This window comes from Pimephales promelas, chromosome 22 (assembly GCF_988280905.1).
Source record: "Pimephales promelas chromosome 22, fPimPro1.hap1.1, whole genome shotgun sequence".
Classification (NCBI taxonomy): Eukaryota; Metazoa; Chordata; class Actinopteri; order Cypriniformes; family Leuciscidae; genus Pimephales; species Pimephales promelas.
In genome coordinates, this window is record NC_142790.1 from 22071713 (window position 1) to 22143801 (window position 72089).

The window sequence follows — 72089 nt, forward strand, 5'->3', positions numbered from 1 at the left end:
TGTACTATTTATAACTTGCTCAATTCTCTACCGATTTTCAAACGGTTTGGTTTGTTATAAACGTCAGAGATGTAGTTATGACACATCAAACTTATGAATAATAAGTGTATAAATAAATAATCATCCAGATAATCATAGCCACGTTAATAACGTTTGTAAAACCAAACCGTTTGTAAATCCGTCAAGATTTCAACGAGATAAGAGTATTTGTTCGTGCTGACCACTTATCTTACATCGGCTTGCCTGTGACAAGAAGGCCGCCGGTGATGACGATAGAAACTCTGCCTAGATATCTATGACGTTAGCTACCCATAGACTGTAAAAATAGATATGTAAAGGCTAGACGTGTTACGGCGGAATTTCTATCGTCATCACCGGCGGCCATCTTGTCACAGACAAGCTGATGTAAGATGAGTGGTCAGCATGAACACAAATACTCTTATCTCGTTGAAATCTTGACGGATTTACAAACGATTTGGTTTCTCACAAACGTTATTAATGTGGGTATAATTATCTGGATGATTATTTATTTATACACTTATTATTCATAAGTATGCAGTGTCATAGCTACATCTCTGACGTTTATAACAAACCAAACCGTTTGAAAATCGGTAGAAAATTGAGCAAGTTATGGTCATTTAATTAGTATATGTACCATTAACACAATGTTACGAGTGAGCGAGCTGCCTGTGACAAGATGGCCGCCAGGTGCAGACGACGACCTCCATTGGCCAGCAGCGCTGACGACACATCTAGCCTTTATATACATATCTATGCTTGTAGCTACCTCAGCAAAGATTAGAAATGTCGAAGAAATTTTTTTTCCGGGGACGGGTCATGTGATGGATGGCTGACAAATCAGGGAAGGACACGTCACGACTGATGACACCCAATCACAGAGCCGAGCGTGAGTCTCTGCGTCATCGTTTCTAAAGTCCTCCGGTTTGTCCAAGGGTTTGTCCCGTTTTCACTAACGCCCTCCGGAGATTCAAAATGCAAAACGGAGCTGCAGCGTTTCGAAAACGTTTTTTTTTACCTTTTAGTCTGGACGGGAGCAAATGTAGCAAAAGGTCTCCGTTTTTAAACGAAAACGCAGTAGTGTGGATGGGGCCTCAGTGTGAGAAGTCCTGCACTGTCCTGTTCTCATGCTCAGCAGATCCCAAAACCTGTGGGTCTCCACCTCTATATGTCATCCCTCCCCCTTGAAATGTATATAATGTAAAGTTCCCTTAGGCCCCGTCCACACTACTGCGTTTTCGTTTAAAAACGGAGACCTTTTGCTACGTTTGCACCTCCCGTCCACACTAAAACGGGAAAAACGAAGACCTAAAACGAAGAAGTTTAGAAACGCTGCAGCTGCGTTTTGAATCTCCAGAGGGCGTTTTAGTGTGGGCGAGACAAAACGGAGGAGTTTACAAACGATGACGCAGAAGCTCACGCTCGGCTCTATGATTGGGTGTTATCAGTCATGACGTCTCCTTCCCTGATTCGCCAACCACTGTTTACACCGGCGCGCGTGTGACGGGATAAATAATATCGTTGTGAGTTCGTTAAATAAATCCTGCAACAATGGGATTGCACTTCCTATAGGATACGCGGGTGGCGCTATAGGCTACCTCGCGCACGTACGATCTGCAGCAGAGTAAGAGAGAACTGCTGTGGGTGAGTCGGTTTTCTGTAAGCTCCGCACTAAAAGTGGAAAAATGTATAATTTCACCTAAATAATGTATGATTATTTGATGGATTGTTCATAAGAGAGACATATTGTCTTGTAAGAGTCTGTATTTATGAGTATTTTGAGTGCTTTATGTCCGCGATTTCCAACTGTGTCATATTTGCCATGTGCTTTCTAATGAGGTGAATATATCTTGGATAGGTGGAGCTGTGAAGCTAATGATTCGCCATTTTCTCTCTCTTAATGCTCTGTGTGCAGGTAAATGTTTTATTTTATAGTGTTTTATAATTTTACTGTTCTTAAAGTTGTATCTATCAGATGTTATTTTCTGAAACGAAATAGTTATATAAAAAGGATGATTTAAGTGTACTGTGAACAAGAAATGTTCATAAAAAATATTGAGTAAAGCAGAGTAAGAGAGAACTGCTGTGGGTGGAGCTGTGAAGCTAATGATTCGCCATTTTCTCTCTCTTAATGCTCTGTGTGCAGGAAATAAAGCTTTTCATCCGCATTTTGAGTTCCTGTGTTGTTTAAGAGTGGGGCAGATCACTTACAAGAAACCAAAAGTCACACGCGCATGCCCAGTGTTGGTGAATGTTCACGTGATCTGCGTTTTCAGTCGTTTTAATGTGGACGGAGATCAATTCTAATACGCACATTACGCAGACAAAACGCTGGTGTGGACGGAGATCGTATTCGTTTTAATTCTCCGTTTTTAAACGAAAACGCAGTAGTGTGGACGGGGCCTAAGATTTTTAGGACAAAGTAGACTACAGCGATGCAACACCAATAAAAAATCCTGCTTAAAAAGATAAAACCGAGTCTCCTGCTCTGGGCTTCTGAGTTCCTACACTTTAGAAAAAAAAGGTTTTCTACAGTTGCTTAATGTAGTCTAATATAGCACATCCTTGTTGAGTTGTTACAGTGAGCTGCATGCCAGCAAAACATTCCTGATCAGCTGTTTTCATGAAGACATGCTCTTTATTGTGCACTTAAGGATCTAAAAGTGCATCTAATATGCTCTGACTTCCTTCTCCTCCACCAGTTTTAGTTTTCATAATATGCTCTGACTTCCTTCTCCTCCACCAGTTTTAGTTTTCAAAGATTTCCAGTTTCAGATTTTCACAAAAGAAGAACTGCACTCAACTGATATTTTTGTATTTTTCTTTTCGTCTGGTTTTTCTTCTGACTGTGTTTAGTGTGTTAAATTGTTATTTTTAATACATAATGATACAGATTCTGAGTAATAATAAATCAATAATTTAAATAATAATAATATCCTTTTCGTGCCCTTAATTGTTGTGTAAGTTACGCACAGCAGAACCTAGTTCAAACAGATATGTGTGATAAGCTTACCTTGTTTTTTTTGTATTGAAGGTGCGATTTGACTTTTGGCTGACGTTTAAAGAAAACCGGTGTAGAAGAAGGAAGTGATGAATAAAAATACCCTTGTTTTCTTTTTCTTTTACCGTACTCATTTTAGTAGTCACAAACACCCACAACCATTTCCAGTTGTTCTGCATGGTCAAGTGTGTGTATTATCAAAATATATTCTTTACGCAGTATAACTTTCGATTTCTTCAGAATTATCTTACAAACTAAAAAAATCCCATTGCTGAGAATTGATGACTTCCATTAGATTAGATTCACTTGTGTTGAATCCTAAATAAAGAGCAAAGATGTTTTGTCTTAAAGCGGTAGTTGAACCAAAAATCTAAATTTTGTAATTTAGTCACTCTCACGTTCCAAACCTATTTAGTTTATATAGTTTAATATTGCGTTTTGAGAGCGTTAGGGCTGATATGAGAGGAGCAAGAAAGTGAAACTTTGCACATCCAAATACTTATTATTCAAAATAATAGAATTGTGACCGAATTCTAACCCCATAGTAAAACGCTAGAATTAGGAAGGTGATAGTGGAAGAACTTTGTTCCTCATCTTGGTAAAAAGAGCAGAGTGGGAAAATATTTAGGTTGTATTTACTTAAATATAGGGTAATAATGAGGAACACATTTAAAAATTGCCTTCTTTTATTTTATTATTAAACAGCATTTGCACTCTCCATGTATATAGAAAGTGTAGGCTACATCTTCATCTTGTGGTCGTGGTAGGAGGAAGGAAGTGACGTGATATCTGCGCGTCTGTGCGCGTACGTGCCAGTTCTTATACCGTCTATGGTTTCGCTCATGGTTTCATCCTCACTGCTGGCGGCCGAGCACTTAAGAACATTCAGGACATTACTTTAGCAAGTAAGTACTGACATTTAAACAACACACATAAGAAGAAACGTTCATTTACAGCACCGGTTTTCTCACGTAAAGGATTTTGCTCTAAAATAAGCCACTACGCGCCATCTTTTAATGAATTAGCAGAATGGCTGACAGCTCGCTGTCATTGAACTTCATGGCATGCTTTGGGCGGAAATACAGACCTACAATTGAAATGTTAGCGTATAATATACAACAATAAAAAGGTCCCACTTGGCATAACATCTGAATTGAATATTAATTTGTGCTTAAGTTTGTTTTCTAATTATTATTTCTCTAGAACATATATGTAACGTTATTACATTTCCGCGCCACGAGCACGTGGGGATTGGGCAGGAAGTGCAAGTAACATCTTTGACCTTCAAGTGTTCTGTAAAGAGCGTTTTAGCCTTTTCTTATATGAAATTAATGACTACTTTACAGACAGTGAAAATAATTAACTTCTATTGCTATTCGTCTTTGCTGCATGTGCTGTAATAAGGAACTTCCTTGTACTTCCAACCTCCATATCAATCTCTGATGCAGGTTGTGACTCTCACATGTCTTGAAGGATAATATCTTCATGCTTCCATGTCTAATTGAGCTTAAATTGCATTTATGCTGGAAGGGATAAAAAACAATAAGGTGTCTTTTCCCCCCTACTCATTGGACTGACCTGTTGATTACCTTTGCTGGATGAATACATAAATTGGATTTAGAATAGAGAGGAGATTGTAATTTCAGTTTTTTATTTTATATTAAACCCGCTTTATACTCTTTATAAGGTTGTTGAAATGTGATGAATGCCGTTTTGCTCTCAAGAACCTTGAAATATCATTGCCGATAGTATAGGCATCACCATGGACACTAAGACAATGGTTGGATTGGGTTTGGCTTAACATTTAGGCCTATTTAGGAGATGGTCCTCACTGCAGAACACAAAATCTTTACATATACCTAATCAGTCCCATCTCCGTCCATCCAACTCCACCCTCTGTATCTCAGGTACTGCGCAATGAGGTGTTACTGCTATTTAGGAGTGTCCTAACTGATTCGTTGGCTCTTTAGCTTTTTTGCTTTCAGTCTGAACTCCTTCCTTTGAAACTGCATGCAGTTATTGCTAAACACTGGTGACAGTTGGTGGTTGAATTAGCAGGAAGATATTCTAACCACTTGCAACCAACTTAGTTCCTGGTTCCTTCCAAAAAAATGTGTAGATTCAATGCAGAACATTGATATAATAAACCTCATAACCACAAACATTATTGGGAAGTATGTCCTGAAACAAAGGTTTTTACCCACAAAAGCCATAGTTTTTAGACATTTTAAATTTCAGACATTTACATTTTGGCTCTAATTTTTCTGTCATTGTTTGTTTATCTGGATAGTTGCTGTTTAATATACAAATTTAAATCTTAAACCAATACACACGCACACTAGTCTATTTTTCTTTTACATTTCTCCTCTGCCCTAATCTAGCTGCAGAAACCTGGCATTGTATACTATGCATTTTTTCAGATTTTATGCGAATATCTTATTTGTCTGTTGCAAGATGCTTTTGGTAAAGCAAATCACTAAATGCGTTAAAGTAATTTTGTATTTTTCCATCTGTATTTGTCACTTTTCCTTTAGTTTGTTTAAATGGGTTATATTGGGCAACTAGATTTAAACTAAACATAGTATTTCACAATTAGTTAATGTTTGTGGTGCACGTCACATTATCAACATTATATCATCGCCATATTGATTCCTATCACTGCTTTAACTAGCTCTGGAGCCGGAGTAGAGGGCGGCTCTGGGTTTTGGATGCTGTTCAACGAATCAAAAGACTTGTCCTTTTTTCAGTGGATAAAAAAATGTTTGGACTTTGAACAAGCAGGGCTGTTATTATGAATTCGGAGACTTTAAAAAGGGCTCTTTGTCTGATCTTGTGAGAAACTTCGTTGCCAGAGATATATCTCTTCCTTTTCAGATTCCATGGCAGGACCAATTGACCAAGCCAAAATGAAGTTTTCGAGAATAGTAAGTTCTGTATTGTACAAACTTGTTGACTTTTGTGTATTTCTCTGGAATTTGAAGCTTAATTATTTTCCCCCTTTTAACAGGTAAACAGTCGCTCATACACCCGGTTCAGTCAGTCTCAGAATCCTGATGGAGACAGCAGTCGTGTGGTGGTGAAACTCTCTGTGGAAGGTGAGGAGGAGGAGGAAATGGATGGTACAGAACAAGGACACGTGCAACGTGACGAGTACATGAGATCCAGTGTTTCTCCGCCATTGAACAAATGGAGGATTCTGGTTTGCGTCGGTCTAATACTGACTGTCCTCTGTGTGGGTGAGTGTTTTTGTAGTTTATTCAGTTCTTTACCATATCCTAATATGTCATTAAATATCATTCAGTCATTAATAAAGAAAAATACACTAGCACCCTTTGGTCAGTTTAACACCTTTATAATGATCATTTTAGTTCTACATCAGTATATCTGGTAAATGTAAATGACTGTTTATGTAAATATAAATCAATATGAACATATTGATTTAATATATGAAGAGTTCAGATGCAAAAGCCTCTAAATGCCATTTGAAATTTTCTTCTAAAATGACCATTTTTATCAAGCTTGTGTATTTAAGTTCAGTAATTTCACTTAAATGGCAATTAATAGGTAATCTTCATTGCCATTTAAGTGAAATTACTGAGCTTAAATATACAAGCTTGATAAAAATGATCATTTTAGAAGAAAATTTCAAATGGCACTTAGAGGATTTTGCATCTGAACTCTTCATATCATTTGTGAATAGCGATATAAATTTGTTGCCAGGGACGATGGTCAGTTCAGTACAAAAATGCTTGACCCATAATGCTGTGTGAGTGACCAATCAAAATTAATGTTTTCAGAGAGCCATGTATTAAGTAATTATTCTTCTCAGTTTTTGTGAGTCTCACTTGTTTCTTTTTCTCTCTTTTTTTTTTTTTCTCCTGCCAGGTATACTGATTGGATACTCTGTCAACCGTAAGTCTGAGTCGCCTTCCTGCCTTTTGGAAAACTCTAAAGTTCAAGAAAATCAAGATGTTAATTATGATCCCCCTGCACCCTCTATGGATTGGAGTGACATTGTTCAACTTCTGAATGATAAACTGTCATCTGAAAACATCAATAAAATATTAAGGTATCTTTAAATCATGAAAATAGTAACACTTAAGTTTAGGATACAATTGTCACTTTTAACTTGCTTATTAGCAAACATTTGACTAGGATATTGGTTGTTTATTACTACTTCTAAAGCACCTATTAATGCATTCTACATCACTAATCCTACCCAATTTGACAATAAAACAACTGATAAATAGAACTGGATATTGATTCAGATGTTCAAATTCAATTAATTGAAAAATATATATATTTTCCCCAGCCCTAATAATAATCAGTACTTAGAGTTTGAGGCAAAAGTTGGAGTTAAAAGTGAGAAGAATTGGACCCTAATCTAAAATGTTACCTTGAATATTATTGATCATTGTATGCATTATCAGTTTTAACATTAACACAATTGAGAATGAGTAAATGTACACATCTGCTATTGTTCTTTTTTGACTTTGCATTGTTTCCCCATCAAGCGAGAATTACCAGAATGGCACTCAGGCAGGATCACCTTTAGATAGCATGTTAGGTGACAAAATCCATAATCTTTTCACGCAACTGAAAATGGACACCTGGGTTGATGAGCACTTTGTGAAGCTACAGTATTCTAACAGGTCAGTAGGCTCTCCAGAAACAAAAAAAGAAACCACTCTGCAGCCAGCAAGTATACTCTGGCAACATCATAGCAGTTAGTAGCTGCAGTCATAGTTATTCCATCTTCCTTTGGTTGCGCTGTTTGTAATCTGGACTGTTTTTTACCCTAAAAGCACCAATCCAAACAAAGTGTGGTTTGGATCAGAGGAGATCGGAAGTCCAAAGGGGTTCCTGGCTTACAGTGAAACGGGACGTAAAGAGGTGAGCATTCATCTGCCTCCTCAGGAAACACTTGACATTCTTTCTTTCTTTCTTTCTTGTTTTGCTTCCTTTGTCAGTATGCTTTGTCATGTAGTTGTCCCATGACTTGCATTCTTAATTATTTCCTCAAACAATTACATTCACAGGGCAGAGTGGTGTACGCCAACTTTGGTGAGCTTTCTGACCTGCAGAATCTGCAGAACGAATTCAAAGTGAATCTAAGTGGCTTTGTCGTACTGATGAGAGCTGGAGGTATCAGCATGGCACAGAAGGTGACACCCAAGGAGCAGATCAATACGTTCATTTTCTTTCTGAACTATTAGTGTTTTGCTAGAGAACCATGGTCAAATTTGGAACTCCATTAACCGTAACAGTCTATTAATAGTAACATACTTTTTGCTAGTGCTGATCAAAATATGTTTGTCACCATTTTAGGTTATGAATGCCGCTAAGATGGGTGCAGTAGCAGCTCTGATCTTCACAGACCAGCTTGACGATGATACTGAGCTCTTTGGTCATGTAAGTTATGCAGAAGAATGAAATTCATATGGTTGTGTTGACTGTTTTGCTATTACAACTTCTTTAATTTAAATAAATATTTGTTTCAAATGGAAAGACTAATTAAATTAATTTATTTTATAATAAAAGTTTTAATAATATATGTTTTTTTAGATAATGGCAAAGGCAATCTAAATTGCCTGTTAAATGTTGACTTTTACAATACATTAAAAATCAGTAACAGTGATGGTTTGAAGTGAATTTCAAAAAGGAATTGAGCAAGTGAAATTATAAATGTATTTTATTTATTGTTTTTGCTGTTTATTCATTCACTCTGTTCATTAATTTCAGGTTCACCTCGGATCAGGTGATCCTTACACCCCAGGATTCCCTTCTTTTAATCACACACAGTTTCCTCCAGTCAAGTCCTCTGGTCTTCCAGGAATTCTCGCCCAGACGATTACTAATAAAATGGCCAAAAAAATCTTAGCGTGCGTTTAGTTTTGGTTTACCTTGATAATTGTTTAAAAAAAATATTTGTCCATAAACATACAAATTAATTGGTATTCTTTGATTTCTCACAGAAATATGGTAGTAAGCAGTTCTACTAAAAATTCAAATGACCCCTCCCATTACAAGTTGGGACTAGAAAAAGACAACGTAACCGTAGCTGTCTATAATAACCTTGTTGACACCAAGATCCATAACGTGTTTGGAGTCATCAAAGGATACATTGACCCTGGTGAGTTTCTACATTTTGCTTAAGTCTAGGGATCTGAACGTCTCCAGTCTCATTGTGGTTGTCTAAATCCGTCAGATCGCTATGTCGTGATTGGAGCGCAGAGGGACTCCCTGAGCTGTGGATATGCCAAGTCTACAGTTGGCACTACTCTTCTGATGGAGCTTGCAAGGGTTTTCACAGAGTTGAAGAAAGGTATGTTCTTCTCTACCTGTGTTCAAATTTAGTTTGTGGCATGCGTTCACTCCTTGTCCTCTTCACCTTAGACGGTTTCAAACCTAAAAGAAGCATTGTGTTTGCCAGCTGGACTGCAGGGGATTTTGGTAACGTCGGAGTTACTGAATGGCTTGAGGTTTGTGCCAAAGTCATCTGTGCTTGGCAATAAGTGTAAGCAGTTTGTTGTAAAGCTCAGTTATGGTTTTGTAACGTTGTTTCTTCTGTGTTAAACAGGGATACTGGGCATCACTGGACAGGAAAGCCTTTGCCTACATCAGTTTGGATGGGGTTGTTGCTGGTAAGTAGTATACTGAGTGCAAGTGATCATAGTTGATTTTTATAGCCTTGTGTTCACCCAATTACAAACGTTTTTATTTATTTATTATTATATTATATCAGGATACCTTAATAATGTGTTTCAGTTCCATGTTTGGTACAATTTCACTGGATGGCCATATATCTTTACACCGCTAGATGGGGGTAAAAATCACACAGTGTAGCTTTAAATATCTCTATTATGCCTTTTTCTGAATAGCATGCATTTCTGTAAACCGTTAATTCAACACTTCCATATTAGTGGAAGTTCCAAGATGGTTGATTTTGTGGTAAAAACACATATTGGAAGAGATATATTGCAGTTATATCACCTAATGGACATTAGTACCTATGCACCGGAGGAAGTCTGTGGTGCTCATGTGGCGGACAAGTTCAAGTTCCACTAGTGTAATTTGTAGGTTCTTTCCCTACTCTTCTTCATATCCTTTAAACATGAAATGTTTCTATTTAATCATCAGGTAAGGGCTCCTTTAGAGCTTCTGCCAGTCCTTTGTTGCACACCCTTCTGCAGAAGACCCTGCAAAAAGTCAAAAACGTTGGGTCAAGTTCAAGCCTTCTTCAGAGTTACGGTGGTAGTTTGTCACCTCTGTGAGTAAATCTGCTTTGAGTTTTGTTATAATGGATCAAAGCATCAACATAATCGTGACTGTTTCTGTGGTGAAATGCCATGCACATGCCCCTTAATCAGTTGTCATTTTATGCTCAGTCTGACGTCCATGCAGATGGATGATGCTGCATATCCTGTCCTGGCCTTTTCTGGAATCCCATCTGTGTCTTTTAGTTTCGTCTCTAATGTAAGTCTTGTTTTTAATTTTTTATTAGTCTGTCAATGTAACTATTAAAAAAATGAATGAATTGATAAATTAATCATTGCGCCTGAACTTACTTAAGTTCCTCAAAGACATTTTCTTATTATTCAAGCTCACAACCTTAAGAGACTGATGTGTTCCTCTGTTCGTAAAGGTCATCCGAATGTTTGCATACTCATTTTATGATTTCTTTCACCAGGGCGCTGCTGACTACAAGTATTTTGGAACCGATTCTGATAATAAAAACCAACTGGATCTTGTCACGAATAACACAGTGGTTAATATGTCCTTGGTTGCTGCTCAGGTCGCTGGGCAGATGGCCCTCCGTCTCGTTCATGACCACATTCTCAAACTTGACTTTACCACGTATGGCACCGTGATCACAAATCACGTGAGCGCTATCATCAATCGTGTTAACATTCTCAAAGCTGACAAGGTAATGCTTTTTGTCATATACATAATGTTTTTGCTCTGCTGCTTTACTTTAATCGGAAAATAACATGTTTCTCAAAATTTCTTATAACAGGTCAATAAAATTGAGTCTTTGTCAACCAAGTGGCTGATCGCAGCAAAGAGCTCCTATAGCCGTGCCGCAGACTCTCTAGCTATTGACATCCAGGGCAGCGACCTGAATGACATCGAGATGTGTCGCATAATCAATAACCGCATAATGAGGGTAAAGTTATTTTCTTGGCTTTTCTAGGCGCATCTTGTATAATTGATTGATGAATATTGGCCAAGTTCTCATGTTCTTGTCATTTTCTTCCTCTTTTAAGGTGGAGCATAATCTTCTGTCACCTTACATCTCTTTGAGAGAGATCCCGTTCCGCCACGTTTTCTTTGGTAATGGGTGGCAAACCGCCACAGACCTGGAAAAGTACCTGGATGATGTGCATGCAAACAAAACAAGCTTCGACATAGACCAGGTCCTAAACAAGTTTGCTCTACTCACCTGGACCATCCAGGGCTGTGCCAATGACCTAGCTGGAGATATCTGGTCCTTAGACAACGAGATATAGATGTATAACAACCAACCTGACATCAGTTTTGCTTAAATGTGCTTTTCGATGCACACAAATAATCCTGCCACCGTGGAAGTAGATTTGATTTGGAACGATGAATTTTGGCCAAAATACTTCAAAATGTATGATAGGGCAGCTTTAAGTTAAATTGTGGAAGTTCTTTAAACATTAAGAACTAATTATTATTGAGATAATAAATTATATAGATATCTTTCTTAATGTATTACGATTATAATTATGATTATTGATTATTATTGCTGGACTAAGGATAAATGATACAATATTTGTTCTTCTGCTAACGGATTTTAGGGTGCTTTGCAAGTTCTAGTTAAAGATGTTTTTCCTCATCCGTGACTCGTTATCAAGTTGCATGTGGAGTAAACCTCGTTCTCGGCTGCTACTTGGGGATTTTAGTCCTTTTTGCACTTCATGTAAAACCCCCAAACTCAGCCTTTGTGACCAACTGAGGACCATATTATATTTATTTCTTATTTATTTATCAGTGACAGTGTTCACTATAAAAGTGTCTTTTTTTTTTTTAATTATCGGAAGCAGTGTCTTCCATAATTGTGACGGTTATACTGTCAGTTCTTAAAAGCAGCATCTGCTAACAGAAATGCATGTTACCAACAGCTTGTATCAGAAATGTCTCTTGTTACAGGTGCTTGAGGAAATAAGCTCAAAAGCACCCGTTTTATTACTCACGGAGCAGTTCCTCTTCTTTAAAAAAAAAATATTTTTTTTTGAAGAAAAGCCCTAAATTGGTAAAACTGAAACCAAAAAATAATAGTTTGGCCTGTTGAGTGAAGATTTTTTTAATGGGTTTTCAGATCGTCTCATATTAAAAAGAAATGTACTTTTAGTTCTAGTTGGTCTGAATCAAATGAATTGGCAAAGCAGGTTTCCATTTTGACCAAACTCGTGGGCTCAAGCATTAAAGTGACAACAGCATTTGTTGTAACATTTATATTTCTATTCTAAAACCATTATCGGGAGCAGTGTCTTCCATAATGTAGAGTGTTTGAAGGTAGTTTTTGCCTACCGGTGTGTATATATCGAGGGCAGTGATCCTCATATTTCACTGTAGGGTGGATCAAATTATCGGGAACAGTGTTTCCCATAGTTTATGAAAATTTTTAATTTTTCATTATCGTCACGTTTTTTGTGTGGCTTTTTCTGCTTTGTTACTATTAATAACTTTAGAATACTTTTGAATTTGTGAGTTACATCTAGTCGTGGCTTTTGTTTATCAGAGTCAGATTCTTTTCAGTGTTTTATTGGGTTACTGTTTCAGATTTCACTTTTCTGGTCTGATTTCTCTCAGATTTGAGCTTTTTGGTTGGGTATTCCTGTACTTTATTTCTGTTATTTTTCTAAGACGGGTGTTAGGAAAGAGGGTGTGTTCATATTGCTCAATGAATTAAAAATGATGAATGACTGATTAGCTTACTGCTGATTTTACGCAATGGTTTCATGTTTGAAGGCACTTCTGACAACGTTTGGTGGACACTTTTTTGCAAGTTATGCATAATATTCTGAAACTGTCTTTTCTCCTCTTTGTGGCACTTACCAGAAACAGAAATTGTTTGATATTTCATAGCGTGTAAAAATGTGCATGGATCAAATCTTAATTGACCTTTTATTTAGACAAGTGGGAATGATTTACCAAATTTATGTTTATCAAAATAAATAGCAGGGAAGTTAAAATTGATTGTTTTGAATATATCCGGATGTGTTGGGGTCACAACCAAATTGTTAATTGTTAGAACTGACATCTGTCAAATGTCAACCTTAATTTTCTCTGTAATAAACTCTGGCATTGTATGTTAACTGCTGTGTAAGACTTTATTGTTTTCTTACCTCACAAGACATAAAACAGATCTGTAGGGAAAAACATTGAACATGGCTGATGGGGACAAACATTTGTGTTCGTATTTGTTCAATTGTGAGGACCAACATTATGGAAAAAAAAAGTTATCATAGGGTGTAATTATCACCGGTTTAGTTTATAAAATAAATAAAATTTAATTTAAAAAATAATTAATAAAATAAATAATTAAATGTCTGTGTGTCAATTGGTGGTCCTCGCTATCAATTGAAGCAAATATGCTAAGGGAGTGGAAAATCCCCATAATGTACCATGAAAACCAGTAAGTGCTGACTGTTCACTGATCATGAGGTCAGTAACAAAATTACACTAGGACATCATTTGACGATGTTCTAGTAAATTACCTTAGAATGTGCTGCAACTAAAACGTTGTAGTCCCCAATCACATGTTTATATTAAGTCTTAAATATATTTAGCTTAGTTTGAGAACCACATTAAGGTTCCCATAAAGATACAAACGCCCCCGCGCGCTCGTCTGCGTAAAAGGCGCTGTCGCTTTAAGAAAGAGATGCAATCCTTGTAACGAGGGGGAAGAAGGATTACGGCCGCTGAGCTGCTTATTCTCTTTCTTTAAAACGACTATTTAAGTGGTAAGTGAATCATTTGGCAGTATTGTCTGTTTTGAAATATAATTCACTCAAAACTACATAAATGTGAGCTCGGACTGCGGCACTGATCAATACAGGTACCTCTGCGCTAACCATCCTGATGACTGACTCCATCACAGAGCATGTGATCAGTATGGATAACACCGCTGATGCCTATTTGCTTTAACTTAACTGTCTATTTATAAAGAGGTTACTAACGCTTGTTTGAATCATCTTGTTATGTCCGCCTCTATCTGAAATAAAGAAGACAGTGGCTGTGTCTCAAAACCTAACGTGCTGTCTAGCTAGACCACACTGATGGGCCTGAGGTGAAGACTCGAAATGCTGTCCAGATAGGAAACTCAAATCTTTATATAGTTCCTTTTGGACCAGCTGCCCGGCTTATGATTTACATTCCTATTCGATCTAAGCTAAATTTCTTATAAAATGTAATAATTTAAAGAAATAAACCACAAGATGCAGTGCATTAATACCACGGACGGTATTGGTGTTCTTTAGCACGACTTAAAACGACAAAAAGCAACTGTTCAATATAATAGTAATAACCTATTAATAATTTTGTCACAAACAATAAACAATTATTGTAAATATTATAATGTAATTATCCCAACTATCCAGTTGCAAAGTATAGAATTCAACTTGTCACAGATTCAGATCAGGGTTATATTTTACTTGAACAAAAAAAAAAATTGTTAACTAAATTGTTACATGAAATAAAATAAATGCTAACTGAAAAGCAAAATAGTTAACTTATTTTATTTGAGCTGTAATAAAATTCCAAAGCAACATCTGTCATTTTCATTTAGTTTAACTGATGTTAAATACACATTGTAACAAGGTTATAAAAGCTCACTATTACTCATCTCTGCATATGTAAATCTGTTTTGCAGTTTGACGTTGAGTAGTCAGAAGCGGCCTTGATTTGGCTCATATGTGCCTGGCATGGCCTTGTCAAACACTGGACCGCCAGAGGACCGTCCCTGACATCCTCTAGTGGATATTTTCTGGCCTAAAGCTTGGTAAGACCACTTCTAGATATCAATTCACCATAAATGCCTTGCTGGATTAAGGCTAAACTGAACTCTAAACTTAGAATGTCCTGAATAAAAGACTGAATTGTTAAATAGGTTATGACATATTTAGAATATTGTTTCTATGTGCTGTACCTCTTTATAAGATCTATCTATCTATCTATCTATCTATCTATCTATCTATCTATCTATCTATCTATCTATCTATCTATCTATCTATCTATCTATCTATCTATCTATCTATCTATCTATCTATCTATCCATCCATCCATCCATCCATCCATCCATCCATCCATCCATCCATCCATCCATCCATCCATCCATCCATCCATCCATCCATCCATCCATCCATCCATCCATCCATCCATCCATCCATCCATCCATCCATCCATCCATCCATCCATCCATCCATCCATCCATCCATCCATCCATCCATCCATCCATCCATCCATCCATCCATCCATCCATCCATCCATCCATCCATCCATCCATCCATCCATCCATCCATCCATCCATCCATCCATCCATCCATCCATCCATCCATCCATCCATCCATCCATCCATCCATCCATCCATCCATCCATCCATCCATCCATCCATCCATCCATCCATCCATCCATCCATCCATCCATCCATCCATCCATCCATCCATCCATCCATCCATCCATCCATCCATCCATCCATCCATCCATCCATCCATCCATCCATCCATCCATCCATCCATCCATCCATCCATCCATCCATCCATCCATCCATCCATCCATCCATCCATCCATCCATCCATCCATCCATCCATCCATCCATCCATCCATCCATCCATCCATCCATCCATCCATCCATCCATCCATCCATCCATCCATCCATCCATCCATCCATCCATCCATCCATCCATCCATCCATCCATCCATCCATCCATCCATCCATCCATCCATCCATCCATCCATCCATCCATCCATCCATCCATCCATCCATCCATCCATCCATCCATCCATCCATCCATCCATCCATCCATCCATCCATCCATCCATCCATCCATCCATCCATCCATCCATCCATCCATCCATCCATCCATCCATCCATCCATCCATCCATCCATCCATCCATCCATCCATCCATCCATCCATCCATCCATCCATCCATCCATCCATCCATCCATCCATCCATCCATCCATCCATCCATCCATCCATCCATCCATCCATCCATCCATCCATCCATCCATCCATCCATCCATCCATCCATCCATCCATCCATCCATCCATCCATCCATCCATCCATCCATCCATCCATCCATCCATCCATCCATCCATCCATCCATCCATCCATCCATCCATCCATCCATCCATCCATCCATCCATCCATCCATCCATCCATCCATCCATCCATCCATCCATCCATCCATCCATCCATCCATCCATCCATCCATCCATCCATCCATCCATCCATCCATCCATCCATCCATCCATCCATCCATCCATCCATCCATCCATCCATCCATCCATCCATCCATCCATCCATCCATCCATCCATCCATCCATCCATCCATCCATCCATCCATCCATCCATCCATCCATCCATCCATCCATCCATCCATCCATCCATCCATCCATCCATCCATCCATCCATCCATCCATCCATCCATCCATCCATCCATCCATCCATCCATCCATCCATCCATCCATCCATCCATCCATCCATCCATCCATCCATCCATCCATCCATCCATCCATCCATCCATCCATCCATCCATCCATCCATCCATCCATCCATCCATCCATCCATCCATCCATCCATCCATCCATCCATCCATCCATCCATCCATCCATCCATCCATCCATCCATCCATCCATCCATCCATCCATCCATCCATCCATCCATCCATCCATCCATCCATCAACTCATTTCTATGTAGTTCTCTAAACTTAGAATGTCCTGAATAGACTGAATAGTTTAAATTGGTTATGAAATATTGTTTCTATACCTGTTGTACAACTATTTAAAGCCAATGTGATTCTGGTGCCGAAATATAATATCTCTCTCACAGTATCAGAGTTTCAGAGGGTGTACATTTCCACCCACCCTCTCTCCTACGACTGTGTCCTGTATTGTAAGTCCTAAATATTTGTGCGTATGGGAGCTCTAGAAGGGAAAGAGATGCCATATGGCATTCTGTCTGCTCCTCTTAGTCATGCTCTAGTTGCCAAGGGTTAATGCGTCATTGTCACTGTCACACTCAGTGGATGATTTATGATGGTTGACGTGTTTCGTTAAAAAGTGTGACTTAATATGTTTTATGCACGTGCGTGGGCTGTTTTAACTCAAGCTGTTTAGGCAACATTCTCATTCACATTCTCTCTACACCTTTCCCCCCTTTCTCTCTTTCGCACTGCGAGGCTGCATAAATCATCAGTTGTGAATGGGTAAATATGTCCTGATTTACTGCTCCATAAGTGGATGTACATTTTCCCAATTGAATCAATGAAGTTTTGACACCCTTTTTGTCTCTCTCTCTATATATTACACGGCTCTCTGGAATACTTGATTCTTATTGGTCAGTCGGCTAAATCTGTGTTATGTCAGGGCATATTTATGTAAGATCACTGCAGAACTACATAATAGACTATCTATCTATCTATCTATCTATCTATCTATCTATCTATCTATCTATCTATCTATCTATCTATCTATCTATCTATCTATCTATCTATCTATCTATCTATCTCTGTCTGTCTGTCTGTCTGTCTGTCTGTCTGTCTGTCTGTCTGTACGTCTGTCTGTACGTCTGTCTGTACGTCTGTATGTACATCTGCCGTTATAGTGTACCTACTCTGGCATGTAGTGTGTTGACACTTTTGTCTTTTGTGAGTTTGAATCCGGCTAGAGACGTTTCCTAATCCTATTTCAGTAATTTCCTGTCACTATAAAAATGGCCACAAATAAAACAAAGGATTTGTACAATGATGTTGACGCATCAATATAACCTTTTTTCTTTTTTTTTTCTTTTTTTGTGGGCGAGGTTAAGCTGTGCGACGTTGTGCACATTTTGTTTTGTACTGCAATACTGCTTAAGGATTGTGTCTTGCGGTCTGCCTCACTCGTACTGCATCTCGCAGTGACTCAGCAAGAGAAAGCAAAAAAAAACGAATATGGAAATGCTTTACCGTTAACAAGCTGTGACCTTTTTATTCATCTGACTGAGACATAAGGAGATGAGACAGAAGATGGATCTTGACTTGTTTGGGAAACAGGACAGGACTGCAATGAACTGGATTTAAGGCACTGTGCGCACTGATTCAGGGTGGGAATAATAAGTCTCAGGAGGCTGGGCAGAGTTTTTGCAACATAAAACACAGTTTCACATGAGACTGCAACTATTTTTTCAACGAAGAATCAGATTACGCATGCTATTCTTGACTTTAGCTTACAAAAGAGAGCTTCATGTTGCGGCTGATGGGAAGAAGAAGAAATCAAACAAATATATCTTGCAGATTAGAGGAGACGCTTGACAGTTTACTGTGAAAACAGGACACACCCCGAGGGAGTGCAGTTCACTCATACACACACTCCCTGAAAGCACTGCTTTCCATGGTCAAATGGCGGCAGTCTCAGACTACCAGCGACACTATAATGTGAAGGACGAGGTAAAAGATGCTGTGTACGGTTTCCTCTACAGAGCAATAAAATGTATTTTTGTTTTGTTTTCGAGGACATTTCCTTAAACTAACAAATTTACTTGAATTGTGGAGAATAATATTGTTTATGCTTATGTTGTGTGTGTGCAGCCGGACGGTGAAGACATGCAGTCTGACGAGGGTACGGAGTGGCTCATGGAGCTGCTCACTGATGTGCAGCTCCAGCAGTATTTTCTGCGTATCCGTGACGACCTCAATGTCACACGTCTCTCACATTTTGACTATGTCAAAAATGAGGACCTTGAAAAGATCGGCATGGGCCGCCCAGGTGAGTGGGGTTGCATGTGTTTTATCTGTGTGAGAGGAGTTTTGAATGTTGGAAGAATTCATTCAATTATCATTAAATTATAATAAATATAATATAATATAAATATATTATTATATAATAAGATGAGGTGATATTATATTATATTATATTATATTATATTATATTATTCATCCCTCTCTGGCTCCGCAGGTCAGAGACGGCTGTGGGAGGCAGTGAAAAGGAGAAGGGCCATGTGCAAACGGAAGTCATGGATGAGCAAGGTATGGTGTGGATCCTGAAATGAAAAATGGCTATATATATATATATATATACCTTATACACACACACACACACGCACACATACATAAAATATTTAAGTGTTATTTTAGTTTTACTATATGACTGGCTACTTTTATATAACTATAAATATAACAAATTATTATTATTATTATTTTAGTTTTAGTTTAATTTTTATTATCACTTTATTTATTATTAGTGAAAAATTAACATTTTTAATTTCAGTTTTAGGTTTTATTACTTTTTAGTTTTAATATTTTTACAGTTAATAACTTAAACTTAATTCAGTTTATTTATTACCAAGGCAACATTTATATATATATTAGGGCTGTCAAACGATTAATCGCATCCAAAATAAAAGTTTGTATTTACATAATATATGTGGGTGTATATATTCAAATACACACACATACATGTCTATTTAAGAAAAAAATATTATTTATATATAAAATATTTATATCTATATATAATATAGATTATATATAAATCTATATACAGTATATACCTGAAAATATTTCTTAAATATATACAAGCATGTGTGTGTATTTATATATAGAAATTAATTATACACAGTGCACCACCCACATATATTATGTAAACACAGACTTTTATTTTTAATCATTAAGATTCACATAGATTATCACTGATGTCTGCCAGGTTTATAAATGACACCTCTCACTGTGTGAAAATCTACTGCATCTTGGAGTGAGAGGCAGGTGGAATCACCCTCAGCCGTAGTCTCTGTGTTTGGGCCAGCAGGTGTTCACCGGGAAGCGTCCTGACTCCGATTCCCAGACTCCAGCGGTGTTCCGCAGCTCATCCCCATCATCAGCTCAACCAGACGGTCAGCCAGCCGATCTCACCTGCCTCATCAGTGACAGAGACCTCACCCTCTACGAGAAACTGGGAGACGGATCCTTCGGGGTGGTGAAGCGTGGAGAATGGCAAGCCCCCTCTGGAAGAGTGGTAAGAGGGAAAGAAGATAAACATCTCCAGTAATGATTAGGTATCCATATGCAAAATGAATATAATGCATAGAGTTTCTTCCTGTGCTGTAGCTGAGTGTGGCTGTAAAGTGCCTGAAGACAGACCTGTTGGACCAGCAGGGTGAAGGTCTAGATGACTTCATAAGGGAAGTTAATGCCATGCACTCCCTGGACCACCACAATCTCATTCGTCTATATGGTGTTGTCCTCACACACCCCATGAAGATGGTGAGGATTGAAAATTGAAGTTTCATTGTGTCTTTAAAAAAAACAACTATATTCCTAAATGGGCCATTCTACAGAATTGGTTCAAAGTCAGAGTTGGAAACGTCTTGAAAAAAATCTTTGTTCCATGGTTCAAATCTTTTTCCACAAAATTTGTATGTATGCAAATTGTATAATATTCAAGGTACACATTTCTAATAATTGTGCAGTTAATTATCATATTGTATTTTCAGAAAGTTTTGGAATATTTTTCCTCTCCCCAAACTTGTCACTACCGCAACACAATAATAATAAGTACTTGATAAGAAGTCTTATATTTACCTATTCATATTTTGTTTACATTTACCTTGTAAATACATTTTTTTCTATTTAAAAAAAAAGTTTTCACAGGTAAATCAATAACTATTACAATTTTAACAATATTTAAAATATAATTGATACAATTTGTTATCTATTTGTGTTTTTAACACATTTCCCTCAAAATGATGGTACCTACAGTATTTGCAATGAAAGAGAGGCTATGATGAGAGAGAGGGACACAGAAATATTTCCTGAGGGGTGTCGTTTAAAATCAGTCTCAGCCAAATTGACTAAACACACACTGTTACGGTAGTGACATGAAAACATGACAGGACACATTTTTTTACATAAAGTTTCATAATTTAAAAATAAAATATAGAATAAATGTTTGTTTCTTTTTTAACTTCACTTTTTAAAAGAAAATGGACTTTTTAAAGGAAAAAAACATTTCAATAACATTTTCACAAGTTGAAGTGGTTAGGGTTCGGGACAGTCACCTCCCAACTGAAAGTACCCAATAAATGATGATTTTTAATATATATTAAGCTAATTGATATTTTAAATATTATTGTGGGATTCAGTAGATAATCTACGTAATACTAAGAATCTAAAATTTTAATACTTAAATGCTATTTAAATGTGTTTTTTGGTTGTGGGACAGCAATTTGCACCACTTCTGTAGAATATATAATCTAAAGGTGGACCATATAGTCTACCTTTATGGAATAGCAAACAAACCTAAACCAAATCAAACTGAACTACACTAATACTTTTACTTAGCAAGGACACATTAAATTGGTCAAGTGACATTAAAGACTTACACAAAAATATTTCAAATAGATTTTGGTTTTCTCCAGGAATAAATGACATTTTTAAATATATTAAAATAGAAAACAGTTATATTAAGTTGTAATAATATTTAAAAACATTGTTGCCTTGTTGAGCATTTGAGACTTTTTTTAAAAACCTAAAAAAAAAAAACTTTACTGACCTCAACTTTTGGTAGTGCAAATGGTTTTTAATTTTTGTGTGAACTACCTGTCTTATTTGTATTTCAGGTGACAGAACTTGCCCCATTGGGTGCTTTGTTGGACCGCCTGAGGAAGCGTCAGGGTCATATATTGATAGCGGTTCTGTGCCACTACGCCGTTCAGATCTCCTGTGGCATGGCGTACCTTGAGTCCCGACGATTCATTCACAGAGACCTGGCTGCACGCAACATCCTGTTAGCCTCCAACGACCTCATCAAGATAGGTGACTTTGGCCTAATGAGGGCCTTGCCTAAAAATGATGATCATTACGTGATGCAGGAGCATCACAAAGTCCCTTTTGCCTGGTGAGAAGAGTTATAGACCACCATCTTTTTTTGTATTCATTCCCCCAGCCCATGTTGACATCCTCTTGCTTTGCAGGTGTGCTCCAGAGAGCCTGAAGACCCGTACCTTCTCCCATGCCAGTGATACCTGGATGTTTGGAGTAACATTGTGGGAAATGTTCACTCACGGGCAGGAACCATGGGTTGGACTCAATGGTAGTCAGGTATACACACATACCTGACCCTAAACACTTTTTTCTGTAAGTAAAGTCATCTGTGTTGACATCTACAGTACTGTATGTGTCCTGTTGCATAGATTCTCCATAAGATCGATAGGGAGGGAGAGAGGCTTATCAAACCGGAGGACTGTCCGCAGGACATTTATAACGTCATGCTGCAGTCCTGGTCGCCCAAACCCGAGGACAGGCCGACATTTGTGTCCCTCAGGGACTTCCTTGTGGAGGTAAGGTCTCGAATAGCAACAGCAGATGGTGATTATACTGGTTAGAATGTCCTTGTATCAAAGTCTTTTTATTGAATCGCACATACACCAGAATGTCAGTATTATTATTGTTTTTTTAATTGACTAAGTCTTTCTAATTAACTTGTAGACAATGCCCACTGACATGAGGGCACTGCAGGACTTTGATGAACCAGACAAACTTAAAATTCATGCCAATGACATCATCACTATCATTGAGGGCAGGTGAGGACATATTTTGCATCAGCCAGGTGTGAGGAACCACTGTATATGTGTCCGCTGTTAACCTACGGCCTAGGAAAAATAGAAAAAAATGTTAAGGTATGCCAAAGTCAGAATTTGATCAATAGATTTAATAAGAAGACAAATTAATTACAATAATTTTATTCTTGACAGTCATTTATGCAAATGACATGAATGTTGAACAGACCAGCCTTGCTGTCTTTAAAAAAAAAATTGTATTGTACTCGGTGTATTTACTCTAGTTATTTTAGTCTGTTTTTACAGCCTCATTTCTGTGCTACAGAGCAGAGAACTATTGGTGGAGAGGTCAGAACAGACAGACTCTAAAGGTGGGACAGTTCCCGAGGAATGTGGTGACCTCTGTGGCGGGTCTGTCTGCTCACGACATCAGCCGACCTCTCAAGCACAGTTTCATCCACACGGGCCATGGAGACACAGATCCACTCCGAAGTTGGGGCACCCCTGACAAGATCGATGAGTAATATTCCATGACCATTTCACTACTGACTTCTTGTTAGGAGACTATGGATTATTTTATCTCTCAGGGAACAGACCGCTTTCCTTGTGTTCACCACTAGAGAGCAGCAATATATTATTTTAAAGCAGTAATTCTCAACCTTTTTGAATCAAAAGCCCTCCATTGTCCCGAAAAAATACACTATTTCCGGGAATTCTTCAGTAATTATAATAAAGTTTCTTGCTTTTAAACTTTTTTTTAAATGGAAACTTTGAATATTGGTATTTTAATTTATTTTACCTCGATTCATTTTGTGATTTGAAATATTTCAAGAACTGTACCACTGTTTGGCTGAAAGCTAAATGCGCGGCAACTGAAAATGCTAATAGAAAAAAAAAAGCAAATAAGGAAAACATTTTCATCAGTTTAACAACACGTGCTCCAAACACTCACAACACAACCAAATACAGAAACGCACTGCAAATACTCACAAAACACAGATGATCAGGATGTTAAAATTAACAAAAAACTCACCCTTCAGGTCATCATTGAACATTAAGCATGTCTCAAAAATAAATTATTTAATTTTTTATCATAATTTAGGAAATTGCAGTTTATATCTTGATTTTATGTCTTTTTAGCATTTTAATTGTAATTATTTTTATATATTCATGTTAATTTGTTGATTTAAATACTGTTTAGTCATCTCTGCTGCCCACTTGTTGAGAACCACTGAATGACAGAAAATCCGCAGAGGTGGATTTAGTTATTAACCCAATGTGCTTTGTGTTCAGTTTGTACCTTGGTAATCCCATGGATCCTCCAGATGTTCTTGGGATGGATTCAAATACGGCCAAGCCCACTAAACTTCCAAACCGGGCGAAAAGTAAGCAATTGCTTGATCTTGTGTTGAGCTGGGCTGTTCTGCTCTTCTTCAAGTTCACCTCTTATCTCTTTTTCTCTGTCTTCTTTTATTTCTGACCTTTTCTTACTGTTGTGTCAGAACAACCTCCCCCCAGACCTCCTAAACCAGCAGTTCTACTTAAGAGTAAGAACCATTTCTTTTCCTCTAAGAATCACATGACAAAAACAATTTTCCCCAAAGTTTTTCCTTATGACTTGTTCCCAGAACCATTTTACGACTCTGTGCTGGACAATGATGATGATCTGATAGTGACGGGTGTGAAGAAACTCTCGCTTAAGACTCCCACGTACCTGGGTTTACGCCCCTGGCCTTGGGAAAGCGTTAGTCCGAGTGACCGCCTCAGCGAAGTCTCGCTCATTGACTTTGGAGACGATAGTTTCAGCTCTACGTCACCCTCACCCATTACCGAGACGCCCAACCCCAGCACAGCGAAACCACCTGCATCCTACGCCGCATCGATCTTAGATATGGCGCCACCGCAAAGCCCCAATCGAGCCCTGCCCAACCCCATGCACCCTACTCCTGTGGTGGATTGGGATACGCGGCCTCTACCTTCTCTTTCGGCATATGACGAAGTTGCCTTGGATAGTGCTGAGCAGGAAGACATGGAAGTGAGCTCCATAAATGCATCTGCGGCGGTGCAGGAAGACACTGTATCTGAACAGACACAATTAGGCGATGACATTAAAGTCGATGGGAAATGCAATGTGGAGGACAACCTCTTTCTACCATTCAAGCATGGGGAGGAATCCCACTCGTTTTCGCAATCAGCAGACATCTTCAAGGAGCTACAACGGGAGGTGATGGTGAAGCTTCGGGTCCCTCCGACCGGACGTTCCCTCCCTTCTTCACCCCTCCCGACTCCTTCAGCTCTCGCCCCGCACCGACAGATCATCCTGCCCTCCTCCTATGAGGACAGGCCTCAAATCCCTCCGAGAATCCCAATCCCACCCATGCGGCCCTCTAAGCGGGCAGGAATATATGGCAGCAGACTGTCGGTTTCTCTTGGAGACCAAGAAGACGTGAGCCGCTGTCCGCCTCAGATACCCCCAAGGGATCACGCTCTATCTCAGCCCAACTCTCGGGCACCGAGCCCTATGGTGCAGCAAGGCGGCTCCCCTCAACAGAGATCCAGCCTCTGTTGCGTCGGATCATTGGGCTCCTGCTTATCCCCGTCGTCCTATTCCTCTGCGCCATCCAGCTCCTCCACCACATCATCTACGTCAACCGCCACCACTGCAAGTTCTCAGTACGGATCTACTGAAGTGGGCCAGGCTCCGGCTAAGAGTCCCTGCATCCTCCCTATCGTGTATGGTGGCGTGAAGGCCAGCAGCACTCATTACTACTTGCTACCTGAGAAACCGGCATACCTGGATAAGTACGAGAGGTTCTTGAAGGACTCAGAGGGAAACAATGAGAAAAAAACTACAAATATGGCCACTGTGAGGCCTATGGTTCAACAGCAAGCCAACAAGCTCAGTTCTTCCACCGGACACACTAGTAACAGCGGGACTTCCAACAGTCTGGCCTGGCCGAGCAGCACCCAAGCAGGTGCCTTTAACCGTGTCACGATACAACAAGTAAGCAATTTTTCACCAGAGACTCGCACTCAATGATATCATGGTATTTTGAGATGACGGATTGGTTGTTTCTCTAGGTGCAGGAGGCGGTACATGGAGTGACTGTAGAGGAGTGTCAAACTGCCCTTCAGACGCACAGCTGGAACTTTCAGGAGGCCGTCAAATATTTGAAGGTATCTGTGTGCTTCGTTTCAGACACAAAAGAGAGAGAGGTGCTCATGGATGATGAAAGATCGTTGAAGCATTTACACAGATGACTGTTTTCTGACGTAGGTGGAGCAGTTGTTCCGACTGGGTTTGAAGGCTCGGCCCGAATGCATAGAAGCTCTGGAGAGATGTGGCTGGAATCTGGAGCAGGCCAGCACTCAAATGCTGGACTCCTACGGTCCATCTAGACATAGGTAGTATAACTATATGATTGTTAAAGGGATAGCTCACCCCAAAATTAGATTTCTTTCTTCAGTGAAACATGAGAGAAAATCTGAACAATTTTTTATTGTGTCCATACAATGAAAATCATGGGGGTCCAGTGTTGTGATATTATTTAAATGTCTAAAAAAAAACCAATTCTTTAATTGTCGTTTTACACAGAAAAATAAAGTAAAGCGGAATTCTTCATATATTCAACATATCTCTGATTTGTGTCAGGTTCTAATGGCAGAAAAAAAAGGAAGAACAGAGCAGATCTCCGTTCCAGCGAAGCAATGAGAATCGATCCAATGAGAATTCAGCTCTTTGACTCTTGACCAGTTATACAATGGATGTTTGCTAATAGATTATGCAGGTAATTTGAATATTCATTGCCTATCTGTTTATAATCAATACAAGAAAAATGCAAAATTCACTTACTTGAAGTACAAGTGCAATGTGAACAGTTTGTATAAGTTTGCTTTTCGCTGCATCAAATGTGACTTTTCACTACTGCATTCAGCCTGTGAAATGTTTGTAGTTTATTTATTCTGAATATTTTATTTTATATTAGGAACCATCTGAAAAGTGGGGACATAATTTAAATCTTATCAGCACTGCTCAATATTTATTGAGTGATGTGAGTTGTAATGGTTGCTTCATTCCTTATTTTATGTAAAGACGTTACAGGGTATACTGGTCAGATATTATAAGCTTTTGAATGGATGTATAGACCATTAAGGTGCAGTCGCATTTACTGTTGTTCTGTGAATTTTTGTGGACGAAGTCGGTCGTTTCAATAGGGATTGAAATCCATGTGATCTGCAATTTCGTGTGAGGCTAAAAGATTTCCCCACACAGATTCCTCAAAGGGTTCAAGGTCACATGGCGAATGACCAATTTGGTTTGAAAGTGACTTCTGTGTAAGCTGTGCTTCATACATCGCCACATTATTGACAATGGACGATGGACTTTTTCCTGTGAAATTTCATGATAATATTACCACACATTTCTGCATCTATTATGCTCATACTTTGGTTAACTCTCATTCATGATGTGGCATGCAGTATATAGGCCTTGTTGCTAATATCAGCTTATACTAGTTTATCATTAGTTTTATTCTATGCTGTGGTGGTAAAATTAGTCACCGCCCTGAGACTGCACAGCCACAGCTCACCCATAGTCTGTCTTTTTTCCCCCTCATGCCTCTATTATTTTGGTTTAATCTATTTTAGATAACCCACAATTAAAACGAACAAACTGTGATCGAACTGAGAATGTCAATGTTCATTCCTCATTCCTCAAGGCTATTGTGCCATCATGATGGCTGCAGAAAATACTGTAAATGCACTTATTTTATTCTTAATTCATCAGTTTCTTGTTAGTTTTGTTGGTCTTCATTGTCCTTATCACTGGACCAATTGTTCTCAGTTGCTGATTTAGCTATTATGAGAAAAATATTATCTTTTTCATTTACTTTTAGGTAAGTGGAACTCTGCTTTTATCTTTGCATTTTCCGATTTTGCTCAGGTTCATATATCACAGAAACAGCACTTAGTCTCTGTAATGAAGTCTCATTTAATGAAATGATCTTAACTGGAACTGAGTAACAGCTTTTAATGCACATTTTTCTTCTGTCAGAACATGTTGACCGTGTCCATATGTCACCCACTTTGCATCAATCACTTACAAACATCTTACTTAGCAAATTGAGGCTTTTGCTCTGTGCTTTTGTGCTCTGTAATTTTCATCTGCCTCCTGGACAGATGCTCAGTATTCTAGTTATGTTTTACCTGCACTGGTTTTGTGTTCATGTCTTTGGAATTGTGCTCGCCTTATGTAGGTTGCCTCCCACTTTTTCTGAATTGGATGACAGAATGCTGGGCTTACTGTAAAAGCTTTATAAATGTGTATTCTATAATTGTCTATATGTATTTTTGTACTGAAGTATATATTTAAAACTGGTGTGAACGAGGTTTCATTATTTTATCAGTCTTTTAAAGTTTAAAGTATTATGGCAACTATTCACAGATATATTCACAGATTATACAGAACGCAAGATTCTTAAATCTTATGGACTCATTTAGCCAAGAGGCAGAGCTGGACTATGGGGCCCACTGACCCAGGAAGTGGAGCTGCACCATGGGGCCCACTGACCCAGGAAGTGGAGCTGCACCATGGGGCCCACTGACCCAGGAAGTGGAGCTGCACCATGGGTCCACTGACCCTGGAAGTGGAGCTGCACCATGGGGCCCACTAACCCGGGATGTGGAGCTGCACCATGGGGCCCACTGACCCGGGATGTGGAGCTGCATCATGGGGCCCACTGACCCTGTAAGTGGAGCTGCACCATGAGGCCCACTGACCCGGGATGTGGAGCTGCACCATGGGGCCCACTGACCCTGGAAGTGGAGCTGCACCATGGGGCCCACTGACCCCGGGAAGTGGAGCTGCACCATGGGGCCCACTGACCCTGGAAGTGGAGCTGCAGCATGGATATCCACATGAGCTATGTGAAGCCTTACAGAATATCTACTGAATGTCAAAATGTACAGGACAAGGTGCTGTCTAATAAATATATAAATATATTTAATAAATGAAATACATAAAATATTACAAATTAATGAACTTTTTTTTGCTGTTATGTTGTTAGTTTGTCAGGCATCAAAAAATATTTGAAATATGGATGCTGATATACTTTGACGATTTCTCTAAATCTTTATTTATCTAATCCACCATTAGATATCAGTGCTGTGCTAAAGAATGAAAGATTTTATTGCTTTCAAAGTTACTTGTATCATATTTCATATCCCCCAGACATGAATTTGTTCTCCATTACATTAATAGCACTTGAACTTCTAGAGCAAACTTGACAAATAACCCCAGGTTTTAAGGGGTCTATTTTAGCTGTCTAGTAGTCTCAGCCTCAGACGTCACGCTCATGGACCGTTGGCTGAATGTCTAATGCATAATATGTATATGCATAATATGTATATACATAATATGTATATACACTGAACAAAATTATAAACGCAACACTTTTTTTTGCCTGAATTTTTCATGAGCTGAACTAGCTGAAACCAGTCAGTATCCGTTGTGACCACCATTTGCACGCAGTGCAACACATCTCCTTCGCATAATGTTGCCTTTATAATATTGTTCACTGTGTGTATGTATGTATGTGTATATATATATATGTGAGGTTTGTTTTTGGTTAGCCAGGAAAGTCATCTAAACAGCAGAAGACTTTCAAAATCCTCTTCTTCCATATCATGTTCAGTTTCTTCCATCATTGTCATGCTTCATATCTCCACAGCGCTTGTTAGCTTAGCTTCCAAACAAGATGGCTGATATTGATTTCAGTATCTGCAAGTGAAATCCCACCCACTGATCTGTAATAGGCCTGTAGGGTGAGTGGGTCCCACCCCCTTGAATAATAATGAGCAAATGTTTGTAGTCTCTACAGATTTCATTGAAATGTGACTTCCTGCTTATTATGACGCAAAATGACGATTTTTACGGAATATAAGGGAATAAACCATGACCATTCAAAAATATGACTGGGTTTCTAAAGATACAAAGCCTAATGCAAATGGGTGAAGTGTCCCTTTAAGATTAAGATTTACATGTGCATCACAAACCATTTAGATTTCTTTTTTGGGTCTCCACTTGATGTCCAGTGTAAAGCTCTAAAGCAAAACCAATTGAGAAGCACTGATCAAGAATACTAGAAAGCATCAGAGTGAACCGTGCAATCAAAATTTCCATTCAGTAATTCCTTTGTTTATTAAAACCTTGTGGCGCGTAAAGCACAGACTATTGAAAAAATTGAAATGGCCCTGATACATTCAAATTGGAATTGAAAGTTTTAGGAGACCAAATAACTATCTTTAACTCTTATTGAAAAGCCCCACTGCGTTCAAGTAATATCCGACGACTCTTGTTCCTGATAAGATTGGAGATTAGACGTAATGCTAGATCAGATTTGTGTCTGCTGTAGTCCGGCTTCTGGAAGCCACTATCACAGAAACATCTAAGACAGCTGAGATTCAGATCGATAACACTCCTGTTGTAAGCAAAGCTGCTGTTCTTCCCATGAGTTCCCCAGTATACCAAGGCAGCTGGTGATACTTCAAACTTTATAAACAGGTTTTTTCATCATTTTCAAAATCTCATGAGGAAGATGACACAGTTGGATAAACTAAAAGGTGTGCATCTGCAAAGGGTGTGTGTTCGTTATTACCAAGAGACCTGAAAGTGCTGTCTGCAGTGGTTGTTTGTCCATACAGAAAAAGGGGACATATTCCCAGTTTCATTGTCTTGTTGTGTTTGCTTGAGCATTAAAAGCTGTGTTGGAGACCTAAATGTTCTGTGACTCATTGCCGAACCTGAGTATATTGATCCCATCACACTCAGATGATGTCTGGCTCTTCCCCGGGACCCAAAAAGGTTCATTCAAAGGTGTTAAACCCAAGGGCTAGAAGATAGATAATGTGCTATTCAAAGGAATATTCCAAGGTAATTGCGTTAGCTGAGCGGCGCACTGAAATGAAAGTTCTTGGCTGAAACCAACTAGGCCAAGATCTAAAACTATTTAGCATAATATCATAATCAGGCGCTATTTACATGTAAATGGGATATCACATGCTTATTACTGACATGAAAATTCACCCTATCTACTTAAAGAATGTTATTGAACCTATTGTGAACTTTTCATCCATTTTTTTTTTTTAATTAGTTTTTACCTTGTCATTTTTTATGGAAATGTCAACTCAATCTTCTGCTTTGAGAAATGTCATAACTGACTGGTGACTGCAATCTTGCATTCAGATCTGCCTCCATCCAATCAACAACCCTATATTTCTTCTTTTTTAGTATTTTGTTTCACTTGTCACAGTAATGAAGACAAGATCTGTTGCTATTTTTCTAGTAAGCTGACTTGGACTTTAAAGTAAGCTGTTTCTGTTGAAATATTCAGTCAAGAATGTCAGCCTGAAATTTGTGTTGTATAGTTGATTAAATGATCAGAATTTTCAAACAGAGCAACGTTTTGCCACAGAGTGTGCTCTTTTTTTGGTGGAGTCAGCCTACAAATGGTTTAAAACTTGAATATGGAGAAAGAATGTAAAAAACACATTTTCTTTTTTTTTTACTCTGAAAAATGTTGATTATGCAGCGTATCAATAAACAGCATGAGTCATACAGTCTAACCATTTTATGCATTTAGTGTTTTATATATATATATGTGTGTGTGTGAATATATGAATGTTCATAAATATATATTACAAATAATTCTGAAATATTTTTCTCTGTCTGTATTGTGGCCTTGAGTGACATTTTCTTATAACTTTAATGTCTGATGGTCCGACTTTAGACATTAACGTGACGGAGGAGGAACAAATGTGAGGGTGCAGGTGGCTCGTCTTAAGATAAGACCATGGCTGTAGTTCAAACAGCTTTACACCCATCAATTTCCAAACTGTCATTTTAGTGACAGATAACTGCAGGTCACCAAATAAGCTCCCCACCATCATAACGCTTCCGTACCAACACCCTCGCCCCCACACACACACCTTGATGAAAAGCCAACAGCAAATTAATTTAAGCTTTGATGACTAATGGGTACAAACCCTCCCATCAAAGTTCTTGATTATCTCTGTAATGTGTGACGTAATGCATGTTTATCATTCAGTCTTCCTCTCTCACTTGAGTCTTTTTCTTTTCCTGTTTCACTTCTCATTAAGCAGAAGCCTTTGGCCCGAGCTGCAGCGACTTTGGGTTGAAGGTGTTTGTTTTCGTAATCCTCTTGTTCCGTGGTGTGAAATTTCCTTTCCTTTTCACCTCTGCTCGTCCACTGGGCTTTTTCAAAATACATATCATAATAATTATTCTCTGTTCCTCTGAGTGTGATTCTGTGAATCACAAGTGTGAAAAGAGTCTCATGATGCCCTAATGCACGAGTCGGAGACAGCTCTGTATGTTCAGTGTTCTTTTCATTAAGGACAAGAAAACATCACCATTTACTGTGAGCTACATCTTTCTCTATATGCACTCAGCATGTGTGTATACGTGTTTTTGTGTGTATGTGTGTCCATCCATCCAAATGTTCTTTTTTTCTTTCTTTCTAACATCCTGCAAATTTATCTGGCATTCTTCCTTCCTTCCATCTGCCCATCCATCCAGCCATCATTTGTTCCATCTATCCATCTATCCATCTATCCATCTATCCATCTATCTATCTATCTATCTATCTATCTATCTATCTATCTATCTATCTATCTATCTATCTATCTATCTATCTATCTATCTATCCATCCATCCATCCATCCATCCACCCACCCACCCACCCATTTCCATCCATCCATCCACCCACCCACCCACCCACCCACCCATTTCTGGTACAAATTTCAAGCTTATTTATAGATAAGGTTAATAAGGTTGCCAGCTGCATCCATATTTTGTTCCATCCATCTATCCGTTCCATCTGTGCATTGTTCTTTCCATCAATCTATTGTTCTTTCTATCTGTCCATTTTTTGTTCCATCCATCCATTGTTCGTTCCATCAATTCATCCGTCCGTTCCATCTTTCCATCCACCTATTCATCCATCTGGCAATCTGTCCATCTGTCGTTCTCTATTTTTTTTTTTTTTTTTTTTTGACGAACTTTGCTTTTGATTTTAAAAAAAGTAATACGAATTTCTTTCAAATTTTCAGTTCATTTTCATTATAATTCTAAAAATTCTGTGTCATGTTTGCTACCTCGGTTTAACTGATTTCAAATTAAAGAAATTAGTGCATTTTCAGTTCATTTCTAAATGGTTTCTGGTCATGTGCTGGTATCGATTGAAGACGGTTTAAGCACAAGAAATTACGTATAGCTTAATGAAAATGGTAAAAATGTAGAAAGGTTTCTGCAAGGGTTAATGGACAGAAAATATAATTAGCTCACTATAAAACAATAGAAGTCAATGGAAAGTCTCCTCTATGGTAGAAAAAAACATTGTGTGTGTTGTTCTTTCTCTGTGGGGATTCTCTCTCATCCTGGTCTTTAATGGAGACAGATGCCTGTAATGGGGTGTGGAAATGGACACAGATGCATCACCAAACAAAGTTACACATCAGCAACTTAGATGGTCGTGAAAAAAGCGCAGAGGGACTTTTTTAAACATGAATAATGACTACCGAGCACCCCGATCCCTTTTTCACACTGTCTCTCTTTCTGACCTCCAATTACTGTTTTACCATTGAGAACAGATTGAATACAGTAAGTTCACCTTGTTCCCCGTCTCCCTATTTAGTCATTATTAGGCATTAGAGTTTGTGTGATGGGGACTAAGTGTGGGACTGGGACTTTGTGTTAAGGATGGGATGTGCATTCGTTGCAGGAGGCCTATGATTCATGCTACAATGCAAAACGCCTAACTGTTTGTTTTACTGTATTAACACACTCCCTGCTCCAGTTTCACCGTGCTCAGCTGCACATGAGAATGACTGATCAAATGCTCCATCAAGGAAGCAACGATCATAGGTACGGATTTTCAGTGACTTAAATATGAGCTGTAAAATGAAGCTCTGTGTATTTTTCTACAGCTGATTTCTTGCTTTTTGGGGGGCTACCTTCACATGCTTCACATCAGTTGGATCAAATCTAACAGATTCTTAAAGTTATAGTACACTTTTTTGTTTGAACCTGTAATGTTTTTTGAGGAAAGCGAATTAACAACAATAGCCATTATAAAAGACAATAGGAAATAAACACAAGCAAATAATACAAGCAGCACTCCAGTACAGGATTTAAGTGAAATATAGCCTTAAATTAAAGTTATGAAACATAGTTTTCCCATTAACCAAAATCAAAATTCCTTTGGAACAAGTAATACGAAGACAAAAGATTGATGTACCAAATGAATTATATCTCATGTTTAACCACTATCTACAGAAGAGCCAGCGGCAAATTCCCCAAGAACTGGTCGAGATGGCGCTGCTCTATGTGGGAGAGCGCTGACGGAGCTCGCATCTGCTCCACAGATTGTAAAACAGGCACTTAGTCACATGTTTGAGGTTTAATTTAAATATGGTGAATTTGCTTGCGTGACAGTCGCTGCAAGCGGAGTGATACAAACGGCGAAACAGTTTGAGTGCAGTTACTTGGAATATCGAGCCCCTCAGCCAATCAGATTCGACAGCCCATTCTCACCCCCAAGGCGTCACCTAACTGACGCCTTGGGAAGCATGACGCCCTAGGATCGCATGTAGCCCTACCCCCACCCCAGACCTAAACCTAACCGCGTCATCTAACTGACGCTTTCCTTTAGCGTCAGTTAGATGACGCCGTAGGATCGCGTCATGTAACTGACGCTAAAGGGCGCCTAAAACGTCAAATATTGAAGCATGGTCAAAGGTGACGCCTTGGGGTGAGAATGCGTTGAGATTCGAAAACCAAAAAGAACTGTGTACATTATACATATTTCTTGACATTGCTTTAAAGGGTTAGTTCACCCAAAAATGAAAATTAAGTCATTAATTACTCACCCCCATGCTGTACCAACCCCGTAAGACCTTCGTTCATCTTCGGAACACAAATAAAGATATTTTTGATTGAATCTGAGGGCTGTATCACTCTTCCATAGACAGCCTGAGGGACTGCCTCTTGACGGCCCAGAAAGTCATTAAAAGAAAAGGTTTAAATATTCCATGTGCCTACAGTGGCTCAACTATAACTTTATCAAGCGACGAGACTACTTTTTGTGCGAAAAAAAAACGTAAATAACGACTTTATTCGACTTTCCATTACTTCCGTATGGGCGCATGCGCGAGAACTGAGACGAGACCGTTCTTCTTCGACTACTTTTTGTTACCGGCTGCTCACCGCTTAGGAGTTTTACCGCCCCCTACCGTATAAGATGACGTACTGCTTGTAAACAGAACGTTTTGCGCCTCCGGCTATATCAGTACGTCATCTTATACGGTAGGGGGCGGTAAAACTCCTAAGCGGTGAGCAGCCGGTAACAAAAAGTAGTCGAAGAAGAACGGTCTCGTCTCAGTTCTCGCGCATGCGCCCATAAGGAAGTAATGGAAAGTCGAATAAAGTCGTTATTTACGTTTTTTTTTCGCACAAAAAGTAGTCTCGTCGCTTGATAAAGTTATAGTTGAGCCACTGTAGGCACATGGAATATTTGAACCTTTTCTTTTAATGACTTTCTGGGCCGTCAAGAGGCAGTCCCTCAGGCTGTCTATGGAAGAGTGATACAGCCCTCAGATTCAATCAAAAATATCTTTATTTGTGTTCCGAAGATGAACGAAGGTCTTACGGGGTTGGTACAGCATGGGGGTGAGTAATTAATGACTTAATTTTCATTTTTGGGTGAACTAACCCTTTAACTCATCAAATATTTTAGTTAAAAAATAAGTAATATTCAACTTTTTATGTTATACAAGATTTTTAAGTCAGTTTAATGTAATTTAAGTTGAAATGACTTAAAGGGATACTCCACTTTTTTTGGAAATAGGCTCATTTTACCACTCCCCCAGAGTTAAACAGTTGAGTTTTACCATTTTCAAATCCATTTAGCCAATTTTCTGATATTTAGAAGAATGTCAGTAACCAGATAGTTTCTGGTCTCATTGACTAGTAGGAAAAAAAATATACTATGGAAGTCAATGAGACCAGAAACTGTCTGGTTACTGACATTCTTCTAAATATCAGAAAATTGGCTAAATGGATTTGAAAATGGTAAAACTCAACTGTTTAACTCTGGGGGAGTGGTAAAATGAGCCTATTTCCCAAAAAAGTGGAGTATCCCTTTAAACATCTAAGTTGATTGTATTTAAAAAATTAAGCCTGCAACATTTTTTACAGTATATAAAGTTTTAAAATGACATCAGCATGAGTCACAGAATGTTCTTCTTTTTATGAACTGTCCCTTAAGTTCAAGATGAAAATGATTTCTACCACATTATCATTTGGTTCAGTCTGTCACCTCACCTTGCCTGCCTCTTTCTCGAACTTACTCATAATGGTGATTTATGTATGCACTTTCTCTTTTCTCCTACAGTAATTGACAATGTGATGAATGGCTTTGGAAAGGAAGGCAAGGCCACTCCAGCAGAACGGTAGTTTGTTCTTCTTGACTAGGAAACAGACTCGGTGTCCTTTAAAAAGTGAGATTTGCATTCATTTGCAGGTGTGTGGAATGGACAATCAACAGCTGACAGTGAGGCAGATTTCTCTTTAGTCCAGTAAAATATGAAAGGCAGGCAACTTTAATCTTGTCGAAGGAATCTGTCGGAGTACACGGCATATAAACTGATGATTTCAAGCTTAGGAGACTGTTGAGATAATTTAGTGTTTATTGCTGAAAAATTGACACATGATAGACTAAAAATGTACAGTGACCCCAAAAATTTGAACACTTTTCTCAAAACTAATTTAACTTTTCTGAATTATTTTATTATGTTATGAGGTTCATGTCGTAAGTAAATTAGTTATTAGTTTAATTGTGTACCTACCTAATACTCAGAGGAAACTTTAATGCTTTTGAATAGCTTGAAGTCTGTTGAACCATGTGTGAAGGATATCTCAGTGCTATCACTTTTTTTATCATTATTGAATTTTCTGAGGCCAGCTCTGTCACATTATTGGAAAATCTCTCCAGTATATTGTGTAACTTTGTAAGGCGAGATGGAACAAAAATGTATCAGTCATTTTGGATAAGTGAGCAAAGATTTAAAGTCTGATATCTGAGACGTTCTCAGGGCACATTTCTCTTGCACATACATCCATACACACTCTGTCTCTCTTGCCAGATATGATATAATATTTTCACTGTCATATCAGAGTCATGTCTTATTCATACCACAGCATGGCAGGATGGGTTGCTGTTTGATCCACAGATGCCTCATATGAATAATGAGGCTGATTCTAGAAGATTTCTAAATCGCTTTCAAAATAACAGCAAATGAGTTTTCAACTCACAATTAGAAACATTGAAATAACTAAAATAGCCTACTGCACTAGCACATTTTTTATATATATATTTTAATATTGCGGGAGATGGCTAAAAACAATTTATGGTCATCAAACGGTTATGCTTTGGCACTAATGTTGGCAATATTCCTGGAAAAGAAATGTCAGAGACTTTTACAATTTCTAAAATTAGTTTCAGATGACAGATTGTGGCTAAAATCATAGGCTACCGTTTAAATTAAATATGCATTGTTCATTATATACTCCGAGAATTATATTATGTTATTAACCTGAGGTGATCTCTTCTAAAACCAGGTTTATGGAGAGGAAAAACAGCTTCTCTTTCCTATAGGGCTGCTGTATTGACACAAATTTCACAATTCGATTCGATTTCGATTCACAAGCTTGTAATTCGATTCGATTCCAATTATGGTTCAATTCAATATTGATTATTTTGGAAATCAAGTAGCCTACAATATTGCAATTTTTTTTCAAGGAAAACAAATCTCTAAACTAATGCTGTAATGCGAGTGAACGCCGCGGGCGTTGTCCTGACAACGAGTCTCGAGAGCAGCTGACGCTCGTTAAGGTCAGTTAGCGTCTTTCCCCGTAGTGTCTGCTCCTTAAAATACTGGTTGATTTGATTCCTCACTGAAATTATCGTTCATATACGTTCATATTTATGATCACTATTACTATCAAAATTAAAACACTTGACTGCATTAGCCTACTCGTGGTGACGGTCATTCACAAGTGGGACGGAAGAGAAGCGTTTTCTGGAAGAAAAGAAGTTCATTGCGCGAGGCCTTGTCAAGTCATTCAGCTTAGAGGTGAGTGTAACCTTTGAGTATAACATGTAATGTCCACATATCTCTCTTTTTAAATTTAGATTGGTGTAAAAAAGACTTTACGTAGCCTATATGTTGTTCGTCCTGGTGGTAAAATAAGAGGAAACGCCGCTTCCATACTGTAACGTTAACGTTAGCAGTTTTACCACTCTCCGGTTTTAACTGTTTAAATTAGTGTTAACTGCGTCACAGCAGATTGCGTAACTTATGTTTGCAGCATTATTGTCTTTATCAATTTTAACGCATTTTTGTTAAACTATCTGTATTGTATAAAGTGCTATACATAATGGTGATTTTACTTAAATTGTTTCAATTTAATATCAGGAATATTTGAAATATCAGACACTAACTTACTGGAAAATACAAGCAAATATGTTCAGTAGTTTGACATTAATGTGCAGAAAATGATTTTTTTTAAGTTCAGTGAAAAGTAATAAATGTGTAGTTTATTCAGACAGCTTTTTTTAAAGTTCTTTCAGTTGTATGTGAATGGCCTTTTACATGCACTGAAACACTTGATCTTTCTATTTCTTCAAGTGTAGTAAGTTTGTTTTTGTGTGAGGGTAAATAAATACAAAGCAGAGGCGACCTGTGAAGCTAGCGTAATGTGTTGTAGGTGGTTGTGTTCGATGGTAATGAGAGAGGGAGGAAGCTAATCAGGACTATATAAAACAAACCCCTCTCTGATCCTGAGGCCTCTTCACCTCACTCATGTGCACCCATATGATCTAATCAGACATCATTATTATGACCTTGGTCTGCACACTCCACGCTGAGGAAACTCAATATACTGCAGGCTCCCAGCTGATAGCTCACCGGGGGCATGGATTTCACATCACGTTAGACGGAACAGTCCCGGCATGATGAGAAAGTGAGAGGTTTTGGTTAAAATCAGACAGCGTGAGGTGGGAACATGTCCCTCTGTTTTTATTTGACATGAATGGTTAGTTTCGCTTCTTTTATATGTTTCTCAAGCTTGGGGCCTGTCTCAAATAGCCAAGGGGTCCGTGGAAAATATCGGAACTGAGAACAGAAAATCTCAGTGAAAAACCATGACAAGCAATATGACAACAGCGTTTGCTGACTTTTTCAGCAATGTGGCTTCCTAAAGTGCCTTTGCTATTCATTTCCAAATATTAGTCATTACTCCAGCGTTCGATGTCGCATGATCCTTCAAAACTCATTCTAATATCGGATCGAATGCAACGATTGAACATTTTTGGGTTCTGAGACTTCCACAGAAGATATGCATTATGGACATGTTTTCATATTTAGACCACTTCTATAATTGATTGCTATCAGGATGTGAAGAGAGTTTAAAAAAACGTTCTATTAAAAAATAAATTGCCTACCCTGCCTTTAAGTCAGCATGAAACACACTCATGACCCATTTTACTTCTGTCTGTTCGACCAAAAATTAAAGGGCTTGATGTGATCCAAAAATGCATGTTGTTTTAGAGGTGATGTTTTCAGAGGCGAGAAAAGTTGATATATATAAAAGATGTGCGCCAATGAATTATTCACAATATTAGCAAGAACATAAAGTGTATTTAGAATGTAAATCACATCCTTTTCATTTTTGTGTACAGATCCTTGGTCTGAAAATACAAGTTTTAGCTCGTAGAGTAAAGCTTCAACGTACTGGAAACCCTAGAGCTTTAGATCATTTATTGACTGTATCAAAGCCTTGTGCATGTGTTTGTTTGCAGAGCTTCTCTGACTTCACTGAACTTTATTGCTTTTGGCTGTTGTGCAATCCTGAATAAGTCTGGTGATATCATCGCCAACACTGATGGCTATGCTGAATTCTCTTTTTTGCTTGATATCTAGTTGAAACCATAATGTAATGAAATCCCATCTACTCCTGTTTGATTTGTTGCACGTAATCTCATTTCCATCTTACTCTTTTCTCCCTTTTCGTGGATGTGCTTCAAGGTGGCTTGCTTTCCTGAACAAAGCAGCCCCCCACCCCTGTTATTCTGAGCCTGTGCATGCAAAGGAACGTTTTAGTGTACTTTGTAACCCTGTCACGATTCACTGTGGGACTATTGAAAGAGAGTAGAGACCATCTGGAGACATAAGGCATCGTTGATGGAAATGTGTTGCGACAGTCACTATTCACACATATGATGCACTTAAAAAAGAGAGATGTGGCTTGTTGGTTTGTTGCAAAAACCCATGGGATGATTGGCATACAACACAGTTTAGAAAGATGGTGTTTAGGCTGTATCACTGACCTTTGGCAGCAAGTCTTCTCAAGGTTGTGGAAAAACTGCACTGGCCAGGATCCACTTTGATAGAACTGGGAAATATTTAAAATTATTTATATTAAAATTCAGGCTGATCCTGATAAGGTTCCATACTAGTCGCTGATTTAAAAATTCAGTGCTGTATTTCAAAGCGGCTTCGTGATCTTGAGGCAAAGAAAGTATTAATCAACCATTTAAAATGCTACAAGTGAATTCAAGCATCACAAAATTCAAATGTGCTGTATGAAAAATGGATTTGAATCATTACTTCATGAATCATTCCTTCGTTACTTCATTATGTTTTTTAAAGATGAACTTTAAGTCAATGTTAGATGATGGCAAAAATGAGCATGTACAATGAAATGTCTAATTGTCCAAATTTCTAAATCTGTAATATTGGACGACGTTAACCAATATGTGATGAGACCTTATGGTTCAGTTTCAGCCTCAATCCCCAAGTTCAGTCTCAGTCCATCCCGGTCTGTAGGTGGTTGGATGTTATTTTATTGTGTCTCACACTCATTGCAGGCTTTCGATTTCTCCAGGAAAGTCTAGGACACCTATGGTGTGATGGTAAATACAATCAAAGTGAATCTATAAAGCTAATGTGGGTGATTGTGTTTGAGTGAATGTATGTTCTGGGGTTAACATGGGAGAGACGAAGCTAAGCAAGACCATATAAAACAAATCCCATTCTATCTTGAGGCCTCTTCACCTCCCTCATGTCCACCCATATGAACTATTCAGACTTGATAATTACGACCTTGAGCGGCACACTGCACACAGAGCAAATTCAATAAACTGCAGCCTCCCAGCTGATATCACACATGGATTTATTTTGCAATGGTGTTGCCTTGCCATCCTAACATTATTAGAAAAAAAATGGTTTGGCAAGGAGATTTGTTGTTTCTTTTCAGAGATGACGGGTACGGACAAAAGAAGAAATCATACCCTATAAATCAATGAGTACCCTACTTTTCACCCCTACCATGTCATTGGTTAATTCAAAGTCACTTTGTACAGCTGAACTGATGTGCATTGGCCCTTTCGATCTTGATCAGGCTTAAATGTTTTGTGGTAATGCTGACTGATATGTGTTTTGAGAGTTATTAAAGGGACAAAGGCTGCATGCCTGCATCTGAAATCAAATTCTTCTGTATAGGCGAAAAAATATGTGACAAAAGAAGCATGTCCGAATTCACATTACTCATAAAAGAGTATGCAAAAAATTCCTGGATGACCTACTTCTTCCGGCGAGATTCGGCAGTGTGGATACGATGGACACTTTACTAGCCCATGAGGCTGATTGACTGACACTGACACTGATAGGTCACATGATAATGACAGATTACATTCATACTACACACACAAGCTGCTACGAAGTAATTACTTGATCAAAACAAGTCGCTACTCGAGAGTATACGATTTTGGACTGCCGAATTTTTGACAGCCATTACTCCAGTCTTCAGTGTCACATGATCCTTCAGAAGTCATTCTGTTGCTGATTTGGTTCTTGAGAATCATTTCCTATTATTATCAATGGTGAAATCATTTGTTGTACTTAATATTTTTGTCGAAATTGTATGTGTGTGCGGGTGTGTGTGTGTGTGTGTGGTCCTGGTATACCCTATGTTACGGGGATCAAATGTTCTTCCTACAAAGATAGTAATACCAGTCATTTTTGACTTTGTAGGTAAATTGTTTGAGGAAAACTTCTTGTATTATACTAAATGATGTATTTTGAAAATGTAAAAATGCTGAAAGTTTTCTGTGATGGGTAGGTTTAAAGGTGTAGTTCACTTTAAAAAAAACTTTTGCTGATAATTTATTCACCCCCATGTCATCCAAGATGTCCATGTCTTTCTTTCTTTGGTCGAAAATAAATTAATTTTTTTGATAAACATTCCAGGATTTTCTCCATATTATGCACTTTACTGGACACCAAACGAGGTCCAAAGGTCCAAAAGACAGTTTCAATTCGAGTTATCAAGCGAAACCATCGCTCATTTAAAAAAATTAAAGCTAAAATGCTTTGCTCCTTGCTCTGTTCTGTGTGACTCTCCTGTTCGAACTCGTTCATCAAAATGAACAAATCTTTTTCCGAGTCAATTCGTTCGTTTCGTTCGTTGAATCAACCAAATGTCTCGAAAAAAGATTTGTTCATTTTGATGAGCGAGTTCGAACAGGAGAGTCACACAGAACAGAGCAAGGTGAGCATTTGAGCTTATAAAACTTGAACTTTGTTGTTTTTTTTATGACTGATCGTTTCACTTGACAAGATCCTTATTCATCGCCTGGAATCGTTTAAAGCCCTTTGAACAGTTTGCAGTTTGGACTGAAACTGTCTTTTGGACCTTGAACCGTTTGGTGCTCAGTAAAGTCCATTATACGGAGAAAATCCTAGATTGTTTTCATCATAAACCTCAATTTCTTTTCGACTGAAGAAAGAATGACATGGATATTTTGGATGACATGGGGGTGAGTAAATTATCAGCAGAAGTTTTTTTTTTTTTTTAAAGTAAACTACTCCTTTAAGGATAGGGGATAGACTACAGATATCTAGCTCCATTGTAGGACGATAAAAGAATGTTTAATTAGTAAAAATTTAGGGCTCAGAAATGTCCCGTTCGTTGAGGGGTGCTGGCTTTTTCCTTTTTGCAGTTTTGTGAGGGAAGGATAGATTATGGTGCATGACATTTCATAGTGCTGATCAGCAAAAGTGATGCCCATGACCCTCTTATTTTTTATTTCCGAATAATGCATGATTTAACTTTTAACCTAACCTAGAATCTTATTGCACAGTTTGCTCGTAAAGTTTCCCTGGAGCCCATGGAGTTTATAGGGATCTTATTTTTAAAGACCATCTTCCGATGATTTATACACGTTGTCTTGCATGTTTTATGGGGACTTTTCATTGAATTAATGATTTTATACTGTACAAATTGCAATTTAATGATGGTTAGAAACCTGACTTTGCTCAAATAAGATTCAATTTTGAGCTTCAAATGGGTTCAAAGATGCATCAAATTGCATTTGGTAACACAGGATACATATAATATATTTTGTGTTGCACAGTTCACTCTAATTAGATGTTCTTATACTTTTCTTTGACAACATCCATGATAGATTTGGACGTCACAAGTGGTACAAAAACACAATGAAATCCCATATCAATAGAACTGATTGTGAAGAAATTCTCTGATTCCCCCTGTGGAAGAAGATGGATAAATTGGGAGAGAAAATTGCTTTCCCTGACCTCTAACCCTGTAAAAAAGAATCCATTGAGTAGGTGTGCTTAGAAAGGAAATGATTGATCAGGCAACCAAAGCAGACGAACAATGAGAATTAATTTTGTATTGAACTCTTCAATGTGTATTTCCGAACTAATGTATAAGTTAAATGATGACAGGTAGATTTCTAGAGGAAAAGCCTGGGTGTGTTTTATTTTTGGAAACACTGAAGTTTTATTGACCACAAAATCTGTCCCTTCATTGAACCTTATTTTTAATCTTATTTTTATCTCATTTTAAAAATATTTTTTCCCCCACAGGTGTCAGTGTTCAGCAAAGACAAAATTGGAATATTGGAAATTAAATTTTGTATGTTAAAAAAAATGATGCAACATAAATTGAGTAAATTATAACTTAATATATGTACATACATAACATGTAATATTACAATCTTAATACAATCATTGATATAAGTGTTTGCACATAGTATAAGATTTTATTTCATGTTATTCATCATTTCATTGAGTTTATTTTCCTTTAAGTTTCACACTTTCAGAGTTGAAAAAAATTAAAAACTCTTGTTTTTATTAGGCTATACTATAATGGATGTAATTAATATTATTGTTATTTACAAACAAATGGGTAAAAAGTACAGTAAAGGTTTTTGTATTCTCTGACCCTTAAAAGTCAATTTTTATGGTGAAATCTGATCCATGCAGATTTAATATTTTTAACTTGAATAAAAGCAGTTAATTTTTATTTTACTACATAACCACATCTATAATGTCACATCACAAATGAAATGAAAATAATAATCATAATAATGAATAAATCATAAAAGTGCAGGAACTTTCTCATGAATCTCTATGGTGTTTTCACTATGAAATTTGTGAGCTTTCACCAGACTTTACACTGGCATTATCTGTTAGTACACCTGCTCCATTTTATAATGTAAGTTTCCAGTAAAAACAATATCATGCAGGTAACCTAAAAAGGATGCGTCTGGTTTTAAGTCATAAATATGAACCTGACTTTATTAAACATTTTTTTAGGTTAAATAATATAAACCTACCTTTTATTGTGTTTATTTCACCCTTAACTATAATTAGCATTTTGGTGAATAAGGAATGGGGTGAAAAAATTAATGAGGCATGTTGGCAAATGAAGATCGGTGGCTTGAGACGTAGACGTCAGCTAGGCGGGGGGTAATAAAAACTCCCATTCATCCCAAGGAGGGGCATAATTGGCTTGACCACATCTTGAAACCTCTATCTGTGGCAATAATGTGCTACTTCTGCATTTAGCGTTTGGTGAACTCCAGTCCCACTGAAACAATGGGTTAGAAAACCCTCCATCGACTTTGCCAAGCACAGACTCTCGTTTCAAAACCAAACTGACTAAATCCTTTACATAAGCCATAATTAATGGTGCAATGATTGAGTCCAACATGAGTCGGGGTTGCGCGTGGTGCGCTGCAGGAGGTGACGGGACCAGCGCGCATTTGGATGAGAATCACTCAGAACACAGTCTGAGCCCGACGGGACACTTGGTGGTCGCGGTGTGCCTTGGATTCATCGGGACTTTCGGGTTTCTCAACAACACGCTCGTTCTCATTCTGTTCTGTCGCTACAAAGTGCTGCGCTCGCCAATGAACTATCTTCTGGTGAGCATCGCAGTGAGTGATCTGCTGGTGTGCGTCCTCGGCACTCCGTTCAGCTTCGCCGCTAGTACGCAGGGACGGTGGCTCATCGGACGCGCGGGATGCGTGTGGTATGGCTTCATAAACTCATGTCTGGGTAGGTCTATACGTTATAGCGATGTCAATAAACGATTAAAGTTGGATTCGCGTGCAGTTGCCATAGTTTGGTACTTTGGAATCTCGCAAACCACATTAAAACGCGGTTTTTTTATCGTGAAAGTGTTATGATAACGTTTGTGTATCCCATTTGATAGCCTACTTCATACGACCGATGTTTTAACATTCTAAATGCGTATTTTCATAACGTTGCAGAAACGTTTTAGCACATTACCTTTGGGACACTTCGGGAACCTCGCTACGATGTCTAATCTAGTATTCGTACATCATGTCTTTCGTAAACTTCTACCAGTAAAAGAACAGTGTGAGAAATAAAGAGGGATGTGTAGTATATGTTTATACTTCATGCTAACAGTTCTGAACTCAAGTTTGAGTAACCAGCAAGCATTCTAGTCGTATTTTCTTTGAAAAATCCTCCTAACCTTTATATCTGAAAAGCAATTTCCATGGTTTTAATATGATTATTTGCCATTATTTCTCTTGAGGTAAAGAGTCTCGCTTCAGAAGCCTCCTTAAGTATTTCCCATTCTAAAAGTTGCAATAATATGAATAATTGCAATTTTTTAAGTGAATGTTTGCTGTTGTGGTAAACTATCCATTGTTGGCACATATTTCCTATGAATGTTGGAAAGTTTATTGGGTAACACTTTTGAAAACTGTTCCTTCATTAATGAATTTACTACACAGGAACAAAGGAGTTGGCTAATTATTGACATTCTAGTAACTATTAGGCCTATTAACTAACAAAAAACTCTGATTAACACATTAGTGGGCTAATAGCGCTGTTGAACGTGGTAGTTAGTCAGTAACTAGTATTTTTCATATAGCTACCAGAGAACTAGCCTACCTATATGGGTTCATAATTAGCATGAATAATGCATTATTTATCATAAAAGGTATAATGATAACCCACTAGTAATGACTCAAATGTTACTACAGGAACTAATTATTTGTATCAGTATTCTAAAGTGAAAAACATAACTACCTAATATTGACTGAAGTCATGTGAGCTTTTGAGATTTTTGTAAGATTTTGAAGACAATGACTTTTTGTGGTTTCTTGATATTTTTTTTTCTTTATAGCACAAAATCCAAAAACGTATGGATGTATAACATAGGACTAAATATCACATCAGCTTCTTCATCCAACATACTGTATATATGTTTACACATAATAGGAAAGCAGGATAACTTCCCTCGGCCCAGATGGCAATCAGTTTAAAAAGAATGTTTTCTTGTTGATAGATTAAACTCCTTGTACTGTTTATCTGCTTTATGGAACATATGTTATGGACAAAAGTGTAAATAGTACCATGTTTCTGGAAATATACCTGACTGCAATACACTGCTATTCCAAAGTACATGATCTGATAACGTGGTGGGACATTGTAGCCTACATTTTTGTATAGGGATGTGAACAAGAAAAGTCAAAAAGTCGAGTCTACACCAAAAAGAAATGCTCGAAAATACACTAAAAAATTTCAACCCTCTAAAATTAAGTTACAACAGTTACCACAGACTGTTGGTTAAATAGTTAAATAGTTCATTGAACTTATTGCTGTGGTCCACAGTAATAAGTTCAATGAACTATTTAACTACTTTTAATTAATTTACTGATGAAGAAAATGAAGTTGGAACTATTAAATGGGTTGAAAACAAACTCATTAACTCACAATAAATGACATATTATTGGAAACAAAGATGATGAAAACATTTTAGTGTTGAAAGGGCCCATAAGTCTCCATAATTGGAATAAACACACCAGGGCAGATTCTCCTAATTGGGGTTTAGCAATTGACCTGAAGGTGTGGAGAACTGTTTTCAGGAAAAATGAGATGTGTGCTGTCCTGTACTTGACCCATAACACAGGCTCTGATGGGGCAGAGAAGAGTTTAGTATTTCCAGTCAGTAGAATAGCTGTTTTGTGGTTAATTAACAGGTGTCACTTTTCTCACGCAGCCCTTAAGATCGAATTGTTGTGTATTATATGACAACAGATTTTTACATCAGTGTTCATAAACTCCAGAAGTACAACCTTGGTAAAGAATATTGTTGATTCATTGTAATTGTCAAAACTTAAATGACCTGTCTGGCAACTTGGCTAAACAAAGCAGAATGAATCGGCATAGTTCGATAAAACTGTGCTTAAGGGAGAACTAACCACAAGCGACGTGACGACGTGATTTGTTAATTTTTGTCCTAACCAGCCGCGATGGCGACTCGCGACGATTCTATTTTAGAAACGTTTCTATTTTTCTACGACGTCGCGGCTGGAACAACAAACACAAAGTGTGGCAATGATAATCTAAGGTAGCCTACTATGTATGTGCTTTATTTAATGCTAAAAGTAATGTGACTTTGAATATCATTTAGTGCTCTCAGCTTTGTACAGTAGCTGTAAAAGCAACAATTCAGATCTTGAAATTAAACAACTGGAAACAAGAATGTTCAAACTGTGAACAAAAGTGTATTCTTTGACAGACTGTTTTAGTAACTCAGTAGCCTGTATTTTTAATAATGTTTAAATGGTGTAATATTTGTGAACTTGATTATGTAGCCTACTTCCATTTTCTTGCGAGTGATTTTGATGCATTTCGCAGTCGCGTCTACTGTGGACAGACAAATTATTTGTGCTGGGATCTTATCGCATCGCATCTGTTTAGGACATGGTGTATGTGTGCTTCTAATGGAGAAAATCTCTGTAATCAGTTCTCTCCTTGAAAGCCTGATGACAAATGCCTTTCAGGCTTGTTACTTGCTTTCTTGATAGCTTTCATCAGGAACCTCCATGCATATACGATTTAAGTTGCTTCTTTTCTCGTTCTCAATGTCTAATGCCATAATGATGCTAATTGTAAGCAGTGGACTATAGATTTCTTTCACTGATTATCAACCTTGAATAAATTACACTAATAATTCTAATACTTGTATTAAGCTAAGAAATATCAGCCTTTCCTTAGGCAGGCAGGGAAAAATTACCATTAACATTCAAAATGTTCTCGAGATATTTATAGTTGAAATATTCAAGCTAATGGTCTCTTTGAACAATTGTTGAGTGAAGGTCTTTCTAAGAAATTTTCTTTAGGATGAAAAAGGCAGGATTTTGAGAGATAATTTTCAAGAAATAATCTCCCAAAGAGTTTATGCAAGACACCAGAAACAGCACATTGCAAGTTTTGTCTTTTCTGCTTAAAGTTTGGTGAACTCTTCGAATTCACACAACAACAACAAACCTAAACGCCTGCACAAATTGACCACTTGGCTGATTAAAAAAAAAAGTATTGTAGAGTCTTTATTTCTTTGCTTTATTAAGCCTAATGTGACTACACATTTGAATAATGAATATGGTAGGGTTGCAACTTCTGACACTTTGTTATTATAATCCTGTTTTTTGCTACAAATTACAGTAGGAGTTCCTACATAATGCACTGAATTGAGTCTGTACTCTGTACTTAAAGCAGTAATGCTTTGTTATTGTTTGTCGCATCAACTTGGTATCGAAGTACCGGCACCAGGGGTGGTAAAAGTACTCGAGACTTGAGTAAAAGTATATAAACCCAAATAAAAAATTACTCCTGTAAAAGTGGAAAGTCCTCCATTCAAACATCGCTTGAGTAAAAGTACAAAAGTATCCAATTTAAAAGTACCGAAAGTAAAAATTAAATCTTCAAATTAACTGTAAATATGAATAATTAAGTTGAATGAATAATATAATCAATTGTTTTGGGAGTTATATGCAATGTTTTATTTAAACAAATGATAAGATTAGATACTGCAATTAAGAATTTGTTATCTAGCTGCTTGATATAATGAAATCGCTTGGCTAACATTAAAGCAACACTAAATAATTTTTCCTCTGCGGTCGCCCTACAGGTTGAAAGCGGCATTGTCCATTACCGCTGTCGTAAATAATTTAGCCTTCCGCAGCCTACTGTTGCACGCACACTCACTGTTTATCATAGAGCTGTTTATCCAGCACCGGCTTTAGAGTGAACGATGTCCAATTGTAACGGTTACCGTAAAGCAAGTCAAATTTGTAGTTTTCTTATGTCTCATTCAAACTACAGAAACGCGACCCCATCTGGCAAACTTGCATAGTGTGGTTATAGCAGATATAGGACCACAAAGCAAAGGCAAAAGTTCCTTTCACCCTGTTACGACTTGATGAACCACTGAAACGATTTTGGAAACATTATTTCAATGTAAAGAATCTTCTTTATTGTTGCTTTAACGGGATACTCCAATTTTTTTGGAAATAAGCTCATTTTACCCCCAGAGTTAAACAGTTGAGTTTTACCATTTTCAAATCCATTCAGACGATTTTTTTTGATATTTAGAAGAATATCAGTAACCAGACAGTATCTGGTCTCATTGACTTCCATAGTAGGAAAAAAATATATACTATGGAAGTCAATGAGACCAGAAACTGTCTGGTTACAGATATTCTTCTAAATATCAAAAAATCGACTGAATACATTTGAAAACGGTAAAATCCAACTGTTTAACTCTAGGGGAGTGGTAAAATGAGCCTATTTCCAAAAAAGTGGAGTATCCCTTTAACGTCAACTCACGATTCAAAAGAAAACCAAGTTTTTCATTGGTTTGGAAAGCCAGTGTAATAAATACTTGGGCTGGGCGCAATTTTTTTTTTCCCCAATTCATTGGGGAACTCATCCCTGATTGGCTCGCCGTTAACACATCGCTGCAAATTATAGAGAAAACAATCAGCCTGACAGCCTCATTTGTGACAAGTTCTGACAACAGACACATACATATTCACAAAGGTAAGGTTTCTTCTTATATTTGATCAGACATAACTTATGATTTATGAAATCTCATTGTAACGTTGGAGTGTTATTCAGAACGGCGAGCCAATCAGGAATGAGTTCCCAAATGAATATTCATGAGTCTTCCCCTATCATCCTGCAAAAAAAAAAAAAAAAAAATGTGACCGGGCATGGGGAAATGTATCGGAATAAAAAGTAAACTTTATCTTTAATATTGTAGTAGAGTAAGAGTGAAAGTAGAGGCAAATAAAACATACTCAAGTAAAGTACAAATCCCCCAAAAAATACTTAAGGAAAGTAACAAAGTATTTTTACTTCATTACATACCACTACTGACCGGCACATTTGGAACCTTTACTTTGCACTATTATACATTTGGCCTGATCGTGAGAATGCACACTCCGTTGGGCATTACCAAGAGACCTTGCAGTTAGTCACAGCTCAAATGAGTGTGAACACCTGGTCTTCACAGTTAAAATGGCAGTGACATGATAGCTGCCTTCAGTTTCATGTGAGATATTTTAAGATCCACCTGGGCTTTTTGGTTTCAAATGACAGTACACGGAGGAGTGCACAATGGAACAAAAGTGTCCCTTTCAAGATGCACCGAAAGCTGTCTGCATGTGTGTGGTGCACTGATAAGGATGTTTGCCTTGTTCAGATCTTATAAGACTGTAAACGACCAATAAATTACCCAAAAAAAAGCACTTAACCCCAGTAAAGCAGGTTTTCTGAAGAGGAACTCGATGAGATGAGACTAATAACACTTTGTAGTAGTAGAAGAAACTTCGGCAATGTCAGTGTAAGGTTTTTCAATGCTGTTTTAAGATGAGCCGTTGTTTTCACTTTCAAATACTACATTTAACAGTATTTTACTATAAGAAAAAAAGCCATTAGATCTAGTGCAGTTTTTCACTTGAATAGAGTAAGGGAACTTAACATAGTTTATTTATTTATTTATTTTTTACAGTCTTTTACTGTTAAAATTACATTTAAAAAAAAAAAAAAGCTACAGATACAAAACAGGTACACTGAAAAAAAAGATTTACTTTGTCACATGTCAGTGCATGTTTGGACTTTCAGTTTGTGTTTTGATTGGTTCCTGTTTTCATCTGTTCTTTTCCTGCCACTCCTTCGTTTCTATGGTTACTATCATTATGAGTTAATTTGTCCCAGCTGTGTATGATTAATTATCTAGTTTCTGTTTGCTATTTCAGATGCACCCTTTGCTTCAGGCCCTGTTTACACGCACATGGTTATGTTGAAAAACGGAGATATTTCTCTTCATTTGTGTCCTTTGTTTACACGCAAACAGAGAATGCGCCTCTGAAACCGATTCTTTCTAAAAACTCCGGCCAGAGTGGAGGTTTTGGAAAACTTTGTTTTCTGAGAAAACGGGTTTGAGGTAGCCGACGTCACAGTATATGCGACAGAAATTGCATCTGCCTCAAAAGTGCGACCTTGCGAATCGATTCGTCCGATTGGCTAACGTGGGCTTGAGCCTCTTGTTACACTACCACCTACAGGTTTGGCATGCTCTTGACGGCACATACACGGGTTTGTGTAAACAAACACTTTTCTGAAAACTGACAGGTGTGCACAACGTTATTTGGTGGTGTAATGTCCGTTTATGAAAATTACCAGCCACATGTAAACGTATAGCCTCAGTCTTTGTCCAATCTCCGTTGCGTTTGTGTTTTCCCTGCCTGTCAGTTTGTTCCAGAGTACTATTATTAAAGTTTGTATCCAATCAGAGTATTCAGTCCGTCCCTGAGGAAACCACAGTGTAACACTTTGAAACAATTTTAGTCAAATTTCTCAAATGATTACAAAGAAACACAATTAACACATTAAATTAACACGATTTAATAAGACTGACATAGTACTTTCTTGTAAAACAATCTAATAAACTGTTTTACTTACAACTTTGAAAAATGTTTTTGTTACGGTGCAGATGCAAAGTGCATCTAAATTTTCATTTTTCCTATTAAGCAAGGTAAACCAACAGCATTGAGCTTGATATTTGCAGTGCATGCGATAAATCTGCAGATGTTGGCCTTTTACTTGATGTAAACAAACCCTCAAAGGCAATAATGATCTGTAAGCAACCCAGTACCGAAGCTATTACTCATAACAGAACGTTGTGTTGTCTGTATCTCTCTTCTGTTTGTACAGGCGTCGTGTCTCTAATCTCGCTGGCGGTGCTTTCTTACGAGCGCTACTGCACCATGATGGGGGCCACGCAGGCCGACTCTACCAATTACAAAAAGGTGGCCATGGGTATTGCCTTCTCCTGGATATATTCCATGGTTTGGACTCTTCCTCCACTGTTTGGATGGAGCTGCTACGGTCCGGAGGGTCCCGGCACCACGTGCAGTGTCAACTGGGCCGCCAGGACGGCCAACAACGTGTCTTACATTATCTGTCTGTTTTTCTTCTGCCTTATTCTCCCTTTTATCGTGATTGTCTACAGCTATGGAAGACTCCTCCAGGCTATCACACAGGTAGGTGTCAAAACCATTACCGTCTACTTCATCTGATGAGTAATTGGTTTCAAAGAAGCTTAATGCCTAAAGTTACAGACCATTGTGGGATTTGTATAGAGACTTGGCATTAAATTAAGTATTGATTTAAGTGATTTTCACACACGTAACTCTGAGTGATGTTGTGTCATTGTTTTCACTATATCTCCGCATTTAAATGGTAAGTGATAGAGAAAGACAAAGAGGAAACTGCCATGAGACAAAATATTTAAAAACAAAACGAACCAGTGTTAGTACCGCTGACAGCAAAAGAAAAATTGCAAAATTATAAGGGTTTCTATTTCAAGTAAATTTCCAGAAACAAAGAATCCTAAATGTATCAAGGTTAAGCAGCACTGTTTTCAACGGTGATAATAATTAGAAATGTTTCTTGGGCAGCAAATCACCATAGTATTATGATTTCTAAATGATCATGTGATGGAAGACTAGAGTAATGATGCTGAAAATTCAGCTTTGCCAGGAATACATTGTGCCAGATTAAGGTCGTCTGCTGTATCCTACAGAACTCAGCACTCAGATTTGGGCTGTAAGATTTTTTTTTTTTAAGACAAATTGCATTCAGCATTCATTTTGAGAGTGTTTTTGCACTGTTACATGATTTAGAACGTTCCTTTAGTGAATCAGTTGTTTAATGCAAACAGCATGTGCAAATAAACAATTCAGAATTCATGAATTTCCCCCAACTACAAGCAACAAAAGTGTAGATCAAGTCATCTGCTTTCATATTTTATCATGAAGTAATACATCATATTGTACTGAAATGTGTTCTACAATTGCAGGAAAAACAAAATGTTCCCCATGGTTTTGTGTGGAAAACTCCTTTACATTACTTTGCAGAGAAAATGCAGCAAATGATGAATGCAATCTCAGTAGACTAGAGAAACAGTTACCTAGACAAACTTCAACTTCAATTAGCGTAATATTCATAAATTGTTATGAGTTTTCACAATGACCTTTTTGCGCCATTAGTTGACAAAACCACTCAGCAGGCCTCTCGATGTTACATGTGTGCCCTGTGTTTCCCCCTTCCTTGTGTATTAGGTTCAATCCTGTTTCCATTTTCACACTCTTCGTTACTGTTTTGTTAAAGGGATAGTTCATTTTGAAATTAATTTTTGATATGTTTTAGCTTACCTCAAGGGCATCCAAGATGTAGGTGTTTTTGTTTCCGCAGTAGTTTCAATTTTGATATTTTTAGGTCAAACCGTTCTTGTCTGTCAATCATATAATGCGGGTCTATGGTCACCACCTCAAAGAGCATGCACAGAGAAGTCCAAATTAAACATGATTTAATGACTCGTAAATGTAAGTACACATTGGTGGCCTAAGACACGAAACGAGCGGTTTGTGTGAGAAACTGAACAGTATTTATATCGTTTTTACCTTTTGTAACCACAGCCACCATCCAAGTGATCTGAGGGCACGGGTGAAAAAAAAAATCAATGTTGTCTGTTGATACAGTATATCGAAATCGTCTTCGATTGAGATTTCCTGTATATTTAAATATGTTTAGATATTCACATTGAAAGGCAACACTTTCGAAATCTCTGTGTAAACAATGAATAACGTACACGTGTGAGAGATGACTTCCACCGCTTGCGCAGAACAAAGCGCCCGCGCCCTTTTACAAGAGGTAAAAACGATATAAATCTCACACAAACCGCTCTTTTTTTTTTCTCACACAAACCGCTCATTTCGTGTCTTAGGCCATCAATGTGTACTTACGTTTACGAGTCATTAAATCATCTTTAATTTGGACTTCTCTGTGCATGCTCTTTGAGGTGGTGACCATAGACCTGCATTATATGACAGACAGACAAGAACGGTTTGACCTAAAAATATCAAAATTGAAACTACTTCGAAAAAAAGGACACCTACATCTTGGATGCCCTTGAGGTAAGCTAAAACATACCAAAAATTCATTTCAAAGTGAACTATCCCTTTAATTCACCTGTTTACCTGCCATTATCAGTTCATTTGGCCCAGCTGTGTCCTGTTTCCCTGATCTGTTCCCTGTGTTTTAAGTCCTGTGTTTTAGTCTGTTCCTTGTCTGTCGTTGTTGCTACATGCTTGGTTGTTCCGTTGATGTTTCCAGTATAACATCATTTTAGTTTGTTTGATAAAACTGCTGCTTTTTGATCCTGATTCCTGCTTCAACCAGCCCGTGACACTCGACCTGTGGTTTAAATTAAAAACAGTTTGAATATTTCGGCTCGCGGCAATTTCCTGTCTGTGTTCCTCTATCAGTTCCAATTTACCAGAGGGAATAAGATTAATTCATTGTCGACTGCTTGACGGGTAATGTTCTGTGCTGTCCGATGATCGACGCCCTGGCATTCAGCAATGATTGACAGTTTTTCTCAGTGTTTAGTGTGAAACTTCTTAAATGCAAATTGAACACCATATTACGTCAGGCACAGAGCAAAATGTGTCCTAATTTTGCATGAAGATGGGAAGAAAATAGCATTTCAATTGAGAAGTAGTTTTTATTTGATTACTCAGTGGCCCAATTTTCTGAAGTAAACACAAAACAAGAGCTCTCAAAACTCCCACAATTTCTTTCCTTTTTCCCGCCCCTTTGCCGAGTGTGTGAGCTAACTGAGGCCACCAGCTGCTTGCATCAAATGCACTGACACAACAAAATGCTTTGATTTGCAACTGAATTACTTTTCACAAGCAACAATGAATGAAAAATCTCTGCGTCTAAATGGAGTACAATGTATGAAATGGATGTTTCAGCACTTTTAATATACTGTGATGTTCTGGGAGAGTTTGGAAATGAAAACATTCATGTTTATGTAAATTAGCCCTGTCTAAAATGGGCCATTGATGTTTTGAGAACTGGAAGCGTTTGAGAACTTTGCGTTTCCCTTCATTCAACAGCAACTCAAATCGCTCAGCCTGTGTCATTGGGTTAACATAAGCACTTTCATAAAGGATATTTTGCCGTGCGCAAACTCTGCTGAATCTCGTTTTGGTCTGAATGTCTTCTGTAGATTCTGTAGAAGACTTATCGCTAGACATCAGTGGTGTGATCAAACCTCAGAGGTGAAAAGACTTTGCTTCTCTGACAGATACATGCTTGTGAGAGCTGATAACTTTGAGCCTGGGCTTGTGTTGATAGATGCAGGAACAAAGGGAGGTCTCTCCTTAAGCCTGAGCGGAAATCATTTCCAATTAATGAGTTACTATCTCAAAAGGGCAGAGAGGAAAACGAACCTTTAGAATGGGTACCTCACAGGGCTTATAACCTTGCAGTCTCCTTTTAATTTGCCTGTCATATACTTTATTCATCAAAGAATCCTGAAAAGAAATCTGTTACAGTTTATACAAAAATGTTAAAGAGTTTTCAACATTGATAATAATAAGAAATGTTTTTTTTTTTGTGCGGCAAATCAGCATATTAGAATAATTTCTTAAGGAGCATGTGACACTGAAGACAGAATTAAAGATGCTGAAAATTCTGCTTTGCCATTACGAGCAAAATTACATTTGAAAAATGTATGAAAATGGAAAAAAATGAACAAACTCCTAATTAATGCTTATTAATAGCTGGTAAGGTAGTTGTTAAGTTTAGGAATTGGGTAGGATTAAGGATGTAGAATAAGGCAGTAATATGTACTTTACTTAATAAATATCCTAGTAACATGCATGCTAATAAGCAACTAGTTTATACTGAGAACTGGACCCTAAACTAAATCTTTGCCAAAATATCTTACTGACCCCAAACTTTTGAATGGTACTATAGTTTAGGTCACTCCCACATCTGACTCTGTCTTAATATATTGTTCTCATTGCCGATATAGATGCATGTACAGATATTTCCTTTGCTCTTCATCTTAACACTAAGTTTTGTCAATTAACCAGGGGCTGGTTGCATACACTGCTTAGACTATCTTACAAGTTTTTTCTCCTTCAAGACTGTTCGTAGCTCTTTTAAATCATTTACATGAAAATACTGATTAGTCGTAACTAATTGCTAGTTTGTCAGACTAGTTCTTAAGACATGGTTTTAATCTGGCAGCTATGGAACTAACCCAGGGAATCCAATTGTGCCAGTAGTCCCTTAGCAGCAACTCAGAGTTAAGTGCTTAATTGCTCAAGATTTGCAGTTTTGACATTTAAGTTTATACCACCATTTAAGTTATTGAGGGTTGTTTAAGTTATTGAGACCAGTGACATCATTGCCAGCAGTATATATACCAGTTCATAGATTCATATAGATGCTTAAAGAGTGTGCATTGACACCTCACACAGAATCATTTGCATAATGGCGTCCTGAAGATGATAAAATCATTGAGTTTGATCAAAGGCATTTTTTCTTATCTGCTGAATGCCTTCAATTTATTTAAATGTCATTTAATGCAAGGCAATTATAGGTCAATCTTAGCATGAGATCAGATAACAATAGTGTTGTCTCCACTGTATAAGAGTGATTGTAGCACCACATCGATGGTATTGAACCACAGGCGCAGAGACCGAATGCTAATAAGCTCAGAGTCTTTTAGACAATTTGCACCCTGTGTGTTTACTCGAGATGTGACTGACCGTTCAATGCAGTGGAGTCCTAGGGGGACAGGTCAAGTATAGTCACCCTCCACTCTGATAAATCTCAAAGGGGGAGTTAAAAATAATTGACACTACGTATTACACATAGTAACTGGCGCTTTGATTAAGCTAAAAGCTCTTTTTAACTGCATACATCATAAGCAATCAATTGGATAATGATTTACGTACATTTACGATCAATAACACCACAAACCACCTTTCAGGCTTTCATTCAGAGGTGGACAAAGTACACAATTTCCTTGCTGGTCAAATATTACTCCGTTACCAGTAAAAGTTGTAAAGACCGATTTTTACTTCAGTTGAAGTACAGGAGTACTCGTTTTTAAAAGTACTTAAAGGTTGTATCAGCGATTGTGGGTAACGTCACTTCTGTTTGTGTTTGAAGCGAGATCCCAAACAAACCTCTCCCTCCCATTTCGTGCATCATGAAAAAAACGATCATGCATGCGCATTTCTTAAAGCGACAAAAACACACTATTTTCAGATTGACGGTCTACCTCAATGAAACTGTGAACTTAGCTGCTTTGGATTACAAAGTATAATGATGTATATAAAACCTCTAGTCGAGTCATGTCGTATCATACAGCTAGCTTTGCTGGTGCTTCACTGGAAGCAGCAGTATGATAAAACGTACGAGAATCAGTCATATATCTACAGATCTAACATTATGGGGAAAACTCATGGTAACAACAGCTATCTGGAATAATATTCTAATTATTTTTATTACAGCTTATTATTATTATTCGGCTAAAGTTAGTCCTGAACGTAGGCTAGTGTTATTGCTAATAGTAGGCTACAATATTATGGCTACAAGTAAACGCAACTCGCACACTAAATCCTTACAATCTGATATTCGCTAGAGCTATCCAAGTTTAGTCGAGCTTCACTCATATTTTTTATGAGAATTATATTTTCACAAACAAAAAAGTCAGCACTAGAAGCTACTCACCTGTCCAGAAGAAATAGTGCAACCTCGGCATCCGATTTAAACATTTTCAATTCTTTGAGTTCTCTCCACCGTTTAAAAGCATTGTTTTATTATTTTTGTATAATACTTACAGTACCTTATGCCTCTGAATCTATGCCTGCCTTCCCTCATATCAATATCAAATTTATTTCTAGAACACAGTTCCAGTGGGGGATTGATTAAGTGCACTCAATAACGTTCCAAGTGGCTGTTACCTCAAATAGTGCCCTATTTAAAAAAATGTGGTTTTTAGTATGTTAGCCTTACTGTGAGCTAGTGCGCTTCTAAACAATGACAAAGTTCGCATTTACAGACTGATCTCATGAAGTAGCGTGTGTATGACACGCCAATTCGTATTTCCATTTTTGGCGTGCTATCAAGACGCATAATCGCCTTTCAGCGTGTTTATGAACGCCGTTGACTTAACGTTATATAAATATATGACTTACCTCAACCCCGTCCCTAAACCTAACCGTCACTGGGGTTAATGGCATTTACTGTTCACTTACCATCCTAGGAAAAAAAAAGATTTGACTTACCTCAACCCCATCCCTAAACTTAACCGTCACTGGGGTTAATGGCATTTATGACTGGAGATTTGATTGCGTGTACAGACACGCGGAATTGACGCGGACGTTAATGGCGTAGACATATACGCACACACGCGGATCACGCGGATAGCTTAAAATGCGTAGAGATAACACGCCACCTGACTCGAAAGTGGCGTATATGTTTACGCAATAGTCATGATGTCATGTTGGCATTTAGAAGACCAAACCCAACTTTGTAAATGAAAATCAGGTTGATGATGTCAGAATTCAATGTCAGATTGATATTAATCTCCAATGTTAGACAGACGTTGTGTTGTGGTTGAAAATTAAAATCGGGTTGACGTCAGAAACCAACATCAGTCTGGTTTTGACGTCAACCCGACTTATATTTCCAAACGAAATCCAACGTCAATCCGATGTTGTGTTCTGACGTCAAACCGACTTATATTTCCAACCGAAATCCAACAACAGTCCGTCAACCCAACTTTAATTTTCAACCAAAACCCAACGCCTGCAACCAAAATGATCCCCTGACTGACGTTACTACTTTCTACTCAAGGACCAGGACAGAAATGTCAAGGTCTCTTCTCTTTTCTATTAACTTTTACTTTTACAAAGATCCATTAATTTCCTGATGGACAAAATCAAGTCCCGTCCTACATTTTTACTTGTTCGAGAAGTCGTTTCACTTGGATATGTCACAAGGAAGAAAAGGCTATTGTAACTGCAATGCTATGTCGACTTTTTTGGCGTTTTATCGACTTTATTGGGTTTTATGAAGAACCTCGAACATAGACGGAACCTTTCAAAAGTTATTTTATAGTAGAAAATGGTTTTTTAGAGGTTTTAAATATTCTTGAAACTAAGAAAAATAATGCTCCTTTTAAGAACTGTTCTCTAAAAGATTCCTAAAAAAATGTCTTTGGCATTTCTGCCCCTTTTTGGAAACTTTATTTTCAAGAGTCTGAATGTCACCTACAGTAAGTACACCTACAGAGTACAGACCTTGTCCCTCTGTCCCCCAGAAAGTGTCACATTGTTATGTATGTTTGAATGAAGATGTGACAGTTGCATAGATATTCGCAGTGCATAGAGTAACCCTCCCAGCTCCTGTCGCTCCACTCAGCCGTTGACTTACCCATCCAAAATGTCACCCGGTAGGGGGCCGACCGCCTTCCCAAAGAACAGCCTCATTTGCTCGGACACGGCCTGTCTCTTTCAGTAAACTCACACTGCGGGTGAAAAGGAGCTTGCTGGGGAAACATAGGGAGAAAAGCCCAGCGGATTTGCCATGCTCGTTTTCTCCATCCTTCGAAACAGGACTGTCCATTCGCACAGAGACAGGCTGGGTAGACAGAACGAGAGACAAAGAGAGAGAAACCAAGTTCACATCTGCTGCAGGTCACGTTGCCATCGCTGAATAGTGTTGACCTCAAGCAAGGTTTCAAGAATGAAATTTTGCAGATGAATAATTTTCATTTAATTCAATAGGTTTGGATTTGAAGGCTGCATGGGGTTGAATGGTTTTTGTCAAGAGTTTACTGCTTGCTCCCAGTTCTTTCTAACTTCTCAAATTGCATTTCTGTAAAGGGATGGTTCTCCTAAAAATGAAAATTCTGTCATTTACTCTAGCTTTCTTTCTTTGGCAGAACAACATTTCAACTGCTTTTGGCTATAGAATAAATATCAAGGGGGAACAGTGTTGGGCCCCATTGATTGTCATTGTATGGGGCTATGGGCAAAAAACATTGAGATTTTTCTAAATATATTTCGTGTTCCAAAGAACAAAGAAAGTCATACACGTTTGGAATGACATGAGGGTGAGTAAATGATGAGCTGTATAGAAGCATCACCTATTTTGTTTTATTTGTTTTGAGGTTGAGCTTAACGACTTGCAACTTAATTAGTCTGCTATTTACAGTGCAGTCCCTCTTAATTAGGAGCCTTCTAATGACATTGGCAATGAAGTTAAAAGTCTTTTTGGAGAAAGATTAAGTGGCGCTACTGAAGGGAACTATCCTGTAGAGTTAAGCTCCATTCCTAATTAAACACACCTAAACAATGTTAACACTAAATATTTTATTTCTCTTAGCATGTAAACTCATTTTATTTCAGCTAGTTGCCAATGAAATATTTCTCATTTTTATTTACTTGATGTTCTTAAAAAAAACTAAAACCATTGACATTTTACAATAAGGATCCATTTGTTAACTTAAAAATACTTCTGAAAAACATTTATTACTCTTAGTTAATGTTAATTTTGACATTTACTAATGCATTATTAAAATCAGTTGTATATATTTAAATTTTATTTAAAGCTAATATGAACTAAAAATGAACTGTTGTATTTTAAAACTAATGATAACAAAAATGATTTTTTTATTTTTTTTACAAATGTAGTTCATTGTTTGTTAATGTTTGGTAATGCATTCATTAATGTTAACAAATGGGCCTTATTGTACAAGTGTTACTGATAAAAATAACAGTCAGAAATTTCAAAAACTTAAAATATATAATCGTTAAACTATGATCAAAATCTATAATGATATCTCATTGACACAAAAATAACACCCAAACCAATTAATCAAAGTCTTCAGGAAACTTACTGGAAACTTCCAAACAAGTTTGAGGAAAGTTGAAGCTAAACTCTGCAGGACAAATGAAGCAGGATTGGACACCCCTGCTCTAAGCTAGCCATCTCTCTTCCAGCCTTTCCTCGTCTCCTTTTTCATTCCAGACAGAACAGACGGCCCTCGGGTTGTCAGAAAATTCACCAAATCTCTGTTGTCACATGTCTTTATTATATATGCTGCTGAAATGCTACTCTGCAGTCCTGAAAGAGAAAATTATGAGGCAATTCTGAAAATGTGCTGCGCTGTCATATTCTGTCTTGTACTATTTAGAGCAGTGTTTGTTTTTGTTGTGGTTATAGGCGAATGTTGCAGCATTTCTAATGTGGATAGGGTCCTTCAGGAATGGGTATGTTAGAGGGGGGCTTCTGCAAACCAAATCCAGAAATCAAGTGATGTGCTGTGTAAGTTTACTCAAGAGTACGCAAATAACCTGAGGTAAATTTCAGGGTACGTATAAGTAACCATAGCAACTCATTCTTTAAACATGACACCAGAGCAGTTTAGTTTACTTCAGAGCTATTCAGCATACAGTATATTCTCATTTTTAACATTGTAGATCTTTTTTTTTTTTTTTTGGCAACAGGACGTTTTCTATATAGTTTATTTCTATAAAAATACACAGGCTAAGTGATGCATCTCACCTTACAAGAAATGTGGAAACAAATGGCTAAGCGAACTTATACAGCCGTCTTATCTTTGTAAACGCAGTTTTATTTTAGTGTAATCATTCATCAAACAAACAATTAAATTCTTGTTCCCCGTAAAAAACTGATTAAAAGATAAAAGATTTAAGATATGATTAAAAATGCCCCATAGGTGGCGATATGCACTAAAAATGTAAATTAACACCTATGGTACATACAAAATATGGACCATTTTTCTATTTTGCACAAAATGACAATCTCGCAACGTATATAATCTAATTAATCAAAACTCTCATGAGGACAAAACAAAGTTCAATTTTAAAGTCTTCCCTTGCCACCTCTAAATAATTTACCAAATTAGAACATTTTTATTATAAAATGCTTTTAAAATGCTGATAAATAATGCGTTGTAACACTGTTGAGGGTAACAACAGTTTATTGAAACTAACTCACGCAGGACAGACAAAACCACTTTCAACATAAACTAGAACTGAAAAGGTTTAAATAAAAAGGATAAAATGTGACTCATTCATTTATAATGCATTCATGCTTTTCTTATCGACTTATCTCTCACGAAATGCCTGCGCAGACTTTATCATTTCCATTTGATTGGGTTTTATAACAGTCTAGTGAACACTGAATTTAATCAAAATGTTATGACAAATAGAGGGATATAATTCAACTCAGAAAATTTGATTTGTGGGAGGAGCGTTTGTATTGCTGAACACACCTCGTCACCGGTTTACATGAGGACAGGGTTCGCCGAAATCGCACTCTATTCTGTTTACTAAAAGACATTGATTGATTTATGTATGCTGTACTCGCAACTGGCTGCTTAAAATAGAGGGAGAGCAAGAATGATAAAGAAAGAGAGGCAGAGCAACACACTCTCCTGGGAGCTTTTTAAGCAGCTGAACTCACAACTGGTCTGCCCACCTGTCAGACAGAAGATTTAATGATCTAGTCCACGAGGGATCAGGTTATACCCCAAATCAATCAGGAGAGGATCGTCAAGCCCTATTTTACTGAAATGGGCTGGTCTAGAATGTTTTATCTGTCCTTCTCCCTTGTCACTCTACTCCTACTCCTCACTCACTGTAGTACCATCACCTTTTTCTCTCTCGCTGGCTGCCACTCTCTTCAAGTCTGTTTTTGACTTTGCTTTGTGCTTCTCACTCACTGTTCCATCTGTCACCCCAGCCATCCATCTTTCAACTATCAACTCTCTTTCTCTACTTACTTTTTGTCACTTTTTTAGTTCCTTTTTTTTTTGGATTTTTTTTTTCCATTTCTCAAGAATAATTATTTTAATTAGAGATTAAAATTTGTGAGACCGAGATTCCATTCATCCATCCATCCTCTGCCCCTTTGTTTGTCTGCCCATCCATCCATACTTTATTCTTTTTATGGTGTAAAAAGTAGAGCTCGGGGATGCACAAGAAATGAGTGGAGTGATACCGATGTCATAAATGCCAGAGTTTTATTAACAAATAAAAATGTCCTATTATAGGCTTTAATGTTTAAGAGGCCCAAAGGGAATAATAATCCAAAGGGGATTATTTTCTGCGTTGATTTCTGGGGAAATCTGCCGAATGGATTTAAGCATTGGGAAAATGTGTTAATCGGAGCTGAGAGTATTGGAAGCTGAAAACACAATTAAATTAGCCCAAATATTTAATCGAGCATGAAAGCGTTGGGGGATGTGAAGAACTTGGTGTTCCAGTTCTGTGGAAATCGTATGGGTGCAGATTGTGTGTGAGCCCGCTGATTACAGCTGTTCTATTGCCAGATTATTGTTCTTTTTATTTAATGATTACGTACAGTTGAGTCAGCAAACAGATGGGTCTGTTTTCATAATGAATATTTGTTACTGAAAGTTTCAGTTACTGAAATTTCCCTACAATAGCATGCTCAGAGATATTATTTAATGATAAGAAACTGTCTGCTGTAACTGTAGTTGTTATCAACCTCATGGGAGCATTCAGACTTATCCATCAACTGTTGTTTCTGACTGGTAGCAAGTAAAATTTATATTTTTTGTGTGTGAACAGGATTTGTGATCATTTGTACTGTGGGGCTGGTAGAGATACAGATTTCTTGATTCGATTTTGATTCAGAAGCCCTGAAATCCCGAATTCTGATTCATTTGGGTATATTTCAGTCAATTTTGCTTGCAAATGCTCTAAGATTGGTAAAGGCTGGAATTGTCATATTCACCAGCTGGAGTGTCTTCACCAGAGGCCCTCCTTCCGTTTCCTGTATCTCATAATCCCCCATAATCATTTGCCCCAACTCATTAGGATTTGATTTCTCCAACCTGTTCATTAGCTTTTTTGTTTTTGCCTTTCATTGTGAAGTCTTGTTAGTGTTACCACTGCATTTCTGAGCATCTGTTCCAGTATTTAGTACTCTCTGTCTGTTTCCTTGGATTCTGCCTAGTGTGTATTTGACCATTTGCCTGATTTTTGTGGACTGTCCTCTCCTAAATAAATGCACTTGGATCACTCACAAAGCCGTGGAGCAGCAAGTCCATAACAGAAAAAAAAAACTTGTAAAGGAGTAGTTCACTTTTAAAAAAAACTCTACTCACCCCCATGTCATCCAAGATGTCCACGTCGTTCTTTCTTCAGTCGAAAAGAAATTAAGGTTTTTGATGGAAACATTCCAGGATTTTCTCCATATAATGGACTTCAATGGGAACCAAACGGTTCAAGGTCCAAATGAGAGTTTCAGTGCAGCTTCAAAGGGCTTTAAAGGATACCAGACGATGAATAAGGGTCTTATCTAGCGAAATGATCGGCCATTTAAAAAAATAAATAAAAAAGTCTTTTTTTGAGTCATAACTCGAAGGGTCCTAGATAAGACCCTTATTCATCATCTGGTGTTGTTTAAAGCCCTTTGAAGCTGCACTGAAACTCTCATTTGGACCTTGAAACGTTTGGTTCCCAATGAAGTCCATTATATGGAGAAAATCCTGGAATGTTTTCATCAAAAACCTTAATTTCTTTTCGACTGAAGAAAGAACGACGTGGACATCTTGGATGACATGGGGGTGAGTGAATTATCAGCAAAAGTTTTTTTTAAAAGTGAACTACTCCTTTAAGGAGTATCACCATCTTGCTTAAGCCTTTAGAAGTACTGAACCCCCCAGATCAGCAAATTATCAGGTTCACTGGAGAACTGAAAGATTTACCCATGTTCCCCAGACTGCTGACAGTCATTTCTTTTTCTAAGAGAGACTGGTGTTTTATCAGTATCAGAGAGGAACAAAGTGAGATCTCCAGAAACAAAGTTTATTTTGCCGATCTCAGCTGTGATCACAGCTTTCAGAATCTTCTTAGCAACATAATGTTTGACGTCCACCCACCCACCCACACACCCGAGGGATCCTCCTTGACCAAACACACTCTGACAGACGCTGAATATGCCACTTGCATTAGCATCTCCTTCTCAGCTCTCTATCCTGCTGGGTTTGCCACCTTCTGACTGCAGGGCTCACACGCACCCCGAGGGGAGAGCCTCATTACCACAACACCACCACAACATCGTAGTTAGGTGTGTAACACACGCCTGGATTTACATGCACTCGCCCTCTCTAATGATGCAACTCTGTGGATGGATGCAGTTTGTCTCTCTAGGCACATTTTAGAAATTTGACAGCTCTGAATGTCATCAGATTTTTTTTTTTTTTTTAGTTTTTAATCTATTCAATCTCAACTTTTTGTTATCGAGAGCTAAAAAATATAGATATATATGCTAATGAGGGTTTGTGCATTGAGTGAGCCTTTGCTTTCACACTCCGTGTGATTATTGTAATGTTCCCAAAGCACATTTTCTGTCCTAGTTAGACTAATTTTCCCCATTTCACAGTTTATTTGTTTAATCCATTTAGCATTTCGGCACTTTTAAGTAACTGCTTATAATTGCTATTCCCCAGCAATAATGTTTCATCAGGAGTTGTGCTGTTATTACTGGAATTCATCTGAGGAACAGACACACAACAAACTCGCTGTCTCCTATCGTGACTCCCATCTCCGGTTGTCTGTCTTTAGCCTGCTTTGCTTGGCATCCTGTGTTTAATGTGACCATTAAATCTCCACCTGCCAATCAAACTTCAATTGGGTTGAAGTTGTGGATGACTTACGGATAACAAACTGTCCTCTTTTTGTCCACCCACCTCAGCACTGCATCTCAAACAGCCATCACGTCTTTAGTTCTTAATTGGTAGAGCGGCCACAAATGTGCCGCTGGCTGTGTCCTCCGGTGATGTGCTGCACCATGACTTCACACCCTCGTAGGCCTTCACACCTTGCTGTGTTATTCACAGTCTGAACCCCTGTGTGGTGCCCTTCTGTGCATATAGGACTTTTTAATGTAACCACACACACACACACAAAAACTGTGACACAACTCCATGGGGACCCTATTAGTGACTTGACATTGATCTGACATTCTGCTAAGTAATAATTTGTCAAGTTTCGGCGTCTGTTCAAGGTGGACGGTGGAATCGAGGGTGGCTAGCGAGGACCGCCTGTAAAGAAAAGGCTGCACTTGTTACACTCCATTGCTCTTAATTAGCTCTTAGTCAAAGCCCAATTATGTTACTCAGAGCACTGGCCATTACATTACATTCAGAAGTACAGGCCAATCAGGAAGAAATGTGTTCATGTTGTAATTTAAGTATATAATTTAAAGTGCTGTATGAGTAGAGATTTTTATTTATTTTATTTTATTTTATTTTAACAGGGCTACTTATATGCTTTCTCTTTTTCTAAACAGCTTTATTAATTTGACTTGTATTGTTATTTATTTGGGTTCGACAACTGATTTGACATGAATGCAGGCATAATGTGAGTATTTTTGCATTATTTTCCAGTAAATGACAATTCTTGTCAACATCCTAAATCAAAATCCCAATTGTGTAAAGTATTAAGACTTGTTTTTCAGGGAACAACTCTTGTTTCTTTTCTGTACCCCTTTTTCCTGTTTAAAGCATACATCGATAAAAATATTATTGATAAAAATTCTGTTAAACATCATCACTGCGGAAGAGACAACTCTGAAAATTATTAAAAGGCTCTTTATTAATAGGCCCTCTTAACTAGATGACCTTCTGACCTCAGAGGTCAGAGGTCCTTGCCAATCTGGTTCTAGAGTGTCTCACACCTGCACTTCAGGTGTATAAATATAATATTAAAAATGAAAATGGTTAAATTTAACCTTAAACTACATTTCACACGTGGAACCAAACTGTAAATATTTTATATAATGTATAGAAAAATACCCTGCTTTAATTTAAAATAATATATGTTGATTTAAATATGTAATACATTTATATTTAGGAGAAACTTCAGATTTGGGTTGCACGATTTACTATTGTAACCAGTTCAAAGTTGTATTTGTTGTTTGAAGATCCCATGATCAAAGATGATCACATATATTACTTTAAAAAGTCTCTCATATTTAAGAAGACTGCATTTATTTAATAAATACAGTAAACACAATTATATTTTGAAATATTACTGTAAGCTAAAATAACTTTTTTATATTATAAAATATTTAAAAAAAAAATTTTTCCTCTGATGGCAAACTTGAATTTTCAGCAGCTATTACTCCAGTCTACAGTCACATGACCCTTCAGAATTCATAATAACATGCTGATTTATTAAAAAGGACATATTATCACTGATGAAAACAGTTGTGCTGATTAATATTTTTGTGGATTGTTTTTTTCCAGGATCCTTTGATGAATAGAAAGTTCAAAAGAACTGAAATAGCATAAATGTATTTATTTGCTGAATACAAGTGTTAAGTACATATATCTGGTGGACAGTTTAAATATTTTACTGGAAAAAGACAGAAGAAAATGACTTTCCTCCGCATCCACGTTGCATTCTGAGAGCGAATGGCACTTCAGAGCACCATTGCACCAAACCACAAAGTTCAACCAAAGTACCAAGTCTCAGGTCTTGGGCACCACACCATAAGAGCACTTAGCAGCTGTCAGACAAAGTGCTACAACACTGAAAATGGTGCATCAGTAGGCAATTTTACAACGTGTAATGCTCATTGTTGTGTTTAAGGGACCAGCGCAATCGATTCACAGCTGTATCCATTTCTGCCGAGCTGTCCTGAAGCTTATGCTAAACGTTCATCTAATCTGTAAATGTCAGCATATACAGTTTTATCATTTTTGGCTTAGAAGCAATGACTGTAATGTTCCTCACATCTCTTTTATTTTTCTTTGTCTTCTTTTCTCCTTATTGCAATGACAAAGGTGAGCCGGATCAATACGGTGGTGAGTCGTAAACGGGAGCAGCGTGTGCTCTTCATGGTGATCACCATGGTGGTGTGTTACCTGTTGTGTTGGCTGCCCTATGGGATTATGGCCCTGCTAGCCGCGTTTGGGCGGCCCGGCCTGGTCACACCAGCGGCCAGCATTGTTCCTTCTGTGTTAGCCAAGACTAGCACCGTCATAAACCCCATCATCTACATCTTCATGAACAAACAGGTGGGTAACCGAAAAGCTACTAATCAGTAATCTGCTATTTTTGCTAGATCTTCATTGGACGGCTGTGATATGAATATGAATGCTAAATGATGTTATATTTGCATCCATGTTCAGCACACTAAGAATTTGAACGATGAGTCACTTAAAAATGCGAAACACTTTAACGCTAAACATTTTCCCAAAAGTGTTAAGCTAAAAATGACCTTAGATGCTTGCAAAAATGTCTAAAGACCCATTCACACCAAGAACAATAACTATAAAGATATCCATAATGATAACTTATTAAGCGTCCACAAACAAACGATAACGCCCTGTTCAATCTATGTGCGCCCAATGTTTATATCGTTCATCACCTGGACTCTGCTATTATTTTGTGTTTAGAACGATTTTTAGAACTATATTTATTGTTATTTTTCGCCTTGGTATGAAGGGCCTTACAGTAATAACGTTTTTGAGAAAAGTTTTAACACTATTTGTTTGCATCATTCATTTAGTTGCTATTTTGTAAGCCAATCCATTGTAATGAATGCGAAGAATGATTTAACTCACTATATGCTTTTGATGCTACTGTGTTTTTTAATAAGCACATGCTATTCTTTGCTATATTTAGTCTTTAACAGTTTTTCTTTAAAATAACACACTGACGGCAGGATCACTTGAGTTGACGGTTTTCAGTTTAGGTGTCATTCCCAAAAGAACATGATCAACACCTCATTTTAGTATGAATTTAACAGCACAGATTACACAAACCTAAAGTCATTCTTTGTCCAAGTCCAAACCGCCTTTGAATGTGAAATATAGGAACTGTGTTTTGCCTGTGAACTTATTTTTGTCCAAAACATGTAGGCTGAGAAAAAATGAGATGGCAAAATTGTATAATTGTCTGGGTTGCTTAAGTTAAACTACAGCTCCAAATATAAGTCCACTAAGTTCCCAGACAAGTCATTATACATTCAATTATAAGCTTTTATGGGTTCTGTATTTCATACAAAGACCATATAATTTAAACTGTAGCGTTTGAAAGTTTCATTAAGCTGTAAAATTAATATCAGGTTCTCAGCTTCAGTTTTTCATTGAGGACAAAAAGTGAACAAGGGAACTGAATATTTTTAATTTATTTTTTTTTTACTGGTTTTGAATTCTGCTAATAACCTCTAATCTCTCTTTCTGCTCATCTTGTTGTAAAAACTACTTGTAAAAATTACTTGTATTTGATGGTAAAAACTGAAGGCAAAAAATTTGCTGTTTTTCATTAGTTTATCTACTTATTTTATGAAAATGTACTAAATTAACTTAAAAGGTCATGTTTTCACAAACTAAAATTATATATTAAGATTAATTAAAAGGATAGGTTACCCAAAAATGAAAAATCTGCCAATTACTCATCTTTATGTCATTACAAACCTGAATGGCTTTATTTCTTCTATAGCACAAAAAAATTACATTTTGAGAAATGCCTGTGTTTTTGTCCATAAAATGAAAGTCTGTTTGATTACCAACATTCTCTACAATCTTCTTTTGAGTAGCACAGAAGAAAGAAAGTCATCAGTGGTGGCATAATTACCATTTTTGGGTGAATCGGTTTGCAAGAGTTCTTTTCCCTTCATTTATGTGGTTTTAAATTGTTCCGAGGGTAAAGGGCTTGGCTTAAATTATTGAAAAACCATACGGATGCTCATGAACATGAATGAAATACCTTAAACCTTATCATTTTTAAATTATTACACATGATAAAGCCAACAACAGTGATGTGAATTAAACTGGCAAAAGGCCAAACAATGCAACCATATTGATTATCCCAGCTCCAGTGAATGCTGGAAAAAGGGAAAAATATATTAATCCTACTAATCTGACAAGTTTCTTGGAAAATCTGAATCTATTGCTATAGAAAAGCTGCTTTTAGATGCATTGCTTGTTTTCCTGATAGCAAAAAAATATTTTTTTCTTCTTTTTTTTCAGTGTTATTTACTTTATCTTTGGATTATATTTTACAGTATGCAGCTGTTCAAGTCCATCCCATGTAGTTTTGCCTGGTTTGTACTCCAATTGAATGTTCATTCTAGTTTATGGCTGGACAAAAAATGAAACAGCAAGTAGTTATGTTCGTTTTTGGAAGAATGTACAAACCATTCGAGTAAATATAAACTTTCAATGCTCTAGTTTGATCAAGGATTGTATCCGAGTACATTCAGGGAAGTAGTAGAAAGTTTTCAAACAAACTTTTCATTCCAAGAAGCACTTCTTATTTGATCAAACTGATACAAGATTCACATTGTATTGTTATTTCTGAACTTGTGTACATATGAACAGGTTTTGTATTATCTCTTCTGTATGGGTTAAAGCTTCTGCTCCGAACAATTGCTTGTGATAAGACCGGAGCTGAAGACTTGGAGAAACTAGTTTTGACTGTCGGAGGAGACGCCAGTCACCTGTATGTCATTTTCAGTCTTCAATTCCTCCCAGCCCGTAACCATGGAAACTGTGAGTTGAGGCGAGTTGAAGACTTAAAGTGCTGTACAGATTCAAGTATCTACTTGGCATGTGTCGATATGACCACCGAAGATTGAAAGACAGCAGAAAATGGAAGAGCATGGAAAAGAGTGAGATTTGGAGAGCGAGAGAGCTGCAAAGTTCCTGAGCCCGTGAGTAAATAACTGTACTGTTATACCGCCCTGGTTCAGGAGCTGTCATACTGTGTGGTAATTGCATTTACTGCTTCCTCTTTCCTGGGATGCAAAGAATTTTCTTGCACATGTCACATTTTCTCCCTTATTAAGAGCTCAACGTGTCCTTAAGGGAAGCATCAGTGTGCTGAAAAAACTCCCTTGTTCATTAATTGGCTATAAGAATCACATGAAATTGCACTGCAAAAAAAGAAATTTTCGCAATATTTTCGTCTTGGTGTCCATTGAAAACTTCCTTAAAGGGATAGTTCACCCAAAAATGAAAATTATCCCATGATTTACTCACCCTCAAGCCATCCTATCACAATCTGAGATATAAACATCCTGGCTCTTCCACGCTTTATAATGGAAGTGAATGGGGGTGAGATCTCGAAGCCCCAAAAAGTGCACCCATCCATCATAAAAGTAATCCATACGTACAATCCATACGCCTTCTGAAACTAAGCGATGCGTTTGTGTAAGAAAAAAAATCCATATTTAAAACTTTATTAGCTATAATAGCTTCCGGTAGGTGACTGTGCACAGCGCAAGTTCACTTTTTTGTTGGGTTGGGTTTTTGTAAGAAAAATATCCATATTTACAACTTAATGGGCTCTATGCACGGCATTATTTCCGGTGAAGGATTACGGATGCTCGATAACTTCCGCCGATCATAGAGTCCAATGCAATACCGAGAATTTATATTGAATTTTATACTCTATGGTTATACTAATGAAACGTTAGTCACAAAAACAGATAAAACAGACACCCCCTCGTTGTGTTTATGCTTCTTTTTAAAATTATATTAAATAAACATAACTATATATAAAATTACATCTAAACGTATGTACGTTTCGTTTCAAAGACGGGAGGACAGTAAATATTGAAGCCATAATCC

General features: G+C 37.6%; 3 protein-coding genes across 10 annotated transcripts in view; all 3 read left to right on the top strand.

Annotated features, from left to right (window-relative positions):
* Window positions 1-3784: 3784 nt before the first annotated feature.
* tfr1b (transferrin receptor 1b) lies at window positions 3785-13362 on the top strand. Its single transcript, XM_039685189.2, has 18 exons — window positions 3785-3924; window positions 5894-5943; window positions 6027-6255; window positions 6905-7088; window positions 7534-7671; window positions 7825-7912; window positions 8059-8184; window positions 8348-8431; window positions 8762-8901; window positions 8995-9152; window positions 9228-9344; window positions 9416-9501; window positions 9600-9663; window positions 10160-10289; window positions 10408-10495; window positions 10710-10946; window positions 11037-11186; window positions 11287-13362. Exons 2-18 carry the CDS (start codon window positions 5899-5901, stop codon window positions 11527-11529), a joined length of 2307 nt encoding a protein of 768 aa, XP_039541123.1. The 5' UTR covers window positions 3785-3924; window positions 5894-5898; the 3' UTR covers window positions 11530-13362.
* A 534-nt stretch (window positions 13363-13896) lies between these two features.
* tnk2a (tyrosine kinase, non-receptor, 2a) lies at window positions 13897-31360 on the top strand. Of its 7 annotated transcripts, XM_039685188.2 has the most exons (17): window positions 13897-14010; window positions 14919-15047; window positions 18840-19017; window positions 19207-19277; window positions 20032-20259; window positions 20352-20507; window positions 21863-22140; window positions 22217-22343; window positions 22436-22582; window positions 22731-22825; window positions 23127-23321; window positions 24095-24186; window positions 24304-24348; window positions 24430-25805; window positions 25883-25978; window positions 26079-26206; window positions 26454-31360. In XM_039685188.2, exons 3-17 carry the CDS (start codon window positions 18855-18857, stop codon window positions 26458-26460), a joined length of 3204 nt encoding a protein of 1067 aa, XP_039541122.2. In that variant the 5' UTR covers window positions 13897-14010; window positions 14919-15047; window positions 18840-18854; the 3' UTR covers window positions 26461-31360. The 7 variants fall into 7 exon arrangements, with proteins under 7 accessions (XP_039541122.2, XP_039541119.2, XP_039541117.2 ...); XM_039685185.2 differs by having other exon boundaries at window positions 20053-20259; window positions 24304-25805; XM_039685186.2 differs by lacking the exons at window positions 13897-14010; window positions 14919-15047 and adding an exon at window positions 18154-18698 and having other exon boundaries at window positions 20053-20259.
* Window positions 31361-44767: 13407 nt separating this feature from the next.
* Window positions 44768-72089, top strand: part of tmtopsb (teleost multiple tissue opsin b) — a 35168-nt gene continuing 7846 nt past the window's right edge. For both annotated transcript variants that reach the window (XM_039684441.2, XM_039684442.2), the window contains exons 1-3: window positions 44768-45304; window positions 52286-52614; window positions 68295-68528. In XM_039684441.2, coding sequence (XP_039540375.1) covers window positions 44941-45304; window positions 52286-52614; window positions 68295-68528 — 927 coding nt within the window. In that variant the 5' untranslated portion in view covers window positions 44768-44940. The remainder of the gene's footprint in view (window positions 45305-52285; window positions 52615-68294; window positions 68529-72089) is intronic.

What these genes read in the sequence shown, in the direction of transcription:
- tfr1b (XM_039685189.2), top strand. Translation starts at nt 5,899, where the DNA reads ATGGCAGGACCAATTGACCAAGCCAAAATGAAGTTTTCGAGAATA. An exon ending in GTGAAACGGGACGTAAAGAG is followed by an intron (nt 7,913 to 8,058) that starts GTGAGCATTCAT and finishes TTACATTCACAG; the next exon opens with GGCAGAGTGGTGTACGCCAA. An exon ending in TTTGGATGGGGTTGTTGCTG is followed by an intron (nt 9,664 to 10,159) that starts GTAAGTAGTATA and finishes TTTAATCATCAG; the next exon opens with GTAAGGGCTCCTTTAGAGCT.
- tnk2a (XM_039685183.2), top strand. Translation starts at nt 18,651, where the DNA reads ATGGCGGCAGTCTCAGACTACCAGCGACACTATAATGTGAAGGACGAG. An exon ending in ACCGTGTCACGATACAACAA is followed by an intron (nt 25,806 to 25,882) that starts GTAAGCAATTTT and finishes TTGTTTCTCTAG; the next exon opens with GTGCAGGAGGCGGTACATGG. An exon ending in AGGCCGTCAAATATTTGAAG is followed by an intron (nt 25,979 to 26,078) that starts GTATCTGTGTGC and finishes TTTCTGACGTAG; the next exon opens with GTGGAGCAGTTGTTCCGACT.